Raw genomic sequence first — 53,656 nt, 5'->3', positions numbered from 1 at the left:
TTTTATCGGTTGAATTTCAACCGCTGGGCGAACACTAGTATAAATAAATATTACATAATCCAATGATCGGATCTGAACCAGATTAGTATGGGACTACCTCTGGGACACTATGTACCTTTCCGATCCAAAGTTATGCATAGAAAAAACAATAAAAAAAAATATTCCGACGAACTGATAACCTCCTCCTTTTTTGGAAGTAATAATTTCAGCATTTTCTTATATAAAAGTAGTTAATAATAATTAAGAAATCACGTGAATATAATAAGGAAATAAAAATTTAAGTAATTTAATAAAATAACAAGTAAAGAAGTATAAGTTCGGGCGAAAACCGAACCTTATATACCCGGCGCAGGTATCAAATATCGTCGTTTCAACTTTCTCTGAACTAATGATATAATTGAACCTAGTTAGGTACAAATCGATTAAGTAGTTTGTAGTTATAAGTACTACGGTACTACGTCCAATTCCTAAAAGTCCATAGCAGTTTTTTATTGTAAGGATATTTATTGTAAGGAGCTTGTAGTAAATTACTGTGCTCAGTTACTAAAATATCAGAGTTTTCATATTTCTGAAATTTACCGTTATACGGGAAGCGGGTGTAAGTTTAGTCCGATTTGAATAATTTTCAACAAATTGCCTTTCCGTACCAAAGTTGTTTATTAAGTGCACCGAGTTTGGTAGAAATTGAAAATTCGGTTACCGAGATACACATTTGTGGTCATAAGTGGGCTGCGCCACGCCCATAATCCAAAAATTTATAATACCCTAATTTCTGGTAAGTGGTTATTATAATCATCGATTTTAAGGGAATTAGCTCCAGTATTTACTGATTTATCGCAGTTTTCGTGTTTCTGTAAATTACAGTTATATGGCAGGTGGGCGTGGTTATTGCCAGATTTCAAAGATTTTCAACAGATTTTTTAGCTAGACCCTACCCAAGCCACGTACCGAGTTAGGTACGGATTGGTGAAGCGGCTACTGAGATGCGGCATTTCATCGTAAGTGGGCGGGATCATGCCCATTTTCCAAAAATTGGATAACAGTATTATTTTGTACCAAAATTATACTTCACATACTAATCTCCACGAGCCGGCTCATCGGATATTGTCATTGTCCATGCTTCTGCGCCATATACCAACTCGGGCATGATGAGTGACTTATAGAGCGCGGTTTTCGTACGTCGAGAGAGGGCTTTACTCTTGAATTGCCTACTCAGTCCAAAGTAGCGCTTGTTGGCAAGAGTGATTCTGCGTTGGATCTCCATGCTGAGATTATTATCGTTGTTAATGCTGGTTCCAACGCAAGCGAAATTCTCTACTTTCTCGAAATTATAACTGTCAACAGAGACGTGGGTGCCAACGCGCGAATACACTGACTGTTTGCCTGTTGAAACGACATACATACTTCGTCTCGTCCTCGTTTACCGCCAGACCCATTCGCTTTGCTTTATGTAGTGATTAATTGAAAATTTAAGTAGTGCCGTGATGGAAAATCAGGTAAGATCTAACCTGGCCTATCGCTAGCCTCCCAAAAACAGCGATAGCTGAGATTTTCAAGCCAAGTGTAAGGTGCCACTATATGCGCCCCGATTCTCCCTAGGCCAGAAGGATCCTAGTTTTCACCTAGCGCTTGCTGAGCTGACATGAGCCTAAATGGTAGAATGTCGCTGAGGCCCGGAATACAAATACGAAAATATTCTGATGCGATAGAGCGGGAATGTCTGATACATTCAAACGCAGCGGTTAGGACGCTGATAGCCGCCTGGCTTTCGGATTATATACCTAGGTACTGACGCTTCAGCAGTGAGTCTACCGCTTTGTTATTGACAGATATTTTCGACAGAAAGATACCGCAGCAATGCAGAAGCTTCCGCCAGAAGAGACCTCCACAACCCTATCTCAAAGTTTTAATCCATCCGTGAAAAAGTCTCTTCCTCCAGTTACCTCGCTCCACCCAGTCATCCCTGGGTAGAATATAGATAGAGACGAAGCTACTGAGAGTCATTTCGGAGGCACAGTAATTTGTATGATCAGGAATGAAATATAAGATGATTAGAGGTCCAGAGTGTCCAGTTTTCGAGCCACACAGTTTCCCTGAGCCTAAAAGCAGTTATTGCTGCGACAGTTTTAGCTGCAATAACTAAGGGCATTATGTAGCATGACGCTAAACGCCATTATAGGACTGGTTATTACTGCCCTACTAGCAACAATTTGGCAAAAGGGTGCGCGCATTCTAATCGTTTAGCTATTGGAGCCTTTTCCTGTGAATTCCACTAAGGGAAATAGGTTTAACTCTGGCGTCAATTAGGAACTTTGGGCGGGAAACCACATCTCATTACAATAGCTGCCCTGCAGCAGTATAAGCAACGCCTTTCTGGCAGTTTAATTAATCTTTGTCTTTCACGATAGCTTCCTATCTAGAATGAGACCTAAGTACTTGACTCTGTCAGAAAGCTGCAGGCCGACTTCGGTGATCGAAGGAAGAGTCACATCAGGGATCTTATGCTTTCTATTAATCAACACCACTTCCGTCTAGCTGGGGTTGACAGCGAGGCCGTAGCTAGTCGACATTTTCTCCATTGTATAATTTACCTTTGATCCACTGTAAAAACCCGTGATGAATTGGAGGACGGATCTTTTCGAATGTTCAAAATACGCAAGGACTCCAACGTTCAAGCATAATATAATTGAGTCCCCATTATCTGCTTCGCTGTGTTATTTCCATTTTTATGATTTTACACCACTTTTGTGAATTTAAGAGTATAGAAGTACATGCCTACATTCATAAATTTAAAAATTTTTAGATTTATAAGTTAATCGAAAACTAGGCCAGTTTTCCGAATAAGACTAATGTAAAATAATTTAGTCCGAAGCTATTTACTTATTTATTAAAGAATTTTTTCCTTTCGTAATCACAAATGTAATCCATTCGAAAATGAATTTCTAAAATTGGAATTTTCTTTTTTTTTCTCATTTATTCTGTGTACAATGCCTCAGTAAAAGCATAGCGTTAGTTTTCAAACGAAATGTCGCCTCAAGCGGAACCAACCGTTTCTGAATGCATACATGGCTATGTAAAAACGAGTGTGTATGTATATTTGAACATTTAATTCAGTGCTTACGGCTATTAAAAATCGTAGGCGTATTCTTATTCACCAATCTACACAAACAAATTTGATTTGCTTTTCAATGTGATTTTGCTATAAATTATGCTTGAGAACTCATAATTGATATCAGTTAACTCGCAGCAGCCAATTAACAACAAACTACTATAACAAAATGAAAGTAAGTTATAACAAAGTACAAAATATTTGAAAATTTTTATTCCCTATTTTCTTCCTTGCAGTTCCTTATCTGTTTGGCTCTCCTCTTCGCCGTTGCCCAGGCTAATCCCGGTTTGGTGGCGCCTTTGACCTACTCCGCCGCTGCTGTGCCCGCCTATGCCACCTACGCCGCCTCTCCTTATGCAGCCTCTCCTTATGCCGCTTACTCGACCTACTCCGCACCCGCTGTCACTACCTACTCGCATGCTGCTTACGCTGCACCAGCTGTGGCCACTTACTCTCATTATGCTGCTCCATCTGTATACGGCGCTCCAGTCGCCTACTCCGCACCAGTTGTGTCCACTTTGTTGAAGAAGAAGTAAATTTGGATTACTCGTTGATGAATTTGGAATGTTTAGAAAAAATGCTTAGAATAAAGGATAGTTTGATTTTAACACAGCAATAAATAATTTAGAATTTTATTCATTTATTTATGTGGGCTTTGCAAGTAGACCATTTTGTCGATACATAAAAACTCTTCCTCTGAAAAGCTTAGAGTCCAACTCTCAAGAAAAATTGCAAGAAATATTTTTAATTATTTCTGTTGCTTGAAAAAAGGGATGCGCTTTTGCTGAAAATTTCCTTGAAGAAATAAATATACCCGCATTTTTTTCCGAGAGCTGCAATCTGATTAAGAAAACTTCTTTTCCATTTCTTATATGTAATTTTATATGAATTTTTCTTTTTTCTTGAGAGCTGGAAACAGTCCTTACGGAGGAGAAATTAGACCATAATTTTTCGCTTCAATCGATTATGATTTTTATAAAACATTCATGCCTTTAGTTTAATTTTCTTCTCCGTATTTTTAAGATTTTCGAAAGATTTTTGCGCAGGGCCTCTGACTAATATTCTACGGGAACCAACCCGATTGCTGCTTATCCCTTGGGAATATTACTTTGAATAGTGTAAAATTTAATAGGACTGAACAGGTCTTTCTGGGAGCTAGGGAATCTATTCAGTTCAGCACTAATGAATCCAGAATGGGGAAAAAAGTCTGAGGAGGAGTGTATTGGCAACAATGTTGCCAGATTCACAGTTTTAATTGTAAATTACAGGTTTTAGACAAGCTTGCAGTTGTTTAAATTAGCAACTAGTATACATTGCCGTTTTTTGAATATTCCGGTTTTATTTGTAAGAAAATTTTTAAGATAATAAAAGACGATGAAGAAGCAGCGTTTCCTAATTTGAAACAAATGATTTCAGCTAGCCTTTGCATTCCCCTCGTAACAGATAATCTGGAAAGAATAATTCCGCAACAAAAATTTACAAAGCAACTTACAAAAATAATAAAACTGAATTTCTTGAAAACAAAACTCTTCGTTTTTGAAGATTACAATATTTTCGGCCGAAAATACAGTTTTTTCTCAGTTTTTGAAAAAAACATAAAACCTGGTAACACTGATTAGGTACCACTAAGAGTACAAACGTCATTCCACCTACCATCCCACCTTAGCTACTTTCAAGCCGAAGTATTCTGGAGGTTGCCGAATGTGTAAGGACAGGAGCAATCGGTTGAAAAAATATTTGTATTTTATTAAACAGTAAGCTCTGAATTCTGTGATACGTTAATAGCAAAATGTAGAGAAGTGCCACAGATCACTAAACCTGATGGCAGAGCAGTTCACTTTTCACCTAGTATGGATACCGGTATAACACGCAAGGAGATGGCGGACGAGCTTGTCACTTTCGCCGTCTTGGAAGAGCTTTGGCAAGCTGCTCGCTTCCTGCAAGCTCAATATGAACGATTTTTTCTGCTCAGAAGCAACCATAAGGGGGATATAGTTGAAACTTGCAACGCACGCAAACATTTTGTGGGCAAAATGTTACTTGAAGAGATCGATTGAGCTCCGTATGATGGACGATGAATCTATTGACCGATCATATCACCCTAGGGCGGCACGCGGAGAGACTCGGGAGAGCATTCTATGATTTCTGCAGGAGCTACTGAGATGAGGAGGAGCCTGAATCAGTAAAACAATTACTTTTATGGGTGCTGAGAACTCTGAAGACCGGAGTGATTTAGCGGGCATAAAGATAAGGTGATAGCTGAAATGGATCAACTTTGCATGTTGGTACCACAACAATCCCGTTTATTAGTAGCCGAAGTGTGCTTTTCCATCCACAAAAGGGCAACGCACGAAGAGTTTTCTTAAACTTAGGGAGCAGAGTCACCGCGGTCCAGACCTAACACAGTGTATATATTAGGACTACTCGCAGCTCGACCAGTTACCCTGACGAATGACCATTGCAGCAGATTCATGAATGAGAATGAAAATAAAACCATTTAACTTATTCTCTGTACCCACAAGACGTTAACAAAAAGCGAAGAAAAAGCCATAGATAAGCTCAGTATAAATTAGAAGTCTTCCTGTATATTTCCGCAGCTTTCAGTGGTTTTCACGGAAACGAGAATGAAGAACTAAAATTAATTCCAAACCCACGAAGAGCATGTTTAAATCTTGAAAGTTATCCATCGGGCGATTTCTCGTGACGATCGTGACATGGGAGAATAGATGGATTGTCAGAAAACCGTGGGGAAAGCCAGACTTTGCGTCAACTCCTTTACCAAATATTTAAGGCAAAAGGCCATTGCTGTGCATGTAGTAATATTAAATTGGCTTGAGTTTAAGGATTGATGCGTGGTTGAGGATTGAAGCTTACAGCAAAACAATGCACGGCTAGGTGTTACGAAAATCGGCTAGAAAAGTTTAGAGACGTTTCGTTTGTATTTCCTACCCCGCCAGTCGCATACAAAAGACATTTTCCAATCTTGCATCTATAACCATTCGGCTAAGGCAGCTCTTATAAGCTTCAAATTTATAAAAACATCACAAAATTAATTTGAAAAAAGTGTGATTAGAACAGTCGAATTACTAAGGTGGAAAATTTGATTTACGGCAAAGGATATTTCCAACTCAGAAGGACAACCATTTAAGGCCTTAACCAGACCCTGCCTTAACGTTAGCAATCAAACATGGTAGGCAATTCCAAAACAATTTCGCTCGACCTCATTACAATTATTTTTTACAGAGGGTAAAGGTTTTTAAAAATGATAAGCAGAAAACGTAGCCCTCTACAAGAAAGAAGTTTTGAAGCAAGGCAACAAAATCGTTTTGGGATTTAGTTGCGATGTCTAAATACTAACGTTGTGGCATAACTCAGTTGACGTCCTGAAGTGACGTTTGCTTGTTTTTTTAGGTAACGGCGGTTTCACAACTCCAGCGAGTCCTGCAAACCAAATTTTCATTTCCGGCAACTGGCCCTCCGATTTAGAAAAATAATTGAGCGCCAAGCAACAAATCGACAGTTTAGCGATTGTTGACCTTAAATTGGCCGTACAACATTTTTAAATAGGTTTTAATTTTTTATTTAACAATATATTTCAGGTCCTTTAATTCACAAAACTAGTTATGTACATATGTATATTTATTTCTTTAACAGAGTCGAAATAACAGGAGCGCTATAGGCAATTGGAGCGACTGAGGCAACTCGTACAGCTGGAGCCACGGCAGCAACACGAGCAACTGGAGCGCTGTACACAGCTGTAGCAGCATAGTGCGAGTAAGTGGCCACAGCTGGAGCGGCGTAAGCCGAGTAGGCGGCATAGGGAGCAGCAGCATAAGTGGCAACCGCAGGCACAGCCGAGTAGGTCAGAGGAGCCACGAGACCAGGGTTGGCCTGGGCCACAGCGAAGAGGAGAGCCAAGCAGATGAGGAACTGTTGTGAAGGAAAAGAGCCAAAACTTTTTAACTGCTAAAATTAGTTCAATTAAATTTGTACTTACTTTCATTTTTTTTTAGAGTAGGTTTGTGTTTTTGATTTGTTAACAATTGGTGTAGAACTGATGTCAGCTTTAGCTTGACTGCGTCAATTTATAGTAAATTTATTTATATTTGATAACAAAAATAAAATCATAAGATGAAACCACTACAAATCTAAACTACGCTTACAGAATGAAGTGCGGCTCAAATTTTATTGTAAATTTGTACGCTTGTATGTAATTGTTTATTAATATTAGGTGAGTCCGTCAACTTATTAATATTTAGCTCTTAAATACATATGTACATATGTAGTTTTTCTTCTAATGAACCATAACAAATCAAATAATACAATATTGTTGACAACTGTCACATTCGTTCTGCTGCTAATACGAGTACATTGTTGCCAAATATATGTATGTATGTAAATGTCGTTTAAGTCCAAAACCAATGTACTTGCCTTCTCGTTATTAGTTAATAATGTCATGGAGCTCATTGCTGGTGGCACTGATTGCAGATTGATTATTTGCTGCCGGAAGTACGACCGTGTAGAATCAAGTTCATACATACATACGTACATTAGGGTGCCTCACCAAAAAATGTTGCAGGTTTTCCACCGGAATAATAAAATTTATTGAAGTGAACCTTCTTTAGCGGCGATAAGTTGGTTGGGAGTAAATTGGCAAATTCAGCCGAAATTGCACAAGGAAGTTCGATACGGAAATGGTGGAACGGAATCAAGTGCTTCTTGAGTATATGCACATGGTATTAATTTAACAAAAACACTTAGAAAGAGACCAAAACCAGAATGAAAGAAGTGAGTACGTACATAGATAAAGGAAAGGATAAAAGCAAAGCCAAAAACAAAGATGTGTAAAGATAAAACCAAAAATGAAGATCAAGGTAAATTTAAAGACTTTACATATATAAGGGCAAAGGTGAAGGAAAATATGTAGAAGAAGAAAATGATAAACTTAAAATTAAAAACAAAGATAAATATAAAGAAAAATATGAGGATGAGGATACCGATTAAAGTAAAGATGAAGATAGAGGAAGAAAGATTAAAATATAGGTCATTATATAGAAATGGATGTAGATAGAGACACGGAGACTCACTCTGAGAACTATTTCGGGATTTTAGAGGTTTTCGGGATTCTTGGAACTTATCGATATTTTTATCGATTTTGTTATCGATTTTATTTTTTGGTTTTGCTATCAAAATTTTTATCGAATTTGTTATCGATAAATTTACCGGGTTTGTTATCGATATTTTAATGGATGTTACTATCGATTTTGTTATCGATAGAGTATAAAGATAAAAATAAAGATAAAGGAAAACAGAATAACAAATGTAATTAGAATGAACAGGGTAGAGATAGGGATCCAGATAGAAAAAATACAAAAAATATAACCTTAAGCAAAAGCAGATGTATGTATGTACGTGAATAAATATATATGTACATAAAGAAATTAATAAATATGTATATTGGTAATGAGACAAACTAGATATGTAACGTAAGTTTCACTTTTTCGGTGTGGTCCAGGCACAATTACTTTTTTATATTTAGAGCCGGTTTTAAAATTTACTATTATTATTTATAATTTATAAATTTATTTGTTATTTTACTACAAATTTTGTTCTGAAAAAATGTGTCTGAAGGGCAGATAAATTTTACAAATCCACTTGAGAAACGGCACTTAAAAATCTTAATATGTTCTCTAAATATTTTGGCGGAAGTCTTAAAATCAAATAAATTTTATAAGTCCGCTGGAAAACCCGTACCTATTTTGGTAATTCTCTAGGGTGGGGTAACAACCCCTAAAAAAGGTGCGGAAAAGTCGGGAGGGGTACCAAACGACGCGCTTCGGCCCCCCTAATAACAATCCGGAGGAGGGGAACTAATATTATTAACCATTTAAAAGTTATGAACAAAAAACTTTTGTTAAATTTCGTTGTTTTCTATGGNGAAGTGTATAGTGTAAACTGAGTATAATAGCGCAAATGAAATGTGAAATAAAGTGGCAATACCAGCGATTTGAGGTTATAATAATTTTAGCAGGCGCAAAGTTTGTTTACTCTGTTTTATTAACGAAATATATAAAATAAAAGTGAATAAATGATTTGGTTTGCATAAAATAATAACCGGAAACGTTTTAGTAGTGTTTTAAAAGTGGAAACTGGTGATTTAGTGCATTTTTGACGTGGTAATTGCTCATAGAAAACAACGAAATTTAACAAAAGTTTTTTGTTCATAACTTTTAAACGGTTAATAATATTATCTCTCCCCCGGATTGTTATTAGGGGGGCCGAAACGCGTCGTTTGGTACCCCTCCCGACTTTTCCGCACCTTTTTTAGGGGTTGTTACCCCACCCTAGAGAATTACCCCTATTTTTTTTTGTAGATGTGGAGAGTGATGCACCCTAATGTACATACGTATGTACATGCATAAGGACAAGCAGCATAATTAACACAAATTGTTACTTCTTGCTTTTGGTGACTTAAGCGTAAAATGTTGCCAGCGACAATTTGGTTTCTTTTATCTGCATAAGCAAAATCATTTGATGTACTTATGTGAAACCATTTAACAATTTAACAGTTCTTCATATAAAATGCGCAAAAACGCATATGTAAGTACAGAAGCAGGAAATAAACGCAAATAAATTGGGCCATTACCGGTTTGCAAAGTTGTAATTGTTGTACTTGCTTCTATAAGCTAATTTCCAATAGAATTTGCTTAGATAAAAAAAAAAAAAAAATGCGCTCATAGTGTGGGCGAATTCTTACTCTAAGGCAGTGAAAAAAAGTTTTTGCTATAAATAGCATTTGCTCCGACTAAATCGATATCAGTTTGCCGACATTCGTCATAAAGTATTAAACTACAAAAACCAATAAAACCATTCATCAAAATGAAAGTAAGTAGCAATAAACTCGGAAAGTTTTTACAGCTTAGCAGTGTTAAATATTTTACTAACTCAACGTTGTTAAATTTTACTTTTCCTTTTCGTTTTAGTTCCTCATTTGCTTGGCTCTTTTGTTCGCTGTTGCCCAGGCTAATCCTGGTTTCGTGGCTCCTTTGACTTACTCCGCAGTGCCAACCGTTGCCACTTACGCTGCTGCTCCTTATGCCGCCTACTCTGCCTATGCCGCTCCAGCTGTGGCCACTTATTCACACTATGCTGCTCCAGCTGTGTACAGCGCTCCAGTTGCTCGTGTTGCTGCCGTGGCTCCAGCTGTCCGAGTTGCCTCAGTCGCTCCAGTTGCGTACGCAGCGCCTGTTGTGTCGACTCTCTTGAAGAAATAAGTTGTTATAAGATTTTCCTGGAAATGCTATAGTTGAAGAACCTGATTAAAAATTATTATGAAAAAAAAAATCGTTTTATTAATTTTTGGTTTAGTTGTTTCGATATCGTACCCATCCACGACTAAAAATTAAATTTTTTGGTCTGCGAATCATCCGAATCATGAAATTATTTCTTATCCGGATTCGTTTTCTGCTACTTTTTATTCTTGATTGTCAAATGACACCCATTGGAAACGCCAAATGAGGCCAAGTCTCACCTGGTATTTCGAACGTAGGCGAGGCCTTCCACTTGCACCACCAGCGGGTACCAGATCGAACTCTCACACAGCTGAACCATTCGCATACATTCGTACAATATGGCGTAGCCAGCGAAGCCTTTGTTTCTTATTTTTCGGCTCAATTCGGTCCAAAAACCTTCCGCAGAAGGATTCTCTGAAAGCCTTCAACCATACATCAGAACGGGCATGATATATTGTAGATTTACTAAGTCTAAAGCTACACCGATAAGGTCAGACCAGTTCGTGGACGGTGAATAATACGCTCGGTTTATTCCGAGGTAGTTGACGCATAGGTCGGCGTCGCCTTTCTTGTACATATATTGGGCCGACCACATTTGCATTCGAGTCGTCCATATGCATAGGAGTTGATGCACTTTATTGACTTCTTGCCGCTGTATTTGAATAGCCCACCTGGCGGGCCGCTTCCTCCAACAGATTTGTTTTTCAGAACTGGAAAACACCGACTCCGTCGTAATTGACTGAAGGCTCGGGATAGTATTCTTCACACTCCTATTACAGTTCAGCAGGTTATTGAAGTGCCAAGTTGAGTGTACTCTGGACGTCAGTCAGCAAGTTGCCATTCTACTCTTAAAAGAATTCTCTGCGGTCTTAAAACCTTCATTCAATACATGAGTTACTAAACTTTCAGATAAAATTTTCGGGCACTACTCCTATCGATTAGGATTGCACGTACATATGTATTTTAGCTTCTTTTTCATCTTTAGAATTATACGTCCATTTTATTTTCTCAATTCCCTGAAGCTATTCCGTAGGGTTTGCGCTGCGCTCGATCGAAGCTTATTCATCATCCTCTTTTCGGCTTATTTTCTGAGTGGAATCCAAAAATTTTCTCGGCGTTAGTACTGTGTGAGAGCAGAGCTGAGAGTCGAGTGGCGAAACTAACGGCTATCTCTTGTGATTGCAGCTTTAGAAAGTCTAGCTTTGCTTTGCGTTGTTAGACGCGTATTTGATGCTGCGCAAAGACGTTCACGTATCTTTACTGTTCACTGTCTCGGACTATTATCCGAGTCAATGTTGGCCCTTCGCATTGTTCGTAAGTCTAAAACACTGGAAGCGCGCCATTGGTCTGTCCCAATTTTATCGAACTGGTTTCTCATTTTTAATTCCGAAAATAGTCATGTGGCTTGTTTGACCTTCTTATGGTGGAACTTAGTGCATTTATCGGTTACCAGGAAAGTTGACTAGCCCCAATCCGCTGTCGAACATTTCGTCGTGAACGCTGAATTTTACGAGGATGGAACCAAAGATAAGGGATCTTACCCACCCTGTTATTGAAATAGCTTAGCACGATTTTCCATCGCGCTCGAAGAGTTGATAGAAGCTAGCTTAAGTCGGCTCCACCTTCTCTATGAAAATAATGTCACAATTAACAATTTTACTAAAAAAAATATTTCTACCCAAAGTGATCCCTACTTATAAGGAATCGGATTTTCAATACAAATGCTCAAGATTATAATCCCTCAAAAACGTGCCCTTTTAAGTGCGTTTTTGAGTAGTATGATTTTGATATCTTAAGCCGCAGATATTTAAATACAAGTATTTTTTGCAGTTATAATTTTATTTCATCTACTTTGAAACATTTCAGTCAGTTGTCATTTGTCTCTCGGATCTACTTCGAAATGATACTATTAAGCCCATACACTGATTGCCAACTAAGCTGCTGCAAGTTTGGCTGCTGCGAGTTCAGTTGCTGCCAACTCGGCTGCGGCCAGCTCAGCTGCTGCAAGTTTGGCTGTTGCCAGCTCGGCTGCTGCCAGCTCGGCTGCTGTCTGTTTTGTTGCTGCGGGTTCAGTTGCTGCCAACTCGGTTGCCGTCCGTTTGGTTGCTGCCAACTCGGTTGTTGCCTGTTTAGTTGCTGCGGGTTCAGTTGCTGCCAACTCGGTTGCTGTCCATTTGGCTGCTGCGAGTTCAGTTCCTGTCCATTCGGCTGCTGTCCATTCGACTGCTGTCTATTCGGCTGTTGCCTATTCGGCTGCTGTCTATTCGGCTGTTGCCTATTCGGCTGCTGTCCATTTGGCTGCTGGCCGAAAGTCTGAGGCAGCGCCAAATTTCTCGGTTGTCCGCTCAACGCCTGCGGCCTTACAATTGGTCTTCCCTGTCCATCCCGTGTCACTGTCACAGGTGCGGCCAATTCCACTTTATTCACCACCAGACCCAGCTGACCATTGGTGAGCAGGGGAACCTGTCTTACTTTAAGAGCAGGATAGACAGTCTGCTGAGCGCTGGCGAGAGTGATATACGCAAGAAGAGCGCTTGAAGTCAGGAAGTTGTGAACGTGGAGCTTTAAAAACAGAGTAATTTACATATGTAAGTAACGGATATGTATAAATGGAATTAAAATTTGAAATCAATGCGCTTCAAGTACCTTCATTTCAATGCTGTTTTGTTCTGTCTGACCTTGTTGAGCGTTTGGTGTGCTTTATTTGGACAGAAGGCGTTACGAGTACTTTTATATTGCGCCTCCTTCAGATTGGCGTCGTTTGTGGCAGCACGTGCTGTTATGTTTTATTTTTAGATTCCTTGATCATTTCGGGTCAAATTCAGTGAGCAACCTGTGATGAAGTGTCACTCCAGTTATGCTGTTGCAAACTGAAACACCTGTTGATGGGGTGTGCAAATTACTCATTAATCAGAATGCCGATGAAGCACAGACGGAAAAGGCAGATTGCAAGCACATGGAAATAATTCGAGTGTGGCGATTATAAAAACCTGAATTAGGTTTGAGACAAAGCCAGTGGCGGGGGCGGTGAAAACTGACGAGGGGGGCTTGTATACTAAGTATTAAGTAAATTTTATAGGCATTGAAAAATAAACATATTTACTAACAAGAGAGAGCGGAAAGTGACCCATATTTTATGCAGATTATGTACATATGTATGTACACGTGTACGGGGTGGTCCTTATAGTGGTTTCTTTTTATATGTTTTATGGAACTGGAATTTTTTCAGATGGCTGTATCGGCTGGCCTCGCAGTAGCGCTTTCTATTAGCTCATTTTTCCAACGGTTTCTAGCCATAAGGGCCTGTATTCTTAATGGTGGCGGTTGAAGTATCATACTGACGGTTTTAGGGGGTTGGGCTTTCGATGCTCCCTCCTCTGAGGAAGAAAAATATGTGTTCATATGTATATATGTATGTAGATACATATATCAGAAAGTTCACCCGCTATTATTTAAACACCTTTTTAAAATTTTTCTGTACCTACTTGAGATGTGAACAAACGAAAACGTGTGCATATTTTTTATTTTTATTTTTGACTCCTCTTAATTTCGTAAAGTGTGGATATATTTCAAATTAATTACTTGAACCTTTTTCAACTGTAATACTAGCTACAGATAAGGGAAATGTTACCTGCCTGTGAATATTATTTTGAAATTTTACTCCATAAAAATTTGTATATACACTTGTGGTCAGCTGATTAAGTCAAGTAACTTTTTGACTAGTTTTGGCTATTTTTCTTTTGTTTGTTTAATGTTTGTATTTTTTTTATAAAGGCCTAGCACTTTACCGAACCAGCGCCACATAAATTCACAGTTCAAACTGCGTACAAAAACTATGAGAACTCAATCAACTTTTACATTTGAACCCAAAAATTTTAAATTTTTTATTTAGAAACTTTAGAAAAATTCTTGGTATGCAGTTTTGTAGCTCATCAAATTATAGTAGGTTAAAGTGCAAACCTCAAGACGCTAGAAAATCGCGTTGATTTTTAATAATTTTTTTTTTTCTGATGGTGCTAGGCATTTTCTCTCATAAATACAATCGAAATTGTCAGCGTACTTTACATGGGAGAAAATGCACAACACCATCAGCTTAAAAAATTATTAAAAATCAACGTGATTATCTAGCGTCTTGAAATTTGCACTTTAACCTACTACAATTTAATGAGCTTCAAAACTACATATCTAAAATTTTTCTAAAATTCTGAACAGAAAGTTTAAGACTTTCGGGTGCAAATGTTAAAGTTTGTTGAATTTTCATAATTTTTTTACGAGGTTTGAATTGTGGATTTGTGTGGCGTTGGTTAGGTAAAGTGCTAGACTTTTATAAAAACAAATATAAAACTTAAAAGCAACAAAAGAAAAGTAGCCAAAACCAGTCAAAAAGTCACTTGACTTAATCAGCTGACCACAAGGGTATATATGAATCAGGCAATTGTTGCTTTCAACTAAAAGTTGTCTGTAAAATTGCCTCATGTAAACACCTGTTAACGGAACTATTTTAATCAATTTTATCATTAGACTGCGGACTTTTATGCAGAAAACGAGGCCACTTAAAAATGATTTTGTTTACATATGTATATGCAAGTATATGGTTTGTGTTATTGGGGTTTATTAAATTATTATTTTTTTATTATATTTTATATTGGTATATATAAATAAAATTGCCGGTATTTTTAAAATTTTAGTTATTTTCGCTCATATCGGTGAGGGCGACACCTTTTTATTTATTTTAGCAAGCTGAGCGCAGCTTGGTGCGACATCTGCCGATAACAAGCACACACTTTAAACTCTGCTACCGGGCGTCATCTAGCGGTTACTAGTTAAAGATGTAATAGTTTTAACGACTCGTAGCTAAATCTTAAACCTTTAAAGAGAGGTCAAGGTAAACATTTTTGTTGATATAATAGGTTTACTTTTTTCGATTTAATTTACTGTTACTTTTAAGATAAGGTTATTTTATTATTGGTATTAATAAAAAATATTTTTAAACGAACAAAAGATAATTGCTTAAATATATGCTGCAAATTATTTGCAGTACAGTACGTAATAGATATAAGAATGATAAAATATTGCACAATATTGGCAACACCCTGTTTAATATATAAATAGTCGAGTGCTAAACCGTACTTATACTTACGGTGAGCATCCGTCATGTTTATTGTAAAACAGAAAACCTCAAAATGTACTGATTTTTCCCCAAGTGNTTACTATGTATTTAAAAAGAATCACTGTATGCACATTTTGTACATATGTAATTATTTTTAGGACTGATTTTATTATGCTAGTGTAATGATGATTAAATTATGTATGCAGTTTTGTAGTCCATTAAATTTTAATACAATAAAGTGCAAGTTTGATGCTGAAAATCCTTTGATTTTTGATTTTTTCTTGCTAGCGGTGCTGTGCATTTGTACGAAAAAATTGTAGAACGTACCTTTTACGTTTTATTAACAACACCAATCTAGACGTCGTCAAATTAGCGGCCTTTGTTATCGTTAACGACAACAGCTGATTTGGCGCTAACGAATGTTGTTAGGGAAACGTTTACCGAATAGCTAAATTGTTAAAATTGTCGTTTAGCTGACTTAACAACAACAAGAGGTGTTAAAATCTCGTAGTGAATCGCACCACTGAATTCGTTATTTGAAAATAAATGACGAGAGCTCTTTACTTTTCAACATATCGATATGTCGATAGCTAATTGGTAACTACATGAGAACGAAGCTTCAACAGGTCATTACGTTGTAAATTTTTTTCGGCCATTGACAATGAACGGCAAGAAAATGGAGACGGGCATCAAAAGTATCAGTAACACCGCTACAAATTTTATACTCCGTCGCACGAAGAGCATTTTGCGCATTGCGTTATTCATTCGGTTAACAATCAGCCTTTGGTGCAAGAAATTCGAAGAAACCGGGTCGGTGCAAAACCTGACCACACCCGTGCGCCTTCGTACAGGTGCTTGGCTAAAGGGCAAAGTAGATATGATGCCGGTAGCGTAAAAAACATTCTATGGCATTCCCAGGACGCATTAGCTCTCGATAAAAAGAAGGCGAATGGCCGACGAGATCTTGCTATTTGACACCATTGGACTGACATCTCTGGTCTATGCCAACTAGGGATGCAAATTTTGAGCAGTAACATCGATACATCGATATTTCGATGCATCGGAGAAAAGAACATCGAGGCTAAAATACATCGCCAGAGGAACATCGATATATCGAGGGTTTCCGATGTTTTGCAATTTGTTAATTTCTAGTTAATTTTAAAGTAATATTGAATACTTTAATAATTATGAATGTATTTTCCTGTATTTTATTATCCTTTCTATACCCTTTCCATTATTAGAATCAAAATGCATACCGTCGTAAGATCGTTCGGGCCTAAGATCCTAGGCCTGATCTTGTTGAAATTCCAAGGGGTTTTGGTTCTGTTTTAACGGCTAGGTTATTAGCATTCAGAATGAATCCAACAATTTTATTGAGCTTGGGGCCGTTTTTTATAAAAAATGTTGTGGAAAAGCAACAATAATTTACAAAGTTAAGAAAGTATAGATGCTATTTGGGAGATCACCGCATCTACTAACCAGACTTCTTCCACCGCGGTCATTGAAGAGATGTGGTGGTCTCCGAAATAGCAGCTTTAACTTCTACCTTTTGTAAGTTATTGTTGATTTTCAATAACATTTTTCAAGCTCAATAAAATTGTTGAATATAATTGTTATAAGGCCATAAATAAGAAAAAAATTCTGAATGAATAATAAATTTAAGGTCAGTCAAATATACCGAAAGAAAGTCGGAGAGTCTGCTTAAAGTCGATGTTTAAAAAATCGGTAAAACTTCCATCGATGTATATCCAATTTCTCGATGTTAATAAATTGTAGACATCGAAGGCAAACATCGAAATTTGAACCGATATTATCGATGTTTCAAAAACATCGATGCATCGTTTGCATCCCTAATGCCAACTACCCGGACACGATTTCAGAACTGAAGACCGCAACCATAAATGAATTTGTAAACATACAACAAGAACGAAACGATTTATTTGCTCCACCCAATAACAAAGTTCTTACCTGCAGCCCGATTTATGTAGGCATGCAAGTCAAGTTGAGCCCATTATTGCTCTCTGTTGTGTTTTTTTCACGACAATGTACTTGTAAAGAAATTATAAAATTTATTCCCCACACCTTATGCCAGCCACTAAATGCAAACTTTCCAAATAAAAATGCCACTTTTAAAATTTCTTCAAATTACATGCAATTTTATTTATTCTTAAACGTTACATCAGTTTCATTTCAATAAATTTCATATTTTTTTCATTTTTTTAATTCCACTATTACCACATTAGGTCCCCAGTTGGGGAGGCCCCACACTTGATAATTACATTTGCTTTCATTACATTTTATTTATTTTTCGTATTACATTTTGCTGCTATTTCAATTAACTATTATCAATGTTTTGTATGTATGGATGTTTGCTTAAATTTCTTTTTTTTTTATTTAGCTTTCGTCTGCGTTACAAACGTGATGAAATGTCAATGAATAAATTTTTCTTTTACTGTTAATTTAATTAATAATTTTGTTGTTGTTGTTGTTGTGGGCAGTCGATTTTTTTTTGCTTTCAAATACATTTCGGTTGTTTTCTTAACTTCAATGCAATTTGGTTTTTTTTGACGCTTTTGTATAATTTTTATTTGTTTAAAGTAATTCGAAACTGGTTGTTGGTTGTTTTCTTCTAGATTTTGTCTATACGGTTGTTGATTTTTTTTTTGCATTTCGCTTCGCTCGCTGATGATTTGTGTGCCATGCTGCAGTGATTGTATTCGTACGATTGCATACAGAGTGGGCGAAAGTCGAAAATGATAACAATAATTTCAATATGAAATTAAAAATCCTATCAACAAACCTTGACTTTCACTGCCACGCTCCGCCACACTTCTTCTTGGTCTGATTGCATAGTTTTTTTTTTGCATGTAGCTTTCCTATCGAATTTCAATTAACATTTCACACTTAAACATTCCAATTTGTTTGCTTCTAAACTTGAAATCTGCTTACAGCTAAATTTAAATTTTTCTTTTATTATTTGATCAATATTATTTAGATTTTATTTAATAATCGTTTTATTATAATTTCTTATTTATTTTCACTATTTCATTAAACCTATTTGCTTAGAAACTATTCTTGGTAATTTTTAGTTTTTTTTATTTGGTTTACCTATCTCTCTGTATTGTTGAGTTCGTATCGTTTCCTATTTTTGTTCTCTTGTTTTTGGTCTTTTCTTTTTTGCTTATAATCTTTTTTTACAAATTAGTGGAAAATTCACTTTAGAATATTTTTGTTTCTTTAGTCTGTGTGCTTAGCAAACAAACGCTTCTTAAATATCGACTTTTCCTATTTTTTTTTTTTTTTTAAATTTAATTCTAACCTTTTGTGTTTTTTTTTTTGCTTTTGCCCTCAGATTTACTTTTGTGGTTTTGCTTTGCTATTTATTCATTACTTCTTTATTGTTTCGATTTTTCTATTTAGTTTAAATTCTTTTAACTACGAGTGCCACACTACCGCCGGTTTTTAGAATCCACCCAAAATCTCAAGCAGTTAGGTGGCGTGAAATAAGGTGTTTCTGCGAGTTTTTTAAATAACAAATCGGTCCAACTCACGTAAATCTCAATATTTTTTCGAAATATTTTGGTAGACGTCTTATAATATACATAATAGATTTTATAATTCCAATGGAAACACAGTACCGATTTTTTTCTATGGGGAGTGATGCAGTCTAATCTACATATCTACACAGAAATTAGTAAATAATTATCGTGACCTTTTAAAAACATGTAAATATTTAGGAATTGGTTTTGCCCTGTTAGAGGAAACGCTTTACTATGCTAAATCTTGCCAGTAAACTGACATAAAATTCAAATCTTAGGTCCACTGCCAGAACCGATGTGTAGGCAATATTGGCTAAGGTTTTCTATACTGCGACCGATCTAGGCCCTATAAAGATAGGTCTTAGTTAAGAAAACTCATTCAGGGGCAGCATTGGTTTTCTTATTATATGCAGATTATTAACGTCATAGCCTGTTAAGGTACTTCTAAAATTTGAGGAAATTTAGACAAGTGCTAGTCGAAATTAGGGTGTACTGCATAGATAAATTCCAGACCGGTAAGCAGTCTCCAGCATAATAGAATTTAAGAATATTAGTAGGGAATTTTCTGTTAAGGGCCACCAAAATAATGACATAATTACTTCTGGCACTAACAGAATACTCGTACGACTAACAGAGTCCATAACTTGGTAGGTCGGTGAGCGCATCAGAGCACATCTCCCTAATAAGGTTGCTGTGGCACCTTATATAATGTAGGGTTAAACTTTCAATATCTAAACACGTTTGTTTTCAAAATGTCTGAAAACGTAGTTAAAACTTAAATAAACGTTCGAAGAGAGTCCATTTAAATACTAGCGAATTTTCTTGCAATAATTCCTTTAGTATGTTAAGAGTCCTAAGACTTACGAAAACAGTGATAATAAGCAACATATCAATAATGAGGGGGTTCAATTGGTTTAAATTTAGTATTAAAAAACGAAAAAAATATTATATATTTCTCCCAGGTTATGGCTATAAACCGGTCCTAATAGACTATGTCTTGAGTCTTTCGACCACCGCAGGTACTCGAAAATTATTCTTTAATATCTACTAGGATGTTGGATTATTTTTTTTTCAAAACCCGTGTTTCGAGTTATTCCAAAGAAAGCAATTGGAAAAAATTTTGAAATTAGGAAACAAAACGGATAAGCCGGTTTTATTTTGCATATGTGAATAATCCACGTTCGATGCTATTTGAACAAGTTTAATAATGGGTTTAAAGTTTTACTGATTTTTTTTTTGGATTCGAGTAGTGCCCTTGCCGTCGTAATCGAGTGCTTAGGGGTGACTACTACCGATCGGTAGGCCCATGCTTACCAAACAAACGTAGGTTGCTGTAGCTGGGGTATTAAAAGCATTTATTAAACGGGAATTTTGGGAGTCAGCTTTGGTTTGACCGTTTCGTAGAAAGCAGCAGATATACGAACTTTACTTGAAGGTATAAACTTCGTCGCTCAACCCATTCCACATAAAAGTCTCGTGTTTTCATAAGAACGAAAGTTAGAACAAAACTGCGAATAATAATTTCGGAAACATTTCTAAGAGAACAAAAATCTCTGGAATGTTCTGGCGAAGAACAAAATGGGAACAAAAGTCTAAGGAACTTCCTTTCGAAGAACAATTTGGGGACTAAAGTCTCAGGAACTTCCTGACAGAGAACGAAACGGGTACAAATGTTCTCTGAACTATTCTCGAAGAGTGGAAGCGAGAAAAAAATTTTTCTCATAGCTTTGCATTAGTTTGAAATGTTTGAATATTAAAATTATTCAAAAAAGAACTGAAAGATAATTATGTAAATTAAGTCAAAGAAAGACTTAAGACAAGAAGCTTTCTTGCATGGAAAATGAAAAACTGTTTAATAAATGGACACTTCACCCTAATGATAAACGATCTGGAGGTCGGAATGATCCCTCTGGCCTAGAATAGAAATCATGGTTCTCATTCAAATGATTTTTTATGATAACACACAGATGCATATTTTATTCTTAACGTTACGTTCTCAAAACTTTTGTTCTCGTTTTGTTCTCTAGAAGAACGCTCCCTAGACTTTTGTTCTTATTTAATCCTGCTCGGCAACGTCCTCGATACTTTCGTTATTTCGTTAGTGTTCCTGAAAATGTTGTTCGCATTCTGTTCTTATTGAGAACGTTCCCGAGCCGCTTTTTTCATTTTGTTCCCGTTCAAATTTTATAGAATCGGTTATCAGAGCTATAGGGAAGCGAAAAAGGGCACACATACGTTCTTAACTACCTTCCTGTGAGTGTGGGTGGACTTGTGGTATACCTTAACAGTAGCGTGCTTGTGTTACATACGTACATACACCATACATTGTGATATCAACTGTACGTCTTGTTTGCTAATTTATTTCCACAATTCATTAGTATACCTAGACATTTCATTTCATTTCATTTATTATACTTAGTAATTCTATGAAAATCTTTTGCTAATATTGACCTGTATTCTTGTTGTGTTGCATTATGAATTAATTTGATTTAGTTACTTGCGCTTTTTTGTTATTTTATTTATTGTTTTGCATTTTTTTCAAATACTTTATTTGCTAAATTCACATTTAGCTACTACAAATCGTATTTATTTATATGTGTTTTTTTATTACTCGTATATTAACTATGTATATGTATTTATGTTGTAAAATTAAGACTAGCACGAGCATGTGAATTTTTTACCTTTGTACAAGTTATACTTACAAGCTATGACAAAAAACACTGCGCCTCAAATTGTAGTGTTTTTGTTTTTATACATTTTTATACATAACTATTTATTTTCGATATTTACAAAAAAGTTAAATTTTGTTTTTAGTGGTTTGAACGAAAAATGATGATTAATGTAAAATAAAAAGTAACAAAAATTACGACTTTGCCTTACGCATTGGAAAAGTGAAGAAACCGTTCAGCTTGCGCCAAGTATTTATTTGTCTGACTAAAATAAAGTTGGAGCAGTAAATTTCGAAAACAATTAATTTAAAATGAAAGGAAATCTATAAAAATCCATAATTTTTCTGGATTTTGAGCGGAAATAAAAAAAATACATACTTTTCTATAGACTAATAAAAATAATCTAAAATAGTCCAGAGTAGATACAGTGGCAATATCATAAATAATCACTAGGACTTACTGTTGATTTTGGGGAATTTTTTTTGTTGAAGGTCTTGCTCATTTTTTCCATTAAAAGAAAAAAAAACTCAAATATATTATAACTTGTATGGAAAAACCGCGTTCAAAAAAAACAAGTATTGCCAAAAATCAACGGTACTTTTGTAGACATTTTAAACTTGCACTTTATTATACTAAAATTTAATAGGCAAAACTGCATACCGATATTTTCTCTAAAAGTTCTTATTAAAAAGTTTGAAAATTTGGTGCAGTATTGTTGAAATTTGTTGCATTTGCCTAATTTTTGTGCAAAGTTTGAGATTCGGACTTGCATTGTTTTTGTTAGATAACCAGCTATACTTAAAAAGACAAAAAATAGACATCAACTAAAAAAAAGATAACTGAACAAAATTTGTCAATTATGAGGACACAATTTTCGAGCGAGCTCCATTCCATGATTTTAACTTTAAACATAAAAAAATTTAAACAAGAAAACTTTTCCTAAATACCCGTTAACACAAAGTGGTCATGTACACTGATAACAGAGAATGGCTGTCTTCAGATCGTGTTCCAAAACATTTACTAAATATATATTTACCAAAGAAAAATGGTTAAAAAGTATTTTCGCAAGCTAAGTGAGTTTGAAAGTGCTTAAAAAAACTAAAAAATTTAGAAATTAAAAAAATATATATATATTGCTGAAACCTTCGAGCAAAAGAGGTAAATAAAAATAAAAAGGAATTGCAAAAAAAAAACACAAAATATAAAGTTTATATAAATTAAAAACTAATAGGTAGACACTAGAAATTTTTTTGCTCAAACATATTAAATTAAGCACTCAAACAAAAGAAAAGCAAAATACTATAAAATGCAGCTGTTTTTCGCGTAATTTTAATGCGCATAATTTTTTACAGGAATTTTTTAATTTACAATTAAATTCTCACATATTCTCACCATACCTGTCTAATTCGCATTTTTTCATATATAAAAATATTTACAATTTTATAAATTATATTTACTCATCTTTACATTAAATTTATTTACAATTAAACTATTCTTGTAACTATAACTAAAATTACAAATTAACTAAATGTATGTACCTACTTAGATAGATATAGTATGTATGTATAAAACTACAAGGCGTAGTAAAAATCTCGACACTAGGTTTCGTAATCGCTTTTGACAGGTTTTACTGTGCGTTCATTTTACGCTTTCTTTCGAGGGAATTTAGGGTTTCATTTGTGATTGGTTTTACTGTTTTTACTGGCGTTTAAGTCTAAATTAGCGATAATATCTGCAAATAAAGTCAAGAAAAGAGCAGAAACGAAAGAAACAGAATAAAAATATTGTCATTAAGAGAGTTGTATGAGTTATTGTTTGGGCAGCATACAAATTAAGTAGCTAACTAACAAAATCAAATGGCTTTAAAGCTTTAAACAGGTTGGTTGGTAGGCAGGCAAGTAGGAGTTAATTTTTCTTTTTTTTTATCTTTAAAAAATATATATTTCGGTATATAACTTAGGAGAAAGGCGGATGGTTTGGGATTAAAAGTAAAATTGGCATTTCGCCTAGTTTGTGTCTGAGGTTAGTTTCAACGCGTTAATATTTACTCATTGCTTCAAAAAAAACTCTTATCTTTATTTAATTGTTTTTTTTTTTGTTAAATCAAAGCTGGCAGCACGCAATATCAAAAAAATAACATATGCAAACAAGTTATGGCTAGCTTATGGAGATTCATGATATTTGCATTTATTTAAAAATTATATTTTTTAAGCTTTGATAAATGTTTTGTTTGTTATTTAAAATCACCTGTAAAGCACTAAAATTGAGTGTTAAGATGATTTTTTTTTAGAAATGTTGGCGCCTGCAAGTATTGAAAAGAATAGAAAACGAAAGAAATAAACAAGAAAGAGAGAAAAATATGAAATTTAAAATAATTTTATATTTCAACTAAGTAAAATGCTGAAATTTCGCCTTCGAAAGTATCAAAAAATTGAATAATGTTCGATTCACTGGCATAAATATTAGAAAAACGATTTGGTTTCTTTTTGGTTGTTGCCTTTTCCGACTGGGTTGGCGTATAATATGTTTCGGCACGAACATTCGTCATCGCTTGCCCGAATTTCGGTGTTGTGCCATCTTCAGTGTCACTTTTGGTTCCAAAATATATCCAAAACTATCTTATTTTTAATTATTAATAGTTTGAAAATAAAAGTCGCAAACATAAGTACTAAAACAAACTACAATCTATTTTTTTTCCTTTCAAACATTCTTGGTCAATATGATTTAGTAAACACACACCTATCTTAGAAAATGCATCATCTTAAGTTTTGTATAGGTAACAAGATTCCATCGCATAAAATGTATTTAAATGAAAACTTAAAAAAGATATACTCAATAAGTAAAAATAAATACTCATGCTCATATATCCGTACCCAGCCGAAAAAGTAAAAATGCATTACATGCGTGATGAATAATGTAATGTATTTCTTATGAGTGCTCGACAATATTACTGCTAACTATGTAATCAGCATTCTAATGTATTCCAAAACTTCCAAAAATTTCATATTAAAACACATTCATTTCTCGATACTAGGTAATGCAAAATTGAATGCCTCACTTTTCTTAGGACATCGCCCTGGGTAAAAAAATGTATTTTCGAATGTGAAAAGGGTTGTTTTACTGATTATTTTTTCCATTACTATACATTACATTTTCCCACTGGGTAGTTGCGTATGTAACGTAGACGCCCTGTAGCACCAGTGTGAAATGTGAAAATTTTCGGTCAATATCCTAGGCTCGCCCATGTCCACCAAAGTTCAAGTACTAAAAAAAAAATGTTTGTTAGCTAACTTCGATTCTGTACAAAAGAGGTTCATATACCAATTTATGAAGGAATAATACTTTCGAAGATTATTGCAATTTTTGTAAAAAAATGTATTAATTAATTTATTTATTAATTCTTATTTTTTGAGCATATTCAACTTTGATGGACTTGCTAGGTCCTGCGAGCCGAAAGGATTTCAACTTTTATTGTGATACTACATATAAATAAAAAAGATTTCAGTTTTAAAAATTATAAAATTTTCTTTTTTTATATTCCTTTTAGTAGGTTCGCTGCGATGCAAAATTAAAATTTGCTGGAGTCACATGGAAATATTTTTTCACGACGAAGGTATGTATGTTAATCTGACGGTTTTCATGGTGGGGGTTGCCGTACGGAAGCCCCTCAGGTACTCATAAGGGATGTTACGTGAGCTTGATGATTCGTATGAGGCGCAAGCTTCTGTCGGGCACATGAAAGTTTTTCTTAATGTCCTGGTGGTGCTGACGCATAATCTGACTATTTTTTTTTAATCTGACGATTGTAAAATATTTATTTCATTATGTCTGCATTGTTTTAAGTTATTAGGCGCCATACTCTCAAGTAGCTTTTAGAAGTTATTTTCCATTTAAATAAATTTTTTTTGGAACAAAACTTGCGCAGATTAATTTTAAAAGCTACATGAGAAAAAGGACCTAAATGTGACAAAATTTTGAGATGTGAAAGTATCAAAAAAAACAACAAATCTTTGTTGTGACGATTTTTGTTACTTCGGCATGTGAAACCGTTTGTTGGTTTGGGTCCGATACCAAAAAACTTCGCCTAGTGCCTCTATCTTGTGTGAAGTTGCGCCAGTTGTTCATGTCCAGTGCCGACAGGGCACTGGACTTTGCCCGTCCATGCGATCGTGGGCGCTCTTCCATTCGTTGTCCACTCATGGCTGCTGAGTCGAAGGATCTTATCACCGGATTTGACGAGCTCAAGTATTTCCGATTATCGATTTTTTTCAAACTATTTTTATTCGCTACCCTACGCGCGAGGCCCTACGTGAGGTCTAAGATATGGAGGGGTAGTCAAGAGAGAGTGTGCAAGCTATCTTTCCATATATAAATATTCTGCGCTTGAGAAAAAACCATCTGAAAACGAGCTCAATGACTATTTAATAAGGAAAAATTTTGCTACTATAAGTTTTGTAAATTTCCAGTTGATAATTAGCATGACAACGCTCGAGAATAATAAAACCGCCTGTGCTGCTAAGTATTGGCTACGGCTTGGTAGCTTCATACATTTAGGTACCTACCACTGAAGCCTTGTTCTCAATTTCTAAAAACAGAGCAAAGCCGTTTCGATCGCAGCAAAGCCGCTTGCATTAAGGGTACCCTTTGCTGTATGGTATTTACGATCGATTCCATACAAAAATCTTCTTTCCGCTTCGTTCAGTGTGAACACCAATAGCTTTTCTTTGCTCTGGCCTGGCTTCGCTCGGCGTCGCTCGGCTTTCTGCGTGAACGTACCCTAAGAAAGTTAGAGCGCCCTTTTTCATATTAAACAGGGACCGAACATAACAGTTATTGATGAAAACTGTCATTGAAAAATTCACTATGAAGGAAATGTTCTACAACCAAGCGATACACGACAATCGGTTTCTTTTTTCACCGAGAATCAAATTTGAAAATAAATTTTTAATTGTAATTTTTATGCAAAACTAAAGAAAAATAAACAATTATTTTTGATTTTTATTTTACAAATCCAAAGTAACAATTATTTTGGATATTTATATAAATAATCTGTAGATAACAGTTATTTTTGATTTTTAATTTATACGTCTTAGATAACAGCTATTGAAGACTTTTATTTATAAATGTCATCAATAAAAATCAATCATCGACTTTTATTTTTTAAATCATACGTATAAAAGTCATAACATTTTTCGCAATTAAGAAGGTATGGAGATCAAAAATTTACTACGACTTATTAAAATGACTTTTAAAAGTATGATTTTAGAAATAAAAGTCAGTGACTGATTAATGTTGATGACTTTTATAGGTAAAAGTCTTCAATACCTGTTATCTAAGATATATAATTTAAAAATCAAAAGCTTAAAAATAATTGTTATTTTGAATGTATAAAATAAAAATCAGAAAAAACTGTTATTTAGGGCGTATTTAAATAAAAGTATAAAAATAATTGTTAAAAAGTGATTTTTTTGAATAAAAGTTGTAACTGTTACGGTCCCTGATATTAAATATTGCTACGCGACATTTTGCCAAAGTGTAAATCGAACATTATTCTATCTGGTTTTATAACACATGTATGTTTTGTAAATCCAATGCACTTATATAAGTAAGTAAGTATGTAACGAATATGTTATGCGAAAAATTACTAAAACAAATGCTATGACATAATGAGCGCTTTAAGCTGCAAAACTGGCAAAAAGTTCATATGCGTATAAATATGTACGAGCTGAATTTTTTTTAGTTTAGTGCAAAATTAAGAGTTAACAAACGCATACATATGCATGTATGTACATATGTATATATGCAAGTGACCTGAAAATAAATGATGATACCCATTGTCAGCTGATAAAAAAAATATTTAATACTAAATGCCAATTATTATTATTTTCACGAAATGCTTACCGAAAGGAATTTTGTTTTGTAGCGTTAAAAAAGATAAACCAATGCGTAAATTTTTGCAAATCAATTTCGTTTGCTTAAATTAAACTTTATTTCATTATTTATTTATTCAATTTGCATTTAAAGTAAACTATGTATGTATGCAAGTATGCATTTATGTGTATTTTTGTTTTTTTTTTGTCATATTCTACTAAATATTTTGATGACAACATCTCATTCTCTGGTGCGCAAACATACAAATTTGGTAATTTACATATTTCATGTATGTATGTATGTAAGTGTTATATAAGATTTGCTCCTAGCTTATGCTATACATATGTATTTAGTAATTGCTATTTAATTATTATTATTATTTTTTTTTTAATGCGCTATTTTTAGTTGTTTTTGTTTTTCTTGTTGCTTATAAATTTAATTTATACAATTAACTAAAATTAATTTAGACCTTATTGTTAGATTTGAGTTCAATCAAATAAAATCGAATACGAAATCTGTTTTACACTATTCCATGCATTCAACTAAATTTTTGTTTGCAGGACTTTCAATTTTATTTTTTCTTTTACTTTAAGTATCTAAGTTTGCACAGTTAGCTTACTTACATCCTTATATGTATGTATGTATGTATGTGTGTTTATGTATGCAGCTATGAATTTTCTGCACTCATGCACAATTGCACTCTTGCACGTACATATGTAAGTAAGTATGTGGTGTGTTTGCTGGCATTTACGTTCATTCATTTCAACGATCAACATTCAATTACATATTTACTAAACTAAATTTAACTATTTTATAAGTTATTTTATATGTAGATAATTTGTTTTGGTTTTTTTTCTCTTTAATCTATTTTCTTGCTTAAATTTAATATTTCTTTAAATTCACAACAGTTAACAGTTCTTTAGAAATGGTTCCTTCACTTTCGTTTTTTCTCCATTTTGTTTAATCTATTCAACTTCTTAGTTAAGTTTATTTATTTTTTTTAATTTTCTATTAGTTTTACGATTTTTTTTTATAATTTTCTTCTCGTTTACTGCTCTAATTTATGTTCATATGTGTGTTTGTTGTTTTTTTTTTTTTTTTTGTAAGTGCATTGCAACAAAATAAAGTGCTTTTCCGTAAGTGTTTTTTACTCATTGTGTAGATTTGTTTTATGTGCGCTTGTGTGTGGGTGTATCAACTCATATGCTTGTGTATAGGTATGTGTGTGCGCTTGTGCTTATTTTGATTTGCTTTGTCATACGTACTGGCTACATTTTATACAGTTTTATGTACATCGTGTTATGTGGTTCTATCTGAGTAAGTCATAGACTGTAGACGCTTTTCATTCAGCTGTGTTTCTATTCTGTTTTAGTTTGTCAATTGGTGTGTTTTTTCATTAAGAAATGCAATGAATCATTTCACTATTGCAAATTGAAACATATTCCTTCCCGGAAACAGAAGACTTAAGCGACAAACCCGTAATGCGTACATTCCAGTTATAGACAATAGTTGTTGCGAAAAATGGCTCCGATACCTTAAACTTGCACTTTATTATACTAAAATTGAATGGGCTACAAAGCTGCCTACTCAAAATATTTCTGAAAAATCTAATTAAAAAGCTCGAAATTTTTACGAAAGTTTGCTGTTTTTTTTAAATGTTGCACAAAGGTTGAAACATGGGTTTCTATGGTTTTTGTTAAATAATAAACTACATTTTTATAAACAAATATTTAAAAATTAAAAAATATTAAGATCAATAGTCAAATGTTGTCAAAAAGGGAGTGCCCCAAAGTTATGATAAGCACTATAGCTACGGTGACCATCCGTCCCGTATTACACGGCACAGTCATCTTTGTTCATCCATTGTCCTGTTACTATATTTATTAAATACGAGATGCCAAATGTTCTATATTTTTTCTAATGCTCCTTATTCGTCTCGTATTCGGTATTTTGATGTCTTGAAAGCTCATAAAAATGGCATGCCAATTGAACCAGTTTTTCTTCTTTAATGTGGACGCTTGTGATTCAAATCTAGGAGCAGATATGTATAGAGATGGCTTCTGAAGTTATAATTTTGCGTAGAAAAACTGAGCATTTGTGAGTTTGAATAGAAATAAATAAGTTAATAAGATCAAAATATCCTAAAAGCGGACAGCGGTCATATCCAAACATTTTATAATTAATTTTAGTAAGAAAAAACTTATAATTTGAAATTAAAAATTAACTATTTATAAAACAAAAATTAATTATCGTTTTTATATTCTTATTTTAGAAAAAAACTCGGTTATAAAAATGTGCTCATTAACACTAGAAAGACTGAAGGATCGACATATCCTAAAAGTGGACAGGGAAATGACCCAAACATTTTAAAATTAATTTTAGTAACAAAAGACTTATAATCTTAAACTGTTTAAAAACTGTTTATTCATTTTAAAAATATTAAGAAAATAAAATTTTTATTTACTTATTTTAGTCAGTATAAAATATAAATATAAAACTGGGTGAAATGATCCCATATCCGTCTTTCTAGTGTTAATGCATATTTTCTAACAATATAATATCCACTCTCGAGCTGCCCAATAGAGCAAAAACTGAATGCTGGTTTTAATATTTTCACTCCGTTTATAGTTAAGCCGAATTGACTTTTGTTTACCAACAATTTAGATAATCGAATATAACTAAGCCTGTATATTGAAAAAGTTTAGAAGGTAGATATGATTTACCTTGCATACCTCTAAGGTATAAATTTCAAATTAATAATAATTTGTTTGTATGTATCTGTCTACAAACGAGATGTAAATATGTATATATACAAAAAGTGAATTTCCAATGGTAAAACCAATCTTACACTTAACTGTTATCGAGTATATTAAGACTTTCCTTGTTTATCCCTTCCTATTAAAATAAGCCGCTGAATTAAAATGTTTGAAATAGCATCGGGTTTGAATATCAGAAACTAGTTTTTATGAAAATTGCGTATAGAGGATATTGAATAGAAGCCCTCGGTATGCTACTTGTAGCATTTAATATGCAGATAAATGTTTTAGAATATCAAACTATTGCATTACTTGAACTGTAGGTTAGTTCGGTTGTGTGTGTGTGTGTGTTTTTTTGTTTTTAATTTCTTACTTCGCTTGAGTAGTTAAAAGAGCTTGTTGTGCTTACTTTCACAAGCATTCCGCAGCACAATTTCGTGCTACTTTATTTTGCTCAAAACTGCATACATCAATTTGCACAACAACAACGACCGCAAATGCTAATTTATGTAGTGCTATCATTTTTGTCTTTAATTTTTCTTTCGTTACATATACACATACAACAAGTTACAGCGCTCTCGTTTTGCGAATTCAGTATTTGTGTGCGTGAGTTTTTCTTATTGTTATTATTATTTACAAATAATTATTTTTTGTGTTTTTTGTTGTGTACTTTAAATTGACATTTTAATGGTTAAGTAACATTATAGCCTAGATTTATCATAATTCGTCAGTTTTTTTTAGTGGGGCTATTTTTAAAATAATTAATATTTTTATTATTATTAATTATTTTTTTTATTTGATATTCGTTCGCACACACATTTTGGATGGGGTTCATTAGTTGATTCACTTATTTCTATTTTATGTTATTTTTTAATACTTGCTATACACTACAATATCCATCAGCTTGCTGTATTTTTTTTTTTTTTTTTTTGTAGTTATAATACACTTTCTGTTTGTAGAAATTTTGTGACGTGCGAGTTCAAGTGGGTTTATGGTGAATGGTAATTGGTTTGGTTAATCCGGCCGGCGTTGGGCCACACATAAACGACTAAAAGGCTTGGCATACTTAATTACCGATTAGAAATATTGGAACCGACATGACTGAGTAACTGCTAATTATTTTGATCTTCGTATTTGATTTTAGAACCACACTTATAAGCTTTTTTCGAAAGAAGAAAATGACTTTGGAGTAACAGATGATAGAATGAAATGTCGAGGAGGGATCCTATTAACTATAAAAGACCGCAGTAACCCTGATTGAAGGCCTTCGGTAGGTAAGGTAAGGTAGGGCTTCTAAAATAATACCTTCTTCTTGGAAGCTATGCATAATAGAATATATTAATATTAAATTTGTAAAGCGCTATTATTTTATGTAAATTTTCTTCTGCCAAGGGAAGTTGAATCAAAAGACCTAGAAATAATCGAACACAAAAAGAATGCTGCTCCAAAAGATAAAGCACAAAGCCTATAGATTACTAATTTACTGCTAAACTAGAGGCTCAGGTTAAAATTGATACACTTTTACATCGAGAAGCCTACGGTTAGTTTACTACAAGCTGTTAGCTTTGAAAGAAACGAAAGAGATTTCTGGATGAAAAACGAATGGGCTCAGACGTGCAAAAGAACGTTACTTTTGAAAGAAAATGCACTCGTCGTTTTCACGAACTCTCGAGTAAGTTCGAGGAAAAGAAGATTTCCAGTTTTGTCATTAAGGTGCAGTTGGTTTTTTTCAGAAAATCAGAGAGGTTTAACCGGTAGATCAGACTATGTCATTCCTAGGGTGAATTTAAAAAAGAACTGTACGTCTAAACGAACAGGATATGCAGCTGGAAGAGGATACTTTAATATAATCGCTTATTTTTGCCATTTCCTTATAAAAAATATCAAGAATAATTAAAATACTGAGAGCTGTTTTATCATAACACGATCTTCAGCTTGATCAGTCATATAAGCTCTCGGCTAACTATCGAAATTTTCAATCCGACATTAATAGTAAAATACTTAGGCGTAACTCCAGATAGCAAGCTGACGTGGAAAACTCACATTGAGTTGAAGGTAAATCGAGTGCTGAAAGACTTTGGGCAGGGTCGGAGAAGCTGTAGTAAGGCTTGGGATCCTACTTCGTCTATGGTGCTCTAGTATGGTTTCGTAGAAGAATGATCAGTTTCTAGGTTAAGCAGTCCACAAAGGAGTGTGTCTATAGACAATACAAACACCATGAGAACAACGTTCGAAGAAGCTGTTAATAATTTGATGGTTCTGGGGAGTAATACAAGAGGAATCGAGCAAAGAAGGTTGGCATAATGATATCCGTTTTTGGGCTCAAATGACAAACTGATACATGCAGTCTATTTTGCAAAGGAAGTACGTTGTCTCGACAACCGAAACTATAACTGAAGTCGAATAGGATGGTTTTTAAATCGGAAGACTACAATACTTAAGATTCCAGACTGGATAACTGGCGAAAATTGGAACGACAATCAAATTAGGGTCAGCCTAGGTACTAGCTTGAACTTCTGTGGTTATAGGGACACAAAACTTTGGGATTAAACTAACTGATGAATTTACGAACTGGGGTTATTTGGAGCGTCCAGTTAAAGTGGAGCCGATTATGGGGTCAAACATATCGGAAGCTGTCTGCTACTATAGATATCTCATTAATATTTAAGTCTTACCAAAACTCTTGGTTTAATACTGATAATAGCAATACTACCAAATGAATTTCGAAAATGACAGATAGGGTGGTGATGAACTTCCTTCTCAGAAAAAGAAGAAGTGAGCTAAGAACCATGAGAAGACTGATCATGCCACACAATCCAGATGGACGACATATAGTCAATATAGGTATAATCAACAACCTGCTGTATACACCTTGCAGGGAGGATGATGATAATGTGGAGCATTTTACTGCAACTGTAAACCGGTTTTTCCTTATGCTATGAAATCTTTCGGTGTGTCATAAGTACAATGGACAACTATGGGTGGTTGGAAAGTTTTTTTGGGCCACACATACCTAAATTCCACTCAATTTCAAGTAGTTGAATCGGCAGTTGAATAAAATTTTCATGAGTCTCGTATGAAGAACTTAAGTAGTCGCCAGTCAAGTACCCGATATGGAAGTAATGGCTGTGATGACGAATTTTACATTGCGTGAATAGGATATACGACTCCTCGAGAAAAAGCGAAAGAGAACCGATGTGATTTACCACCAAAAAGCATGTCATATACCTGAGACGTACTTAAACTGGACATACGGTTATACAGTACTAACACTGCCGTTTATCTTATAACATTTTTAAGATAAGGTTACGTTAGGTTATCTTGGCTGACTTCATTGCGCGCAGGAAAATGGCACACTTAGGTCCATTGTGATGCCATATTAGAGACTCCGAGACAGTGGCAATATAATGCTCCACGCTTTCGATTTCCTCCTGATCACAACAGCTACGTCAGCAGGCGTTTGACTGTGCACCCATTCTAGTAGCGTGGTTTCCCATTAGGCAGTGCCCGGTGAGAACTACAATTACGTGTCGAAGCGGTAGTCGCTCGGAGTGGAGGGGAGGACGAGATAAATGCTTATACTCATTTCCTTTCCCTTGCTAGTTCATCAGCAATACAGTTGACTGTGTGTCTTTATGGCACCCATGTGTGTTCCATGCAATTTTCGGTGTAGATTTATCACAATTAAGTGCTGCCTGGGTATCAGAAACTATATGTAGCTATTGTATGCAAATTAGTTCAGCATATCTGCCAGACGAAAACTAAGACCAAGCGAGAATTCTTGCAAGTATATCCTACTGCCTATCTTCAGATGCAGCATGGAGCCATCGGTGCAGATGGCTACTGATTCAGAATACGAGATCAGAACTGAATTATCCTCACATTTACCCCTTGAGGCGATCCTTGTCTGGAAGTGGTGCTTTAAACCAGTAGGCGAAACTACTGGAAGAACTTCCAAAAATCTAGAGTGCCCGAATCTCGTGTTACTCCAATCGATTAGCGCATTTAATCAAACAGCATTATAACTTGCCTGTATTGTTGATGCAACTGCGGACGGCCAAAAAACCGTAATACCGTACAACACAATGGGACGCACAACCGCTGTGTACATCCAGTTCACAATGTGACGCTTCAATCCCCCTTTTCTTCGATCGATATAGACTGCAACATATTAGTTAGGATACTTGCAGTATATTTTCTCACAGTATCTCAGGCGTACATGGCATGTTGTAAATGCAAATCCAACGATACGATACTTTGAATCTGTTCATGACCCTCTTGGTAATATTTAGGGCCACTCATTGGTCTACCGAAGATCTTGCTGATATTATGAATCACTGGGATTACAAAATTTATAATATTTGAAGACTTCCACCAAAAATATCAAGCTGGACCGATTTGAAAATACTTCCAAAAATTGAGTTTTTTATGAATAAAAATATTTCTTAAAGGATTTTTTGGAAAAACCAAATCCCCTCTGATAACAAAACAGTTTAAACTTAAAAAATCTAAAAAAAAATTCAACGGAATCATGATAATGAGAGTTTTGACGCTGTTTCTTAAACTTTTTTCGAGGATTGATTTTGGAAAAACTTGAATAACTTTACCAATTTAGACCTATGAGATATTTTCTTTTACAAAAATCAATACATCTTAATTATCTTTCACCGTAAGTAAAAATGATACCTTTGAAAAAGGTTCAAAAACAGCATGAAAAATCTCATTATTATGATTCGGTTGAAAAATTTGTATGCAAATTTTTTAAGCTTAAACTGTTTTGTCATCTGATGTGATTTGCTTCAAAAAATACTTGAAAAAATAATTTTGATTCATAAAAAACTGAATTTTTGGAGGTCTATTAAAATCGGTCCAACTTGCGTAAATCTTAATATTTTTCCTAAAGATTTTGGTGAAAGTCTTAAAACATAATAGGTTTTATAATTCCAATAGAAAAACAGTACCGATTTTTATTTTTTGGTTGTAAAGGTGAGTGCTGCAGTCTAATGTACATAATTACTAGAAAAGTGTGAAGTGCAATCCCAGCGGATGATTTCTTTTACAACTGCAGCTAGGATTTGAGGCTTTACACGCATTTTTTTTTAATGATTTCAGAGGGAAGGATTCCAACGAAATCTCTAAATAATTTTGCAAAAAATTCAATTGCCGATTTTCGCCTGGATTTGTGAGTTTAACGGATTTTGTTATTTTGTCTTTTTTCAATTTGTTTCGTATAACAGTGATTTTATTTGGTTTTTTTGTTTTTTTTTTTTGGTTTATAAACTTACTGCTATTTTTCACAGAATTTCATTTGCATTCGCTAACTACAATTATGTAATGTATTTGTGTATATGCAGTATTTTTATGTACATATGTATGCATGTATATGGATTTGCATGTATGTAGTCCATGTACGGGCATTAGAAACATCAATGATGCTTAATAATAATTGGCAAGTGAATACAGCTATGCATTTAAATGGGTTTTTTATATACACGTATGTATGGTATGTGCACAAAGTATACGATAAGTGATTTATGCATATAATTTCGTATGTATGTATGTATGTGTGTATATGTACATGAGTAAGTATGTACATCGATGATTTTTTATTTTAATTTTTTGCAATGCATTTAAAGAAGTTTGTGGAGCCTTGCTAATGCTGACGATTTGTATGTATGCATGTATGTATTTACAATGGACTTGATTAACAAAAAAGCACACATTTATGTCAGTATGAGTGCGTTTATGACTTAATTAATTAGCGCCGCCATTTGTGATTTTGCTGTTTATCTAATTTTAAGTGCTTAGACAAAATTACATTATTATTCTAATTGATTTTTTGTTAAGTACTCATTCGTTAAGTTTTTAGGGTAAATTTTGTTTAAATGTCTTTTTACCAATTTCTTGTTTTTGCAAATTTATTTAAATATTAAATAACCTAAAATGCTACTTTGTATAAAATCACATTGCTGGGTTTCGGTCGATATCTCGTTCGCTCGCTCGCGCGTGCACGACCGATTGCTATTCCACTGTTTTTCTATAGTTTTTTTTTTGAATATAGCGTTGCCAACGCGCACTAAACTATATAGTAACTAATTTTCTTTTGCTGCCAATGCCAATGTTACTTTTTTCTTAAACAAATTTGTTGTTTTCCCGGTGTAGCCGCTTTTATTTTATTCTCTTTATTTCGGCATATGTATGCATGAATTTCCATCAGTACAACAACAATTTGTATATGTAAATAATTTTGAATTTTTTCGGGTATTATCTACTGTGCTTTGCTATATACAATTTATTATTGTGTTTGCTGTTGTTGCTTTTGCTATTGTAGCTCTTGCTCGTGTTGTTGTTGTTGTTGCATTTGTTGTTGTTGCTGTTGTTGGCATTGACATTATGATCAGTGTTTATATTCCGGATATCGACCATTCTCCATTATTTGTCCTGATTGACTGTTGTTGCTGCTGCTGGTGGTGTCGCCTTGCTGCTGCTGCAGCTGCATTTGCTGCTGATGCTGCTGCTGTTGATGCTGATGCAGTTGATGCAGTTGCAATTGCGCTTGCTGTTGGCCTGTATCGGCTGGCATAGGCAAACGGCGGCTGAGCGGTTGGATAACACTTCCACTGCTTTCCGTCTCCGTTGAGGGTGGCGAGGGGTAATAGTCCCTCTGACTTACATTTATACCATTTGGTACGACCCCCAAACCCATTATAGAGTTGCTGTTGGCTGCCGCTGCTGCTGCCGCCGCCGCCGCTGCCGCTGAGGCCGCTGCCGAGGATGGATGATCGCCGTGGTGCTGGTGCGGGTGTTGATGATGTATAACGGTACTCGTTGTAGCCGTTGACATTGGTCCGACGCCGCTGGATTGTTGGGAATCCGACATTGTGCCGGATTGCTGTTGATCCAATACCACGACGGATACCACATCCTCACTCGCCCACCGGGCTAACTGTTGTTGAGCTTGAATAAAGTCATCACTAGAAAATAATAATCATAACAGGAACAGCGGTACACGGAATAACAAAAAATAAGAATTGGGTTTCGGGGATGTACAACGAAATTAAATTGAAAACACAATCGAAACCGAAATCAAAACGTAAACGATGCGAAACCGAAAGAAAAGAACAAATTTAAAATGAAAAAAAAGGAAAAAGCGACAAACGAGTGTACATTTTTAAGTTAAAGCACAATGAATTTAACAAAATTTACGCAATGGAACGAAATGGAATGAAACAAAACGAAGCGCAATAAAATGAGACGGAACAGCATAGAACGAATCAAGCCGAAACGAAGGGAAGTGAACCGAAACGCAAGCGAATAGAAAGAAACGGAACGGAATGATATGAGACGGAACAGAAAAAAACGAAACGAACCGAAGTGAATTTAACCGGAAAGAAACGAAAAAAGAAAAAAATTTTAAAATTAAGAACTCACAAGAAATGAAATTAGAGTGAAACGAAACGGTTTAGAAACAAAACAAACAATTTGCAATGATGTGATAAAAATAAATAGAGTTTGCGTTAGAAAGGCAGGCAAGGAACGCAATGCAAAAAATCAAACGGAACGCATGATAAAAAGAAATTCGAACACAAATGGTCAGACAGAATGCAGAAAATCCAAATGAAAATGAGACAAAAGAAAACAACAACAAAACCAATTAATGAATATCACAATCCACATACAGACAAACGTGAATGTTTAGCATTCAAATACATACATATTTATGTAGGTATGTATACATAGTATTTATGTACAAAGGTATATTGTTACGTGTAGGTATGTATGTGTGTATATACATATGTACATACTTATGTATGTAGATAAATGTGCGCTTGCTTGTGTGTTGCAATTATTACATTTGCATGTATGTATTTACAGCAGTGAAGGGTATATAATATTTATATGTACATATGTAGGTATGTGCATTAGGGCGGGCACATATTTTTACTACGCACATAGGAGGATTTTAAATGTAATTCTAAGCAAATTTGCGGAAGAAACCATGGGTCTAAAATCAATGTGGAATATGCTAAAATGCGAAAATAAGTTTCAAAGAAAATATGAAAATTTTCACTTTTGCGACCCCTGTTTGTGTTAATAAAAAGGTATGTAAATGCAGAAATGGATCCCCCATATCAAAAAAACTACTTATAGGTATATGTGTTAATACAAAATTTAAACACCTTTTTACGACACTACAGAAAAATGCCAAGAAACCTATTTTAATATGTAAATTTAGCAAACTCCAAATTTTTTTAAACCCATGGTTTCTTCGGAAAATTTCGTTAGGATTACACGAAGAATCATGCAGTGCTATACGCACAGGTATAGTCGAAAAAATCACCCATACAAATTGAACCGTCCTAATGTACATATGTATATAATTGAATGAATATTGATAAGCTGAGGGGCAAATATATATTGTATACATATATGTATGTATATACATATTATGTATTCGTATGTAAATATGAATGTATACACACAAGCTTTAGGGCATACATAGGCAATGCAAGTGAAATGAAATGAAGTTAATGACAATGGCAATGGCGATGGCGGAGGCGAGTATATAGGTGAATTTGTAAACTGAATTATAATGGAATGTGCCAGGAGTTAATTAAAGAAAATGTACAAATATGCATACATATGTATATATATATATTTACAATGGCATTTATGTAGCCGAGTGCGATGAGTGATACTACTTATGAATATTTATGTGCATGAATATGTACTGATAAATATATATGTATTTAGTTAGTTGAGATCATGCTGAATGAATGATTGGCGTGTTTTGCGATGAAAATGTATTCAAGAATGGATGTGGGTATGTTTTTGTTTCACGTGAAAACAACATTGCCTCATATGGGAGTAATCTAAAATGCGATACTAAATTAATATGGTAGTTTGATTGAACGCCCCTACTACTTAGCATCTCCACTTAAATATATCCATGTAGACTGGACAGTATTTGATTAAATTAGAGTACTCAGTAAAAAAAAACAAACAGTTCGATTGCAATTCGCAAGCTCGCCTTTTTTAGTTTTTATTTTGTATGGTCATATTAATTTTGCTTTTTTTTTGCCTGAGCATTTTTAGAATAGTAAAATTTCATGAGGAATAATTTTCTAGAACGTTTTAACCCACTAGTTCTACCACGAGTGGGTCGTTTTGACACCATTTTCTTGGAAAGCCTGCATTAAATAGCATTAGGGAGCTTGCTAGAGGGTTAAAACATTCTAGAAAATTATTCACCGGAAAATCTCACTAGTGGTAGTCTCAGAAAAAAATCTTTATACAGGGGACGTGAAAGTACACAGAAAAAAAAAACAAATATGTCTCCTTGAATTATGCAAAAACTTTTTTATGCTTTCTTTCATTGTTTTCATAAATATGATTCTAGCTTGGCGAAACATCGTTCTAGCAACTACGATGTTTTTGTTTCAAAAATGCTAAAATCATTTTCAAAAATTGTGTTCAAAGTTCGTGAGCATGCAGAATTTGACATAGAAGCATTAGGGCCTGCAGTGGTGTCTCATATGGACATCATGTGTAACTCAGATTCAGATGATAACGATAATTGCTATACTGATGACCCAAGCCCCGAACCGTCCCAGTTGAAAAGAGCTAGAGTCATAGTTAGGAACAAGGAGACATATTTGGTTTTTATTTTCGGTGTACTTTTACGTTCCTTGTATAAAGATTTTGTCTGAGAAAAATTTTCCGGCGAATTATTTTCTAGAATATTTTAACCCTTTACCGACTTCTCAAATGCCATTTTACTCAGTTTTTCCAAAAGAGGGATAAAAAGGACCCTTTCGTGGGAGAGCTAATAAGCTAAAAAGCTCTACAAAATTGTTCCACGTGAAATTTTGTAATATCTATGCAAACTACTTACGTATTTCTTATCTAATATGGCAAATAAAAAAAATTGACCTCAGTGTGCTCGGGGAGATAATATGTAGAACGGGATCAATGAATGCCTAAAAACGAAAGCAGATATTGATTCTACTATCGCCTGTTTTAATGACAAAATAGTAAGTTTTGTTTTGTTTTGTAAAACCGTCTTCAAATCCTATTTAGAAATTTTAGGAGTACCGTTAATTTCTTCATGATCCAATGATCGGATCGAAACCAGATTAGTAGGGGATCACCGCTGAAACACTACCTTTCCGGTTGAGGTGCTCCCAAGTTATGCGGTAGGATACATTAAAAAAAAAAATGTTCCGACGAATTGATAACCTCCTCCTTTTTTTGAAGTCGGTTAAAAAGAAAAAAAGTATGCAAACAGATTTGTAGGTTTTACTTATACTATATGTGCCTGGGTCTTTGATCTTGAGTTGGAATCATTCCACTACCACTTGAGTCATTATTAATTTTTTTTCCAGTGTTGAAACTCAAACTAATAGCTTTAAACCCGTTTTTTTTTCAAATTTCTTATATCTTGAGCTATTACGTTCTTCCAGCAAGCGAGCGGTTTACACAGCAGAATGAGTTTTTCGGTAACACTTTCACTGATCGATTCCTTAGCTTAGCACTAAAGTTTGTCGATATGTTTACTTAAGTAGTAGTAGGGGCGTTCTTAATTTAAATGAAAAAGGAATATGGAGCAAACACAACACAGATGTAAATAAGTATGTATGCAACAATTCATTTCAGCTATGGTTAGTCACTAAGTATGTATTTGTTATTCTTTTCATTTCATTAAATCAACGTCGTTTTATGCTTCTATAGGAACAACGATAACTCTAAAACTAATCATATATGTATGTAAGTATTTTCAAGTGTGGAATGCATTCCATTTGTGGGCTCTAAAATTAGTTGGTACACGTCATCATACAAAATATTCACTGTATATATGTATTTAAGTCTGCACGCCAAACATACATACGTAGTATGCATTTAGGTAAGTCGACGTTCAATTCCTTAGGTTACGTGTGTAAAATTACTCATTACATTTAAAGTGTATTGCACAGTTGTTACTTAAAGTAGCTTTGTTAATTAATAATTTTCTAATTTTTACTCTCGTGTTTTTTTTTACAGTTTTGGTTTCAGTTCACAATACTACCACTACAATTACGTACAACGAGTTAATTAAGAAAGGAGAAGTCTCAACTTAAATTGTGGAAAATTCACAAAATAAATCTAATCGAATTTAGTTAAATAATCAAATAATAAAAATTACGTAAATATTTCTCAAACACAAGTGGACATAAAACTAGATTTTAATTCGGATTAAGGAGATTGGGGATTTGCTCGAACTGATTGTGGCAATTGGATTTGGGAATTTAGTGTAGGACATTGGATATCTGGAAGAGGGTGGATAACGTAAGCCAAAGGCTGCACGCAAGGGTTGAAGGATGAAATACAGAAATTAAGTCAAATTGGAATTTGGATAGCGTTTGAGTTTGCAAGCGACAGTGGGAGTAGAACTATTTAAGTGTTGGGTCTACGGTATTGGCTGAGGATGTGGGAGTGCGGATGGGCGGGAATGCTACGCATTGGCATGGGAGGTGTAGGTGGTATTGAAATTTCATAAAATTTTGACAAATTGGATTTGTGTCTTTTCACCTTCTTCGGACGGTATGTAGATATGTACACAAGGTTAACACGAAGTAGAGGGATATGGTGCTCTTAAAATAATCTTGGATAGCGGATACAAGGAATGCAGGATAAAAGGACAGTTATGAATTTATATATATTGTTAGAGAGAGTCAGAGCGGGGTAAAGTGGCAGATAGGCAGACAGAGCGAGATTGAGAGAGAGAGAGCGTGTGTGTGAGCGAAAGTGAATGTAACGAGTACCTACCTCTCACTGTCGGGTGTTTCACGCGGATCGAGTCGTGCCTCAACCACCGAACGTTCATGGTGATCGGCACTCTCGTATATACCCTCGTCGTCCTGGTGCAAGTGTGTATGCGACGAGTGATGTGATGAGTGTGGGCCGTGCGTAGCATGACCGTGGGCGTGCGAATGATGCGTATGGTGGCCGAAAGCATGAGGTGAGTGCGATTGATGCGATGGATGTCTACTTGTTGCTTGAGGAGGATGTCTGTACCTTCCGTAGGCGAAGCGCGACTCCTCGTCGGAGCGCGGGCGCAAACGACTGCTGTAAGACGGATGTATTGTTGCAGTTTTCTGTGATTGTGCTATTTGCTGATTTGAGCTGCGATTCAACAGAGACGAATACAACACAATACATATGTAGGTAGGTAGGTAAACTCTATGCTCTCATACATACATATGTTAATGAAATTACATACATACACACACACACTTAGAAAATTTGGCGAGTAGTTTGTGTATTGTGAAAATTTTGAAAAAACAAAAAGTAAAAGAAAATAAATAAATTCAATGAGAAATTAGGATCTGTAACGAAAATATGCTTGTAACCAGATAACATAAATATTATTTAAGATTGCAATGAAAATCGCTATTTAAGTCGACCAAAAACGATAAGAACCATAAGGTGCAATACTCTTCATCGGAATCATAAAAATTATAATATTTTAAGATTTCTGCCAAAATATTTCGAAAAAATATTTAGACTTAAATGACGTAGAACAATTTGAAAATATGTACCTACAAAAATCGATAAATAAAACTAGTTTTTCAAAATATTCTTCAGAATTTATACCGTAGCTATCTTTTGCATTGAGGTTTTTAATCGCACTTTAGGCATAGCATTGATCTTTAAGATTGCACTGTCGCCTGTTTAATTGACAGCCATTGAAAGAATAATAATTTTTATGAAAGAAGATTAAGAAATGCTGGGCTGAGGTTTCGAGCAAGAAGGAGACAAGCTTCAGAAAAAAAGTAATAAAAATAATACTCTTTTTTCCTCCTCCTTTTTTTGAAGTCCGTAAAAACCTATAATTTTTCCTAAAAAAATTAAAAAAATTACTTTACAATTCAATTTTTTCAAAATTGTAACCAATTAAAACATCTTCAAAAAAAAAACCTGTTTCATGAAAATTCTTTTCGAAAATTACTAAAAAAAACTTTTATAAAGTCGATAAAAATCGTATGATTTTTTTGAAGTCCGTAAAAAACCTATAATTTTTCCTAAAAAAAATAAAAAAACTACTTATTTTACAAATTAAATTTTCTCAAAATTGTTACCAATTCTGATTTTTTCCTGATTTTTCGTTAAAATCCTTTGATTTTTTCTAAAAAAATTACAAAATTACTTATTTTCGAACACTTTTTATAGCTCACCAAACCTTAGGTCGTCCTTAAACCTATCTGGATCATAAACCTTAACTTATCTGTATACACGACGTTTTTGAAGTCCGTAAAAAACCTATAAGTCTTCCTAAAAAACTTGAAAAGTTAGTTATTTTTTAATTCGATATTTTCAGAATGGTTACCAGTTCAAATATTTCCAAAAAATCCTCCTGTTTCGTAAAACTTCTTTTTAAAAAATTATTAAAAAAAATATTTTTACGAAGTCGGTAAAAATCCTATAATTTTTGCTAAAAAAAAAATTAATAAATTACTTATTTTACAACATAAATTTCTCAAAATTGTTACCAATTCAAATGCCATCCAAAAAAAAGCCTTATGTTTTCTAAAAATTCTTTAAAGAAAAAATTATAAAATTTTTTTATGAAAAATTGCTTTCCTTAAAAATTTTTTTCAATTAATACATAACGTTTTCTAAAAAATTTTTTTCGTGAAGTATTTTTTTGTCGAAAAAAATTCCTACCAAATTACTAATTTTTTCTAAAAAGTCTTTTTTCAAAAAATTATTTGTTTTAAGGATTTTTTCACGTAAGTATTTTTTCTAAAACTTTACTTTTCTTTATATGTTCATTTATACCTACATATATTTTATATATATATTTGAAATTTTGTCTAGCTTTGTTGAAAATATCTTTTCCTAAGAAATACAATTTTTTTTAAAGTACTGTTTCTATAAGATAAATCTCTTTGTTTAGGCGCGTCTGCTAACACCAGGCGCCTAAATACATGCTATGTACTGCTGCATGTGCAAAAATTTCCTTTATGCAATTTAGGAAATTTTTGCACATGCACTTCTCAACTGCCATGTAATTGAACTTTCTTAAGTTCTAATTAGATGGCACTTCAAAGTATGCTCGGCCTAGTCTGATGCATCCTCCGGACACTGCTTCCGGAGCATTTTGCGGACTCTGCATGACTTAAAACCATGCAGAGGTGGCAAACGAACTTTGCCATTGGCCACAGTGCCTACCCACCATTTTTGAACCAATAAATATATTTTTTTATTATAAATACATACATGCAAATACTGGTCTCCCCTCTCACTGAGTTATTCACTCTTCCCAAAAATATTTTTTTCCTAAAAATCACCTCTTTTCCGAAAAATTTCTTTTTCAGTATACATACCCACATATCACTTTTTTTAATGTTCTTTTTTCTAAACATTTTGTATCTTTCTTAACTTTTCGGGTAAAAACGGCCTTTATGTCGTTCAATGCGAGGCACATAAAAAAAAAATTAGAAAATTTTGCAACGCTTCGAACAATCGCCTGTTGAGTACAAAATATCTGTGGGAAACTTGTTTCCCTTGCTCCTGAAACAATTATATGATATGTTTGGAATGGCCAAGTGTCGTAGATGACCAAATATTATGTCAGGAACGATCAGTGACAACTTCCACCAAATGGGAAAATTTTACTGACTTTTATGAAAAATTAAACAAGCGACTTTTGGGAGTTAGTTCAAATGAAAAAAATTAAGGTGTAAACAAAAAAAAAAAATAAACAACAATTAATGCATCGAAAGATTCCGATGCGCACCACTCTTTAGAAACTGAGTTTTAAATGAAAATTATATTTAAAGCGATTCTTATTGCAACCATTTGTTTACATAATATTCTGAGGGTGAATATAGGTGCCTATTTTTTAACATAGAAAAAAACTCTACTTTAAACTAAATAATTATTGGCTGCAACTACAAGTTTGTATATGTATGTATATGTATTATTTATTATCGCTCAACGATCACATTTGATTTTTTTTTGGTGCCATTGTGTGTGTAAGAGTACCAACCAAACAGTAACCAACCTTTATCACACCAGATATTCCAGTCTAAATCCTGAAAGAATATTAAGAGTTCCAAATAGTTTAAGTGCAATGTGTTTTATCATAGTGATTGTTGTAGTTGTTGTATTATTTTCTTATGTTAAATTAGTTTTTGATTTTTCTGTTTTTTTTTTTTGTTTTGTTTTTATTCTACTGGAAGTCACGTTTATGTTGTTGTCACTATTGGATGTATGTAGTTGTTGTAAGTGGTATAGGAATACGATTTGATTTATGTATTTAGCATCAGTTAAAGCGGGTTGCAGCATCTCACTTACGTACATTCATACATACACACATACATATATGCAGGTAATTGTATATAGTATGCACGAGTAACTATTGATCGCCTAGGATCGAATATATGTAAATACGAATATGTACTAAGTACTTAAATAATTTGTTAATGAAGCTTTCTTTTCTATCCAAAAATAGGCACCTACAGCCCCAACATACAAAAAATTCACAGTAAATTAAATACGAAATAAATACGTACATAAGTATGAATGTGGGTGGCATGGAACATGTATGTATTCGTATATGTATGTATTGTATGTATGTATTACTAAAAACCCATATTAATCGAAAATCAAATTAATATAGTTGTTATGTAATAAAAACATTATTCATAAAACGCTCATTACGAATCGGCAAAAATCAGCAAAAAACATAAACAAAATCGAAATTGAAATCGAAATTGTTAAATGCAATGTGTGTATTTGCAAAACGTTACTAACCCTTGCGAGGATTCACTACAAGCGGCGGAACTATCTAATCTATAATGGCGATCGGCTTCCGTCTCGGACATTCGAATGTCCTCGGAGCCGCTAGGACTCATATGGCGCGACGAATGATGCTCCAGCTGTCGTATCAGATCCTCCAAATTGCGTATACGCAGCGGTCCAGTCGATGGAGCATCATCGTCGTCCAGCGGCGGTTGTTGCTGTTGCAGTGTTGGTGGCGGCTGATGCAGCTGATGCTGTGATCGATGATGATGCAACACGGCACCGGCATGCCCGCCAATGCCCGCACTTTCGATGAGCAAATGCGCTTGCGCCGGATCGCAGATATTTTCACGTGAACTAGACTTGGAACCGCTTGAGCGTTTATACGGTTCCACGCTGTAGCCAAGTTGTGCACTTTGGCAGTCTTGCAGCGTTTTGCGTAGCATCTCTTCGCTTAGGCTGCCGCTACCGACTGGCGTATTGCCGGTGGCGGTGCCACGATGTGAGGCCGCATTACGCAATGCCTCGAGGATGTCTTCGTGATAGCCGTTGAGGGATTTTAGGGTGCGCTCTACTTCGGAGACCGCCGCACCACCGCTAGTGGAGGCGCCGAGTGCACCGTCCTGTTGTGTAATAAGCTCGAGATTGTCGGACTGTACATCGTCGCCCCATTTGTCCTTCAACTGTTCGGTGTGCACAAGGCCGTAGCTGTGCTTCTTTAGTATGCCCTTTTCTGCTGGCGTTGTTATTGCAGTTGTTGTTGTTGTTGCGTCATGCGTTGACGTAGCGCAGTAGCGGGGGAAGAGAAAATCAGGTATAATATAGTATTTCAAAAATTCTGGCTTTTTCATTTTAAATTTCATTTCTGGTGCAACTGTGTGCAGGTGGGTGCGAGAGTGCGTGCAGCTGAAAGTGCTAAAAGAGTGCAGAGAGTAATTGTGCTGACGTTCGTTAAAGTGCGCGTAGCAAGCGAAAAGTGCACAACCTTTTGGGGAATCAGGTGTTGTAAGCGTTTTCAAAATAATTGCGCAATTATTTTCCAACTTGCGTCGAGCTCATTCCAGGGAAAATAGAAAGGAAGTTGTGAAGCATTTTGAAACATTCCACTATTATTCAATGCCCTTATTTCAACATTTTCATATTTCAAAATTATAAAATAACAAATCTTTCTTTATTAAAGCGGATTAAGAAAATTGAATTCTTGTAAAAGTAGTACCACCTTTTGATTGCTCTTTTAATGGGAGCTTGTGAATGCAAGCATATTTTAAATTGAGTTGTTTTACCTACAGAAAATGACCTTGGAGTGATTGCTTCCAGATTATAAGGATGATTAGGATTATAGAGCCGATAAATCGATTCTAAACAGAGCCTTATTATTTGTATTTATTAGGTTATTACTTATATAGCCTAATGATATCTTTTCTATCTAAGAGAATCATGCGTTGACTAGTAGAGTTCTTGCGTTTGATACTAAATACCTTGGAATAGCCATATAAAGTCATTCGCCATCAAAAGATATCTGCAACACGTATGCAGATGCAGGGCTAAGTATAAAGCATAGAGGAACATATTAGAGGTCAACAAACAGTCAATGGCCTTATAGCAATGAAAGTTTTATAAAAAATGGGCTTTCTTCAAGTGGAATTCGAACCTGAAAATTATAAAGTTCTATACCTTTTGAAATGAAATCTTCTTTTGCATATTTTCACTAAGGGCTTTTTAAAACTTAAGCTGTAAGCCAACTTAGGTTAATAGAAACTTACCATTGTGGTTATAAAGATAGGAGACAAGTTCAAGTTCGTTAGTTACAGTGCATCCTAGAAGCTGCGATTTTAGCGGGAATTATTTTGCTTATGTATATAAATTATGGCGGTAAAAATTTTAATTTTCTGCCGCCCTCGGATTGTACTCTACAGAAAAAGCATACCCCTGTTTTTTATTATGGATTTAGAAAATATTTAGAGGTCGCTCATGGTGCTCAAAGTTTTCCATCTATTTTAAATGGGGAAAAAAACAATTTTTCGCGGAAATGGTGTAGAATTCCTTAAAATCAATATTTTTCGATCAGAAAACCCTGTTTCGCTTTAGGAAACTTCCAGTAATAATACTTAATTCTTTATTTAAGCATTTATTAATATTAACTATTTTTATAGGTCCCCCAAAAGCCGCTAAAAATGCAATGGGAGAAAAATAAATAATAATAAATAATAAAAAATCGTTAGTATTAAAATATGGTAAAATAAGCAATTGGGTACTATTCCCAGAAGTTTTCTGGAGATAAACAGAGTTTTCCTATCGATAAATATTGATTTTAAAGAATTCTATACCATTTCCGCAAAAACTTATTTTTCCCATATAAAATACATAGAAAACTTGAGCGCTTTGCGCGACCTCTAAATATTTTGTGATTTCGAACTAAAAATCAGGGGTATGATTTTTTCTATATAAAACAATACTAAGGCGTGAGGACATTAAAATTCCGAATTTACTTTTTCACGTGCATTTTTGGATCACCCTAATATATGTACATCCTATGTTGTTTGGTCAAACCATTTGGATTCTTTGATGAATTTGCTCATTTCGCTTATGGCAGCACCGGATAGGCATGGGAGTTGTGTTACTAGGTGCCTCTCTAGTGTTGTATTTATGTCTACATAGTATTCGAGAGGCTTTCTTCGTTATAATAAAGTTGACAGCTCTGTTAATTTACATTATAGAAGGGCAAGTACTCAGAAATAGTTTGTCCATTGTGCCAACGGTCAGACCCCTGCGTTAATTTATTAAAATCGCTCCTACTTTTTGAGAAGTGAAGGATTCTGGAAATGTAGGATAAAGCAGTATCTTCCCCCACGAGATAAGAAGATAAGGCGAGGAGTTGGACTGATGCGAGCTATTTTTTGATCAAAAAATGACATCGACGTCGACGTTTACAACCAGAATTTGAATATCAACTGAAAATCTGCAAGATTTTAATAGAGGAATTCGCTCTTCCATGTATTCATTGTATCTTGTGTATTTTGAGGCAGTTTTTCTTTGCTCTCATCCGTGGGAGCCCAAAATGCCTCATTTGAGTGCTGCAAACTCTATGTACACAAAATGTGTTCGACTTGCCAAATGACGGCAATAATTCGCAATAAAGGGGATTTTCAAATATTCTCCCATATCCTTGAATGAGTCCCAAAAATTATTTAAGGAAGTTCCAGATACAATTTCGAGCAATACCGGTGCAACGCTAAATAATCGCAGTCAAATTCAAGGCCTCTAAAATGGGCGGCTGAACATGTAGATGATAATTAGAGCAGTCGCTTCAAAGACAAGTCCTACCTTTGAATGATCAAAACTATAAAGCTTGATTGGTTGAGTAAAGGTGGGAAAGGTTCATGTTTGAGGATGCTACAAAAAACAAATATTTGGCTAACTAATGATGTTTATGACTAATTTAGGCTCCACTTTGATGAACATCAACGAATAGTGGTTTGGGCCAGCAAGCCCTTGAAATTGTTTTCTCAAAGTTCAAAAATTTTTATCCATAAAAATACACAACTTAAAAATTTCAGGTTCTTTTAAGATCAGTTAGAGTTTGTAGAAAAAAATTTAGTTAAAAATTGATATAAGCTTTCAGTTTTAAAATATTTCATTTTTCGAAGTTTTATAATTTTTTTATTATTTCACTTTTTCAAAAAATAAACTTTCAAAATCCCGGAAAATTCGACAAATTGTGAAATTTTAAACTATTGGAAAAACTTTGCTATATTTAAAATAGAAGTTCTGTTAAAAATTCATCCAAATCAAAAATGGTGGATTCCAGCCATTGGTCGACTTGACGTATTTGGGTACTCATTTTCGTTTGGAATGTTCGCAATACACTTCACATGCTCCCTTTTCCCAGAGCTTACTTATGTAGTTGGGTTACCTTCTCTTTCGCCCAAATTTGTTATTTGAAGATAAAATCAATTGTGTTGCATTAAAAAAAACTGTAAGCAGAAATTTGAAGCGCATTTAATGACAATAAACAGACTAGACTAGACTAAAGTTTAGTAAGTAAGTATGTAAATTGAAACTGGCAAAACATTGAATGCGACGAAATTTATGTAGTTTTTTTTTTTTTTATTAAACGACAGCACGACAAGCACTAACTAACTGTCAGTTATGTAAGTATTTATTTTATTTATTAGATAAGTATGTATGCAAGTACGAGTACAAGTAGTTATTAGTAGTTACAACATATGGATGTATGTACATACTATGTTTGTATTTTGGTATTTGTAGTAGTAGTTAGTAGATGAGACTCATTTCATTAATTAGAGTACGTATTATTGCAACTAACAACACTAATCAGGGCTGAGCACAATTAGGTGGAACGTCAACAAGTATGCATGTGTTGGTGTATATATGTGGTGCTTATATGTATTAATATGTAATAGAATGAGTATGTGAAGGTACATAAGTGGGCAAATGTTAGTAAATATATATATATTTTTTTTAGTTATGCAATAAATGCATTTTGTTCAAGTGTACTTTTAGTTTAACCATAAATATTTGGGTACCTACCAGAATGGGCCTGATCATCTTCGCCGCCGCCAGTATAACGGCGGCCATGTATGCTTTTATCCCTACAATTGCAAGAAGGGGGGAAAAAAGAAAGCGAAAAACAAAGGTTACATAAATACATTTGAAATAAATATTGGAGGTATGGTTTTTTGACTGAAGTGCACTGTGAGCATATACATATATGACGCTTGCCTACCTGAAGCCTGCCTGATTGGCGTACACCAATTTGCTGGAACCATCCAGTGAAACCTCCTCAACCGAGTGATGATTGGCGGCAGTGGCTGCGGCGCTGGCATAGCCCTTGGCGATGGGCTTTTTCGAGTATGGCGGATCATACTTGAGGGTAGTGGTTTTGCGTCTACTCCCAGACGTTCAACGTCATCATAATCATAGTCATCATCATCATCATCATCATCGCCATCATTATCGTTGTCGTCGCGTGTGTTGTTGACGTCATCATTCCATCGCAAGCAGCCACATATTCACATCCATTGAATCATTTATTTCATTTTATTATATATGCATATATATATTTTTTGTTTAAATTATGCATTAGCATTCATTTGAAATTTTAAATAATTTGGTTTTATTTAGATTTAGAAATGGCATTAAAGGTTTTTCATTTCATATTTGCGTAATTTTTATATTGATTTTTTATTTCATGGTTTTGGTTTTATGTGTTTTTTTTGGTTCAAATTTTATCATGTTTTTTTTTTTTTGGTTGATTGATTGATTGTTTGATTGATTGATTGGTTTGTTGGTGATGCGATGATGTTGATTTAATTTGCAAAATTAACAGTTTATTTTTTTTGGATTTGTCGAGTGGTAACGTATGTACGTAGGTAGATATGTACGTTTTATTTTTGGTTTGTGGTTGTATGAAAAATTTGAACAATAATAAAAAGTGATCTTCATTAAAATCAATTATTCATATTGATATTTGGATTTAGCCCAGTCAATTGTATGTAAGTACGTATGTAAGTAAGTATGCAGGTAGATACGTGTGTAAATACGAGTAAATACGTGTGGATTCTATGTAATAAATTGCATATATATAAGAAATGGTGTAGTAAAATAAGGAAATAATAATAATAATAATAATAATAAACAATAAGGGTGCATTTGTTAGTAAGTTTAATAATTGCAAAGGATGCCGAAAATTAAAATAAGAAATTGGCGTATTCATAATGGTGGTACTACATAAAAGCGAAAGCGAATAAAATGTTTAATGAAATTTTGAAATTACTAAAAATTAAAAAAAAAAATATTTATATTTTACTTGATTGTGAATGAGAAGGTGTTGCCTATCATTCATGGCCAATTTACAATTTGTTTTGCTACACACATGTGCGGGGATATAAATATGTACATATAAGTATTTGAAAATTTCTATATGGAAGAAACTGAGCATTTAAAAACATTTCGTATTTAGCTTTCTAAAATCAAAAAATATTTGAAAAATTTATATTTTTGAACACTCTCACATTTTTAAAACTCCATATCAGTAATTAGTTAGTTCTTGCTTTGCCGATTTGAAATTGTATCCCTTACTAACTATTTTTTATAAATTACTTAGTGTAGTGTAAGAGATTTTTATTTGTGCGTTCTTTTTTAAAAGCTGTACATGTCGTGTAAACGCAAGTGTAACGAAATTTATTTTTAATAGGACGATATTTAGCCCACGGATAAGTCTTATTTCAGAAAGACCCTTTTGATACTTCTGTAGAATGGCTCTCGATCATCAGTTGACCACTTTCTGTATAGCTGTCCGCCCCTACATTTAGTCGAAGCATCTCAAGGACTTGGGATCATGCTTGCTCAATAGTCTGGCAGAGAGGTGATACCCTTTGATCTTCTAAACTTTCTTTCCGACTATTAGGGTATTCCCAAATATTGAACTAGCTTTCAGTTATTTAATACCTGCGATCTTAAATGGATTTGAAGTGGAAAATTGCCTGGTGGAGTTTAGAAGGCGAATGCCTATAGGCTGGGCTGTGACAGCGAGTTCGGGGAGAGAAAAGTTTGGAGCAATGGGACAAGAGGCACTTTCCAAGTTTGCGTGTTCTCACCACTTCAGCGGTACTTGTCGGCGTACTCTGCCTTCCGGGAGATGGAATAGGAAAAAGTGTAACTTATGCTTTTGTACAAAACCACAAAAAACGCCAGTAGCCGGTGTCGAATTCTTGAAATGAAGATCAGCTTGAAGAAGAATACAGTTTAGCGTCACTGGAGGTCTTCTATGTCTCTGCGTTCGTTAATAGATCCATCGGCAAAAAACAGTGCTTGAACTCAGGCATCTGCTTCTGGATTTATGGCTAGATATAATCTCTTCCAGACGTGTTTTTAGATTTCCTCCCACGACGACAGGAGGCGCAGCCATGAGAAAATCCAGATTATTTTCGATTAGGAAAGACATCTAAGAGGAAACCGAGGCCCGAAATGGACAAACCGGTGTATTCAAAATATGGTACTCGATGGAAATTTCAATATGGATGATGTTGTGCGTCAGAGACTCTGAATGGTCCAGCAAGAGAGTGTGAAACTTCAAGACGTGATGTGACAACTGGTCTTATATTTCAGGTCTAAGTGTGCAGTTGCAATATCAGTCGATCATGTTGCCGCTGCAATCGAAATAGATGGCATTAAGGCTCTTTCATCATTCGAGATCAAGCCCTCCTTGGCTTTGGATTGTGTAGAGAGGCTCAGTGCTCTGGCGGAGGTTAATGATATTCAACTGATGCGGCTACCAGGGCACATGGGGGTCGTAGGAAATGAGGAAGCTGACAATTTGGCCAGAACGGCAGCTGCGTCGACCCCGATAGGACTTGGGTGTTGTGGGAAAATACAAAACTGAGGGAACTGCACCGGCGTAACACCATGGGTCAACGTCAGGCAAAAAGCATATTAGGAGGGTACGATCTGAATCTGGAGCTGACGGCCTGCCAGCCGAGCTATTCAAGTACGGCGGCGAGG

The 53,656-nt window shown here is 34.6% G+C and overlaps 2 protein-coding genes across 2 annotated transcripts; one reads left to right on the top strand and one right to left on the bottom strand.

The window, feature by feature from the left end:
* Window positions 1-3,259: 3,259 nt before the first annotated feature.
* On the top strand, window positions 3,260-3,645 carry LOC108370353 (cuticle protein 12.5-like). The gene is made up of 2 exons (XM_017625675.1): window positions 3,260-3,284; window positions 3,346-3,645. Exons 1-2 carry the CDS (start codon window positions 3,279-3,281, stop codon window positions 3,643-3,645), a joined length of 306 nt encoding a protein of 101 aa, XP_017481164.1. The 5' UTR covers window positions 3,260-3,278.
* A 32,869-nt stretch (window positions 3,646-36,514) lies between these two features.
* On the bottom strand, window positions 36,515-51,052 carry LOC108370352 (lateral signaling target protein 2 homolog; the record flags this gene model as incomplete). The annotated part of the gene is made up of 5 exons (XM_017625674.1): window positions 36,515-37,320; window positions 42,152-42,451; window positions 46,145-46,865; window positions 50,684-50,745; window positions 50,880-51,052. Coding segments are annotated over 5 exons (1,833 nt in total), but the record flags the coding sequence as incomplete, so codon positions are not given.
* Between the last annotated feature and the right edge of the window lie 2,604 nt (window positions 51,053-53,656).

The sequence above is a fragment of the Rhagoletis zephyria genome, unplaced genomic scaffold (assembly GCF_001687245.7).
Source record: "Rhagoletis zephyria isolate East Lansing unplaced genomic scaffold, Rhagoletis_zephyria_1.1 Rzeph_scaffold_04169, whole genome shotgun sequence".
NCBI lineage: Eukaryota > Metazoa > Arthropoda > Insecta > Diptera > Tephritidae > Rhagoletis > Rhagoletis zephyria.
This window is presented reverse-complemented; position numbering and strand designations above follow the sequence as displayed.